The 72,089-nt window shown below is 37.8% G+C and overlaps 1 protein-coding gene, 1 long non-coding RNA gene and 1 other non-coding gene across 13 annotated transcripts; 2 read left to right on the top strand and 1 right to left on the bottom strand.

The window, feature by feature from the left end:
• Nucleotides 1-25,810: 25,810 nt before the first annotated feature.
• On the top strand, nucleotides 25,811-27,045 carry LOC104608702 (uncharacterized). Its single transcript, XM_010274757.2, has 3 exons — nucleotides 25,811-26,002; nucleotides 26,108-26,434; nucleotides 26,661-27,045. The coding sequence occupies exons 1-3, from the start codon at nucleotides 25,924-25,926 to the stop codon at nucleotides 26,855-26,857; spliced, it is 603 nt and encodes a 200-aa protein (XP_010273059.1). The 5' UTR covers nucleotides 25,811-25,923; the 3' UTR covers nucleotides 26,858-27,045.
• A 3,870-nt stretch (nucleotides 27,046-30,915) lies between these two features.
• On the top strand, nucleotides 30,916-30,988 carry TRNAA-AGC (transfer RNA alanine (anticodon AGC)). The gene has a single exon. It is a non-coding gene; the product is annotated as a tRNA-Ala (tRNA).
• Nucleotides 30,989-52,443: 21,455 nt separating this feature from the next.
• On the bottom strand, nucleotides 52,444-64,910 carry LOC148790781 (uncharacterized). 11 transcript variants are annotated; one of them, XR_016077043.1, is made up of 7 exons: nucleotides 64,730-64,908; nucleotides 64,137-64,647; nucleotides 62,988-63,078; nucleotides 62,828-62,880; nucleotides 61,267-61,337; nucleotides 52,903-52,990; nucleotides 52,444-52,781 (listed from the first exon to the last, which is right to left on the bottom strand). It is a non-coding gene; the product is annotated as an uncharacterized LOC148790781 (long non-coding RNA). The 11 variants fall into 11 exon arrangements; XR_016077045.1 differs by having other exon boundaries at nucleotides 64,137-64,224; XR_016077044.1 differs by lacking the exon at nucleotides 64,730-64,908 and having other exon boundaries at nucleotides 64,137-64,224; nucleotides 64,355-64,723.
• Between the last annotated feature and the right edge of the window lie 7,179 nt (nucleotides 64,911-72,089).

The raw sequence follows: 72,089 nt of genomic DNA, 5'->3' as shown, positions 1-72,089 counted from the left end.
GCCACCACCGAACTCTTGTGGTTTAATTCTCTTCTCTCTGATTTTGGGGTCAAACTCAAGTCTCCACCAGTTCTCTATTGTGATAATATTGGGGCCACGTATCTTGTAGCTCATCCCATTTTTCAGGCCTGTAATAAACATATTGAGGTTGACTTTCATTTCCTTCGGGATCTCATCGTTAAGAAGTGCCTGATCATGCGGTTCCTTTCCACACAGGATCAACTTGCTGATATTTTCACTTAACCACTTTTGTCTTCCTGGTTTGAATGGCTGTTGTACAAGCTTCAGGTGCTTCCAGCCCACTTTTGCTTGAGGGGTGGTATTGAGGAGTTCCACTCTTACCAAAGAAAACTCCATCCTTCCTGCTAAAGAGAGCTCCAGTCTACTTACCAAAGCGAGCCCTAGATCTCCTACCAAAGAAGTTTCTAGTCTTCCTACCAAACAAGGACCAGCTACTATACAGATGCCACTTACCAAAGAGAGATCAATCAGAGCAACAAAGGAAACTTTTAGTAAGTTTCCTACTAAAGATCTTTCCTGATTTCTCTGTTTCTATTCTTGTAATTATTTCTAATTTATTCTTTATTATTGTGTATAAATATTCAGCCTTGTACAGCCATCCAATATAGTAAAATTCAACCCATTCTTTAACCTTTGCCTTTCTAGCCTTTAGCTAAGCTACAATTCTTTTCTCTCTGTTGTGGGTAGAAACTGGTGTCTTCCAGTGTACTCCACTTCAAAAGTTGGTTTTTAAACACAAACGCCTACGGGGCTGTCTCCGGGATTAGAACAAAGAAACCTTTTGAGATTTGTTCCAACATATTAAGGTAGTTGAGGATGAGGTTCATCTCAAAGAGGTTGTCCGTCTTCAGCTAAATACTTTAGAAAGCCATGATGAGCTTCACAAAGCCAAACAAAATCTGCATCACAGGCTTTTTTAGGAGGAATTTTTTTGGAAACAAAAATCCAGAGTTAATGGTTTGTTGAAGGGGATTGGAACACTAAATTTTTTCATGACACTATTAAAGAAAATAGGTTTTATTCCACACTATTCAAAACTACTTAAAAGGATGGTTCGGTGATTTCTAAAACAACATAAATCATCAATGAAGGCCTACTATTTTTTGAAATTGCCCTCTGAGCTGAACAATGCAATTTTGATGCTAGTCTTCTTGAAACCATTCCAGAGATTAATGATGACTCGGTAAGGACTCCATCGGTGGATGAAATAAAAATTGTTGTCTTCGCTTTCTCAAAAGATAGTGCTCTAGGTCCAGACGGGTTCAATGGTCATTTTTTTACCCATTGTTGGGATATTACCAGAAATGATGTGGTAGTAGTGGCCCAGGATTTTTTTAGGGGGTGAGCTTCCTCTCAGCTACACATCTGCTAACATTTCCTTACCACCAGAAGGTTAGAAACCTTTATACTTCTTTGATTATTAACCTATTAGTATGTGTAATTTCTCATACAAAATTATTTCCAAAATTTTGGTTGATAGATTAGCCTATGTTTTGCACAAAGTTATCTCACCACAACAGTTCACGTTTACTAAAGGCCGAAATATTATGGACAATATAAATCTAGTGTAGGAGCTTGTACAGGAAATTGATAGGAAGGTTAAGAGGTCACAATGTTATGATTAAGCTAGACATGTTCAAGGCTTATGACAGACTAAATTTGGGGCTCAGAGTTTCCAGAGGATTCTTGCGAAGGATTCAGTGTGTAGGACGCACTCTGCTGGTTCCGTTCCACATACAGCTGTGTCATCTTCAGCAGGAGCGGATCTTGGTGTCCTCTTTGGGTGTGAACACCAACTTTGGGAGATACTGCTTCTCGGGATCAGGTATAATTCCTCCATTCCCTTTTGGTTCAGATCTGGTTTGATTATGGTTCAAGTAGAATCCTTGAATATTGTATTCTAAATTTAGGGAATACGATTCCCAGTTGGGAGAAGGTAGGAAAATTTTTGAAATTCGCCCACCCATTCCGCAATCTTTATGGCGTCCATTAGATGGATCCTACCATTCTTTCAGTTGTATCAGAGCCACAGGTTCGAATCTTGAACCAAAAGAAAATCAGATCTGAACCTGTGCAGATGGACAGAAGATGTTCTGCCAAGATTTGCGCAGATTATTTTCTTTATTTCAAGAAATTGTTTCCTGTTAAGGGTGATTGATCTGAAATTAATTTCTATTAAATCCAAAATTTATTTAGAACTGTTCTTTATTTATTTTGATTTAATGGACTGTTCGAACCTGGAGATCGTAGTGCAGATTTGGCACAGATGGTCTGCGCAACCTTTTTCTTTCATTACTATTCATTCAACTCGGTCTATAAATATTTTTTTTTATTTTCTAAACTGAATGTATAGGATTTGATCAAGAATGTAATTAATTAATAGAAATGGGATTTATGTTTCCTTTTATTTTCTTGATTGAAGAAAAAGGAAGAAGAAGGCGGCGTTGGAGATTTGTAGATGGAGAAATCACTTTCTGCGATTTGTAATTTGTGAAACTGCAACCCCAGTGATTAACCTCTGTTTTGCAGGTGGTGCGAACAGTCCATATTTGATTTGTGATTGTCTAAAATTAAAATTATTAATTTCAGATCTTTCATGAATTAACTTTTGAATTGAAAATTAGTTTCGGACAATTTCGAACTAGGTTGGACCAAAACTGTTTGGACCGAATCTAGGGTTCGATGGGGACTGGTTTCAGTCCAATTTTGTCACACTTGCTATTACAAATCTGATGTTCAATTACAGGGATTAATTCGGCCCACCTGTAAAGCCCAGTTTTAAAAGGTTAAAATTGCAAAAGCCCACTCTTGTGAGAAAAGTTGTATGGGCCGAACTGCTAACTGCAATTCAGCCCAGATACCTAGTTGACATTAATTGTTAATGTTATGGATTTTAAATGGGCTGTTCAATGGGATTTACAGTAGTTAATTGATTGGATCAATTCTTCCTTTACATGTGATGTTTAGATGTTTGATGTGCTGCGACCATGGGCCATAAGCACTTGGCCCATGATGACTTGTTAGTGGCTCTTGCACACACCATGGCTGAATGCACATCATTGCCATGGTGTCCCTTAAGATCATTGGATGACCTCTCCTTACATGGTGGGCCCTACAACCCTGAAAAGAGATGCATACGGAAACCCTAGCCGCTTAAGGCCCACCAGAAATTTGACTTTATGAGTGTCAGTGGGAGCCACTCTAGTTTGACCTAAAATTAGAACTAGGGCATAATTTTGTTCCCTCCAGCAAATATAAGTGGATGTGATAGGGAGATTCATATGATGGACTCTCTAAAGGCCTTCCGTCATTAGCACAATGATGGGTCCTTCAGTAATGAGGAAACGCACCATAAAATTGGGCTATCCATTTGCTGTTGGGCTTGTCTGAGTGTTTCATAAGATGATAGGGCGTCATAGACCGATGTGAGAGGGGCTTCACCAGAAAATGGGAACTCTCTCACGGTACCTTGGCGTAACCTGAATATGATGGGTGAGCACTCACTGGACATAATGGTTTACCTGAAAACGGCTCTGAACCTTGTCTGATAGAGGCCAAAGGGAAACTCATTTAATGAGTGGATATGATCCGTCACAGAAAGGTGGTGGGGTTATACAGCTGAAACAGTTGGCTCCACGCACCCTATGTGGTTTCTCACATTTCCAGAGACATTTCGTCGTCTCTGTCACTGAGAAATGAGGGAAACCTTAGAGATGAACAAATGGGATTGGAACATAGATTAAAAACCATATCTATATAGGTAACATGAATCAAACTAAGGTTGTGGACTAACGTCTTTGTTGTTTTATTAGAAAATGGCAAACGATCAATTTGCAAAGCTTCTAGATGATAATAAGCTTAAGGGCCTATACTATGCCGACTGGTACAGAAATCTTATGCTGGTCCTAACATCCAAAAAGTTAGATAAGGTGGTGAAAAATCCTGCCCCAAAGCATCCGGGTGATAGGGCTTCTAAGGCCCGTAGGAGGGACTACCAAGATTGGGAGGATAAGAACTCCCTAGCCCGCTGCTTTCTCATTGCCTCACTGGACAACTCAATACAGAGGCAATTCGATCAGATCGAACTAGCCAAGGACATATTGGACAGTCTAAAGACAATGTATGAAGAGCATAACCGTTCTACTCAACAGAAGGTTCTGAAACTGTTCATGACCATGCAGATGTCCAAAGGGCAGAAAGTTCATAACCATTGTCTTCGGATGATGGGCTACATTAACGAACTCGAAGCCCTTGGATCTGTCAAACAGTTTTGTATGCCCTTAGCTTCAATCAGAATGATGTACTTTATGAGTTTATTGTAAATGAATAAAAGTGCATATTTGATTCATGTTCCCTTTGTATATTTATATGTAATACCCTTAAACTGGACACTTAATGAGACTCGTGTTATGGTGCCACCAAGTCGGTCTGGGGAGACCTATCCTGATAAGGTTGACACTATGGTGCCACCAAGTCGGTTGGGGTGGCCTGTCTCAGCTGCCAGGGTGAGACCCTAGGCACTACACTGTGGGATTAATTGAATCTATGAACTGGACCAGATTTCCAGTATTGCCCTGGACCTTGGAGATTGATGGGCAAAACTGGAAAGTTGCACCCGACCTCTAGACTCGATTATGATACTACACTAGGTGTCGGATTGGGCTGTCTTTGATGTACCAATCAATGAGATCCTTAGCGGGGGTCAAAACCTGGGTATGTTGGAACAGTCTAAGAATTCATCTGAGTGGATAATCATAGTGACAAGATCAGCCACTTTGTCGGACAAAGGTAATGATCGGGGATGCACTCTCACTGATGGAAACCAAGACTGTCGGCAGCCGATTTCAATCGCTGAGATTAGTTTTGCAAAATATATTTTATATGAGATATAAAAGTATAAATATTATGGTTTCTAAAATGTTTGCAAAAAGGTTTTAATTCCCGGGATCCATATAAGTAGAGAGTGCAACACTGTTCCTTGCAGCTGAGGGAGAGGTCCTCTCTTGTCGGGCAGTGTATGATCATTATTAGCTGAGAGGTTAAGTGTAAGACCATTAAGGATAATACCTGATGGGCTAATCTTGCATCTGACCACAGTCCCTGGGTGTTACAAGGTGGCTTGGCCCAGGGACCACTAAGGGTAAGTGTTGGGCCCATAGAGCCCATTTGATGGGTTTCAAGGGGTGCACTGTCCATAACAGTGTATTCGGCCAGGCCTTGTAACAAAGGCTGGGCCGGACCCATGTGTCTGATGTGTAGATCAATGCTTGGGTCCCACGCCATACAAGCAAGCCCAACTGGGCAGCAGTTAGGAAGGTTAAGTGAGCACATAAGCTTAATGGGCCTAAAGCCCATTTTGAATTGGGATATTTAATTAGTTAATTATGGGGCGAATTCTGAGATGGATTAGCTGATAGGATAGGGTCTTGACCCTATCCACTCAGAGAGTCCAGATCTAAATGTGATTCAGATGTAGAAACCTCGTAATGAGATTAGGAGAAAGTTGATATAATCTTCAAATAAGATAAGGGTTTATCCTTATCACCTAAAGAGTAGGCTGATCCAAATATGATTTGGATAAACAGCTCCTAATTGGATTAGGAGCTGATCTTTTAGGTTAACAAAAGAAGGAGGGGGCGGCATCCTTTAGCAGACACACATTCAGATCCTCTTCAGTGCTGAAATCAAAGAAGGAATAATTAAGCATCCCTGAAGAATTCTTTCTTGCCGCCTCTCTGTTCTTGCCGCCTCTCTGTTCTTGCCGCCTCTCTGTTCTTGCCGCCCCTATTTGCCAGTTCGATCTCCAGTTGTGGGAGAAGTCAAGATTCGATCTTGACATTAGTTCTTTCAGAAAGAATTGATAGGAAGCTGTGCTCATGTGCCATCCTGCTGATTCTTGCGAATGACAGAGTTCTTGGAGAAGAACACTGTTGATTCTGCTCCATCCTACACTGTGCCATCTTCAGTGGGAGCAGTCTTTGGATCCTTCCTTGGGCGTGAACACCTTCATTGGGGGATACTATTTCTCCGTATCAGGTATAATCCTCTCCTACTCCTTTTGGTTCAGATCTGGTTTAGTTTATGGTTCAAGAATGATCCTTGAAAATATGATTTTCTAAATAGGGAATGCGATTCCCAGTTGAAGGGAGAGAAAAATTTTGAAATTTGCCCCCTTATTCCGCAATCTTTGGGCGTCTATACGATGGATCTCTCATCCCTTCACTTGGATCCGGGCTAGATCTTGGCACGCAAGTGGATGCCATCCTGAATTCTTTGCCCTCTTCCTTCAATGCGTTCACAATGAACTACAACATGAACAAGCTGAATGTCAGCGTCCAGGAACTCAGCAATATGTTGCAGAGGGTCGAGGATCTACTCAAGAAGGATGAGCCAGTGGTTATGCTTTCTGAATCTAACAAATCGGGCAAGAAAACGAGAAAGGAAAAGAAGCCCCAGAAGAAAGCTGCCAAGCCCAAGAAGCAGAAGAAGAACAAGGCATCTGATGTCTGTCACTTCTGCAAGTAGGCCGTCTACTAGAAGAGGAACTATCTTGCCTACCTGGAATCTAAGACAGGTAACGTCGAAACTTGTGTCATAGAAAATAATATGTTAATTACTTCTATGTCCTAGTGTGTTGACTCCGGGGCTTCAACTCATGCATGTAACTCACTGTAGAGGTTCAAAGTTAGCAGAAGATTGAGTGAAGGCAAAGTGACACTATTCTTGGAAACGACTGCAAGTGTTGCAGCTGCGGCAATAGGAACCGTAGAATTAGTCTTTAGAGAAGTTGTGCTTGTACTTAAAGATTGTCTTTATGTATAGAACTTGAGAAGAAATTTACTTTTTGTTTCTAAACTGTGTGCTGATGGATATACTATTTATTTTAATAATATGATTACTGTTAAACGGAATAACAAATTCATCGCATGCGGGGAACTGCAGAACGGTCTCTATGTTCTACATCCTTCTCTGGAACCTAACTTAACCGAAACTACGTCGGTCAAAAATCCCAAGAAAATGACTCATGATACAGTAAATCCCACGTGCCTCTGGCTTTACCGATTTGGCCATATCGGTGTTGACCAAATCACAAGGCTGGTAAAGGATGCTCCTTTGGATTTTCTAACCGTAGAAAATCTTCCCACTTGTGAACCTTGCCTCCAAGGTAAGATGACTAAGTGGCCATTTTACGGTAAGCCTAAAAGATCTACAGGCACACTTGACCTAATACATACTAATGTATGTAGTCCCCTGAGTGTTAGGACACAGAATCAACATGTGTATTTCATCACCTTTACAGATGATTTTTCACAATATGGTTATGTGTACCTAATGAGACACAAGTCAGAATCCTTTGAAAAGTTCAAAGAGTTCAGACAGGAAGTCGAGAAACAGTTAGGGAGAGAAATTAAGGCCCTTTGATTGGATCGAGGTGGCGAGTAACTCTCTAACGAATTTAGGGACTACTTAAAGGTCAATGGGATAGTGTCACAATTAGCTCCTCCTACTACACCTCAACTCAATGGTGTTTCAGAGATGAGGAATAGGACCTTGTTAGACATGGTCCGGTCACTTCTCGTACGCTCAGAATTACCCACATCCTTTTGGGGATACGCATTAGAGACTGTTATCTACGTGCTAAATCGGGTTCCAACCAAATCGGTTTGAAAACTCCATATGAACTATGGACCGGAAGGAAGCCAAGTGTAAGACACTTGAAGATTTGGGGTTGTCCTACACACGATAAAAGAACGAGTGCGGACAAGTTGGAGTCCAAAACCAGTCATTGCCTATTTATAGGTTACCCAAAAGATTCAGTGGGTTATCTATTCTATTACCCAAGTGAGTAGAAAGTGTTCTGCAGTCGAAACACCCAATTCTTAAAAACCGAATACATCCTGGACATCCATCGTCAAGAAATAGTTCTTGATGAGGAGAGCTCAGGAGCAGTGGGAGATGTCCTACAAGTTCCAAGTAGTGACCAACCTAGAAGATCTACTCGGGTATCCAGACCACCAGTCCGATATGGTTATGACCAGGATAGTTACCTGGTGGAAATCTTCACTAGTGGGGAGGATCCCATAACTTACGCAGAAGCTATATTAGACATAGATTCCCAGAAGTTGGTGGGGGCCATGAGAGCTGAGATGGACTCGATGGAGACCAATGGGGTTTGGACTCTACTAGATCTGCCCTCCGGGGTAAAAGCAATTGGTTGCAAATGGATCTACAAGAGGAAAGGGCCCCGATGGCAGGATTGAGACCTACAAAGCCCGTTTGGTGGCGAAAGGGTATACTCAGAAAGAAGGCGTCGATTATGAGGAAACCTTTTCACTCGTAACCATGCTTAAATCCATTAGGATCCTACTAGCTGTAGCAACATACCATGACTACAAGATTTGGCAGATGGATGTCAAAACCGCGTTCCTGAATGGAGATCTTAGGGAAGATATCTACATGCAGCAGCCGCAAGGCTTCATTGCTGCTGGTCAGGAACACATGGTATGTAAACTTAATAGATCCATATATGGACTTAAGCAGGCTTCTAGGAGTTGGAACATCCGTTTTGATTCCGCAGTCAAAATGTTTGACTTTGAGCAGAATCCGGATGAGCCCTGTGTTTATAGGAAGTTTAGTAGGGATAAGATCACCTCTTTGGTGTTGTATGTGGACGATATCCTAATCATTGGGAATGACGTAGGAATGTTGACTTCGGTCAAGGTATGGCTATCACAGCAGTTCTCCATGAAAGATCTTGGAGAAGCTTCATATATACGGGGTCTTCGACTCTATAGAGATAGATCGAAGCGGATAATTGGATTATCTCAGGCTGCTTACATTGACAAAATTGTCAAAAGATATAGAATGGAGAATTCCAAGAAATGAAACGTTCCTTTCAGGCACGAAGTCACTCTCTCCAAGAAGATGTCTCCAAAGACCTCTGAGGAGATTGAGGGCATGAGAGACGTTCCCTATGCCTCAGTCGTAAGGAGCATCATGTATGCCATGCTGTGCACTCGCCCGGACATTGCTCAGGCAGTGAGTGTGGTAAGCAGATTCAAGGCCAACCCAGGGCTGGAGCATTGGACTGCTGTAAAGAACATACTTAAATACCTTCGAAGGACAAAAGAGTTTTGTCTGGTATTCGATGGTAGTTCACTACAAGTTCTAGGGTATACTGATGCCGATTTCCAATCGGATCCAGATGATAGAAAGTCTCCATCTGGATATGTTTTCACAATAGGATCGTGTGTTGTTTGCTGGAAAAGCAGCAAACAGGGGTCCATTGCAGATTCCACAACCGAGGCCGAGTACATTGCCGCAAGTGAAGCTGCCAAGGAAGCCGTGTGGATGAAGAAATTCATACACGAATTGGGAGTCTGATCGTTGCAACGTACCTGCCAGGGCTGCGCAGGTGATCGTTGCAACGTACCTCTTGCTCGAATGAGTGACACGTCTTAAAGGGGCAAGCATGCCTTCTCCTACTGAGAGACGTGGGTGCAAACTGTCGAAAGGAAAGGGACTACGTCGTCCGTCAAGAGACATAGCACAGTCTGATCGGTACGATTTGTCAAGTAGAAGCTTCTTGAGAAACACCCGCGCTGCTCATTCGCGAGCTACTTTGTAGCGAGCTTAAGAATACTTCAAGGTTACCCTTACTAAGGCTGTTCTCTGGGGTGACTTATTCGCTTAGGGGCTAGAGCGAACTGGTTTCCCTAGCTCGCAAGCTGAGGCAGTCTTGGAGTATCCCCTTCGGGGTAGCTCGGGGGGACCTGGAGCTTGTGTTATAGCGAGTTACTCTATGGGCTCGTTACTTAGCCATGATCAGGCTACGATGCTGAGATGTTGCCCGTGTTGAGTCAGGTCCATGTGTCATCATTTCATAGGTCGGGACAAACCATCCTCCATCAATTGCCCCCCACTCCTCGAGCTAAGAGTGTTGCCTTAGCGCAAGGAGTTCATGAAGTAAGATGGACTGATTTGACTGAAATTCAAACTTGATTGACTGCTCACATTAAATGCGTTCGCGGGAATCGGGAGATTTTCTAACCTTTCGTATTCCGAAAATGTGTTGAGGTGGCTCTTAACTCTGGATGTCGTGTAGCCATCGTTACCTCAATCATGGGAGACGTGCATCCAATCGCTTTTCGGTTTCAGAAGGCGTGCGGTCAACACACCTGCGAACCGTCAGATCTGCCTTAATCTGGGTCGTTGATTCGGAGGCGCGGAGACTATAAATAGGAGGGCCCTCTAGGTCTCACTTTCTCTCACGCCATCTTGTTGTCTTCGGATTTTGAGGTCGCGCATCTGTCAAGTCTACTCGAGTTCCTCAGTTTACTTCGTCCAATCTTTTTTGGTGAGTCTCGATTACTGTCAATCATGTCTGGGTACCCGTACCATACTCACCACCGGGGCGGTGACCAGGATGATGATGCTCCCTCGGGCTCGGGGGGAGCTTGGGAACATGTCCCAGGGGCTCGGCAGACCTCCGATGACGGAGCCTCCACTTCCCAGGGAAGGGAACTTGATACTTCCGGCCCTTCCTCTATGACAGCGGAGAGACTTAGGTCTCTAATCAGCTATTTCCACCTTCCTAGGGACCTTGTCTACTGCCTTCCCACCGGTAACTTCCCATTGAAGCACGGCCTCAATGAGATAGTCATCTACCGGGAGCAGCTCGAGGCTGGCCTACGTCTCCCCTTGCACCCCTTGATAGTGGAGGTGCTAAACCATTTTAACGTCACTATCGATCAGCTTCATCCCAATGCCATTCGGGACATGGTTGGATCTATACCCTTGTGTTGTGAATATTGTCTTCCTTTGGACCTTGACATCTTTTCTGCTATTCTTTGTATAAAGAATGCCACCCCCAGGGCTCCACCGGAGAGGCATCTTTACTACCTCTCCCCCTACCATGGCAACAAGCTCTTATACGAGATACCGAATAAAATTCCCGCTTGGAAGCGGAATTATTTTTTGGTCGGCAACCCCGAGGGGTGGCCCTTCCCTACTTCTTGGAGGGGCACCATCCAGGACTCCGGGGTCGAGCTGGACTCTAAAACTCAAAAAACGATATTGTCCTGGGCATCAGTAGGCTTCCTCTATTCGGACTACTTGACCAAGAAGAAGCTCGTGCAGGCCGGCCTGAGCCCGAGTAGGTTGCCTCTTTAGGTCATGTAGTACCTTGTCACAATATTGTGTATATACATATACTTTGTTCTTACCGAACTAATTACCATATGGTTTCTTCTTGGCAGCCATCTTGTCTAGTGTTGACTCGTGTCGTCTTCATTCAAGCAACCAGAGGCGCAAAGTGAAGAGGTCGCACCCCGACCAGACTCCCCCCTCTGGGGGCACCGAGTTCTGGTCTGCTGAGCCAGGCTTCACCTCTCCGCCGCCCGAAGTTCTGCCACCCCCATCCGAAGGAGGTGCTGGCGGGGCCAGCCTCGAGGAGGGTGAGTTCCCGCAACAAGGGGTAGTCCCCCCGGGTCCTTCTCAGTCGTTTCCCTTCCCGTGGCTCCCAGTGGGGAACTGGGAGGGCGTAAATGACTTCGTTGTGGCTTGTCAGAGGAGCCGGGGAGCAATCTGCAATGAAGAGATTGCTAAGTGGGGAGTGATGGAGCCTGGGGATCTTGTCGCGCTTACCGCCTCTCACTGTATGGTGGTAAGTGGTCCTTCGTCTTTCCTTCCTTTTTGTTGTCATTTGACTCCAGTCTCTTGTTGGCAGGTGAACACTGCTATACACACCATGGCCCTTCAGACGCATGTCCACTCCTGCGACGCTCGTAACCAGAAGGTCAACATTCAGAAGCTCCAAGGCGAGCTCGACCGGACTCGGGGCAAGCTCCTTCACACTCGCAAGGGGAGCGAGTCCCAGGATTTGCTCATCCAAGACCAGGAGGTGCAGATTGTTAGGCTTTCTGAAGAGAGCGCGCACTACAGGGAGGAGTCATCAAGGGTGGCAGCGGAGAGAGAGCTCCTTCGCCAACAGGTTCAAGACTTGGAGTTCACTCTTCTGGACCAAACTCGGAACTTCGACAACATGGTGAAGGCAGAGCAAGAGAAGGCGATCTGGAATTCAAAGACTCCCAGGAATATCATGACCTCCAGGTAGAGTATGGCTTCAGTTCGTACCGCTCCAGGTTCAAGCTCTGCCGGTGGTTGGTTTGGAAGAAATTCTCTGGGCTCAACCTCGACGGCATCACTATGAAGGGTCTGTCTCTTGAGATGGCGGACCAGGCGAAGAAAGAGGAGCCTGACTCTCCGGAGGGTGAGGACGAGGAGGCAGATCCCTAAGGCTTCGGCGGTGTTTGATCATCTGCTTTGACTTCTGGTGGCTCTCGGGTGCCATGAACACGGTCTTGAAAGGATCTTTTGCTAGGCGGTTGTGCCCTTTTATTTTCTATCAGACTTTTTTGAGCTTTTTAGCTCGGTTGCTTCTTTGTTGTTTGTTTTTTTTTTTGAGACAATAATGAAATTTCCCTTTCCTTCCGAGTACGGTGTTCTCTTTTTATTTTTGCTAAAGTGATCTCATAACTTCGAGCTATTAGGGCTACATGCCTAAAATAAGACCTTTCGGCAATTATGTTTCAGGCATCTCTATAGTATACCGCGGAGTGGTCACCATGTATGCCCGAGCTACACGTTTGTTGCCAAGACCTTGGTTTAACCAATGTGTCGCGACGAGCCATGCTTCATGGGGTTTAAACCCGAGCTGCCTACACCTCTGATATCCCATACTTTGCCTTCGCTACTAAAGCAGCTAAGTCTTCCCTAATGCCGAGGTCTTTGTTAGCTCGGTGTTTCTGCCCTTAGGCTGAGGGGGTGACATAGTCTGCCCTTGAAGTTTGCCCATGCCGTCGAGGCGATTGGGTCTTGTTGCGCCGAGGTCGTGTTAGCTCGACATTTTGGCCCTTAGGCTCTGAGAGTGACTCAAGGTCTACTCAGTAGTTCGCCCATGCCATAGAGGTGACTGGGTATCATTGCACCGAGGTCCTGTTAGCTCGGCATTTTGGCCCTTAGGCTCTGGGAGTGACTCGTGGTCTACTCAATTGTTACAAGTAATATTGTCTTAAGTTGACAATGTTCCATGCTCGAGGTACTTGTTTCCCTTCAAGGGTCTCGAGCTCGTATGTTCCTTCCCCAAGAACTCGTTTCACTCGGTAAGGTCCTTCCCAATTCGGTCCGAGCTTGCCAACGCCGGGCTCAAGTACTATAACTTTCCGAAAGACCAGGTCGACAACGCGGAGGTTTCGCTTCTTGACCTTGGCATTATAGTATCGGGCTACTCTTTGTTGGTAAGCTGCAGTCCTAATATATAAGAGGTCCCTTACTTCGTCGAGAAGGTCGAGGTTGGTACGTAGCTCGTCTTCATTTGCCTTAACGTCGTATGCGTCTAGTCGTAATGAGGGAATCTCGATTTCAACTGGGATGACTGCTTCGGTGCCATAAGTGAGGTTGAAGGGAGTTTCTCCTGTGGTGGTCTTCTCTATGGTTCGGTAGGTCCATAAAATGTTGGGTAGCTCATCTACCCACAGTTCTTTAGCTCGATCTAGGCGTGCTTTCAGTCCACAAAGAATAGCCCTATTCGTAACCTCTGCTTGAGCGTTCGCTTGAGGGTATGCAACCGAAGTGAAGTTCTGTCGTATCCCCATGTCTTGACACCAGTTCTGGAATTTTATGTCCTCAAACTGCTTGTCGTTGTCAAACATTAGCACCCGAGCTAAACCAAAGCGGCACACTATGTTCTTCCAAAAGAAGTTATGTACGTTTCGGGCTGTAATTGTTACAAGAGGTTCAACTTCTACCCACTTGGTGAAATAATCCACTGCTACCCCTAGGAACTTCCTCTGGCCTGTCGCTGGTGGGAACGGCCCAAGTATGTCGATACCCCACTGTGCAAAAGGCCACGGGCTGGTGAGGTATTTGAGGTCGGCAACGGGCTGATGATGGATGTTGGCATGCTTTTGGCACTTGTCGCATTTTCTGACGAGTTTGGTGGCGTCAGCTTTCATTGTTGGCCAGTAGTATCCTTGTCGTAGTGCTTTTGGGCGAGGGCCCTGCCCCCCAAGTGTCCACCGCACAGGCCTTCATGAGTGTTGCGGAGTACAAACTCAGCTTCAGAAGGTCGCAGGCAGCGCAGGTAGGGAAGCGTGTAGGATCTTCAGTACAGCTGTTCGTCTATTATGACGTATTTTGCCGCCTGACGCTCTACCCTTCTGGCGGCATTGCAGTCCGCAGGGAGGGTCTCGTGTAGCAGGAAGCTCACGAACGGATCGATCCAGCTCAGCTCTGTTTGAACGACGGGAGCGACATCCTCTCCCCCCCCCCCCCCGAGAATGCTAGGCCGAGGTAGGTCCTCTATGTACACGGTCCTCATGGTGTAATCATTAGTGCTGGCCAACCGAGACAGGGCGTCGGCCTCAGCGTTCTCCGACCTTGGGATTTGCCTGATGAAGTATGACTGAAAGTTGAGCAGGGCCTCCTGTACTTTGGCTAAGTAAGCAATCATGGTCAGTCCGCAAGCTTCGTATTCTCCTATGACCTGATTGACCAAGAGCTGGGAGTCGCTGCAGATGATAAAATGCTTGACTTTCATTTCTTTGGCTAGAGCTAGCTCGGCTATCAACGCTTCGTACTATGCTTCATTGTTGGATGCCGCGAACTCGAAGCGTAGTGCATACTCCAACTTTGTGCCGCTTGGGCCATGCAGGACTATTCCGGCTCCGCTGCCCTATTGGTTCGAGGAGCCATCTACATGGAGGATCCTGGGCTCCTCATCCCAGTTCGCGCTTGGCCTAACTAGGAGAGATGCCACACTAGCTACAACCTCACGGTGCTCAGACTCGACCGGCCTAGGAGCTTCGGCTCGCTCGACCTGGGGGCCTCAAGCTTAACCGGCCTAGGGACTTCGGAGCCGAAAGTGCATTCTACAACAAAATCTGCTAAGGCTTGGGCTTTCATAGCAGTTCGCGACTTATATTGGAGATTGTACTCGTTGAGCTCAACGGACCACTTCGTCAGTCAACCGGAGACCTCGGGCTTGAGTAAGACTTGCCTCAGAGGTTTGTTGGTGAGGACGACAACACCGTGAGCTTGGAAGTACGGGCGGAGCTTTCAGGCTGCGATAACCAGTGCGTAGGCCAATTTTTCTATCTCTCGATATCTTGTCTCAGCTCCGTGCAACACTTAACTAACCTAGTAGATAGGTCGTTGGACCCGATCTACTTCCTTTATTAGTACCGAGCTGACCACCTCGTCGCTGGCCAAGAGGTACAGCTCTAAAATGTTGCCCTCTTCGGGCTGGGTTAAAACCGCAATACTAGTGATGTACCTTTTGAGCTCGTCAAACGCGAGCTGGCAATCTTGGGTCCATTCGAACCCTTTGCTTTTTATTGCCTTAAAGAAAGGCAGACAGTGGTCCGCCGATTTGGACATGAAGCAGCTCAGAGCGGCTATCCTACCGTTCAACCTATGAACCTCCTTCACTTTCCGAGGTGGTCTCATATCTAAGATGGCCTTTATCTTGTCTGGGTTGGCCTCGATGCCACGCCAGTTCACAATATACCCTAAGAATTTACCTGAAACGACTCCTAAGACCCACTTGTTCGGGTTCAACTTCATACTGAATTTACGCAGAATTTCAAAAACTAAGTTTAAGTCTTGTATTAAATCACAAGAAAGTTGGGTTTTGACGACCCTGTCGTCTACATAACACTCCACTTTTTGGCCATTTAATGGCTCGAGCAGTTTATTTACAAGTCTTTGGAAGGTTGCCCTGGCATTTTTTAATCCGAAGGGCATGACCTTGTAACAGTGCAGGTCGAGCTCGGTTATGAAGGTAGTTTTATCCTCATCTGTTGGGTCCATCCTGATCTGATTGTAGCCCGAGTAGGCGTCTAGAAAGATCAGCAACTCATGCCCCATGGTTGCGTCTACTAGGCGGTCAATCCTGGGGAGTGGGAAACAGTCCTTTGGGCAAGCTCGGTTCAGGTCGATGTAGTCGATACACATGCGCCATTTACCGTTAGCCTTTTTCACCAGAATGGGATTGGCCACCCAACTCGGGTAATGGACTTCCCAGATAAAATCGGCTACAAGGAGCTTCCCGACCTCCTCGTCAACTGCCCTCCACCGCTCTGGGGCTAGGTTGCGTTTCTTTTGCTTAACAGGCCTAACTACAGGATCAGTATTAAGCTTATGAGTTATAATGTTGGGGTCTATGCTGGGGTCTATGCCTGGCATTTCTGCCGTGGGCCAAGCAAAAACATCTAAATTCTTAAGTAAAAAGCGTACCAATTCGGACCGCAGGGGCTCCTCAACGGAAGCGCCGATCTGAAGCATTCGGATAGGGTCCTCTGCCGATGTCAGAATGGAGACAGTCTCCTCTGTGGGCGCAGCTCGTTCCTCGCTCTGCTCTGCGGGTCGCTCCAGCTCGAGGTTGTCGGCCACCTTAGCTTTTCCCTTGAAGGCGGCAACATAGCACTTGCGGGACTCAAGGTGGTCACCCCGCGCTACCCCGATACCGAAGTCCGTGGGGAACTTCATGGCCAAGTAGTAGGTGGACACCACAGCCCATAAGGCATGGGTAATCGGTCGACCTACTATGGAATTGTATGGGGAGGGGGGTCGCAACAACCAAGAAGTCGTGGTTGAGCCTTACAATGCTAGGTCAGGTGCCGACTTCCACAGGTACTGTTACTCTTCCTAGGGGCCGAACTTCCTCTCCGCTAAAGCCAACCAGGGGAGTGTTTGTGGGCTTTAGGTCGCTCTCCTGAAGCAGGAGTTTGTCGAATGCCACTTTGAAGAGGATATCCGCCGAACTGCCTGAATCAATGAGGAATCGCTTGACTTCGAAGTCGTTGACCCTCATCTTTATGACGAGCGCGTCGTCATGGGGGTAGTGGACCCCGCATACATCGTCCTCTGTGAAGAAGATGGGGTCTTCTGTCCTTGTCCATTTTGGAGGGTTATGCTCTTCCCAGCCAGATTCACGAGCTGACGTGCGAGCTGCTGCTGAAGTGCAACCCACCACAATCGATCCTCCGACTATGACGTGGATGATCCCCCGAACTGGTCTCTCTTCGGGGGGTTGCAGTTGCTCCGATTGTCAGTTGGATTCGGGGGTGTCTCTGCCTTGCTCCCCTTGTCGATCTGCTTTATTATTATTATTACTATTATTATTTTGTACAAAATTTCGTAAATATCCACGACGGATGAGCTCTTCTATCTCATCGCTGAGGTTTTTACAACTCTCGGTACTATGACCGTGACCTTTCTGAAAACTACAATACAAATTTTTATTCCGGGTGCTAGGGTCAGCCTTCAGCCGAGGTGGCCACTTCACATATGGAGTGTCCTTGATCGCCAAGAGGATCACGAATCGTGAAGGTTGTGGTGACACGGGCTTTGTTGGGTGAGAGGCCCCTGACCCGCCCGTAGGTTGCGAGACGGGTGCTGAGATGGCAATCAGCCTCTCTTTCTTGCCGCGGGAAGAGAAGTGGCTCTTGGATGGATCTTGGACCTTGGAGGCTTCTTCCCGACAAGGCCGCTCACTCTGGCGGGTTGGTTTGGCCTGCTTCGTGGGCGGGTGCCGAGGTGGAAGCAACATCTAGGCCTGAGGTAGAGAGGGAAACTGCTGTTGGTACTAGTACTGGGAAACCTGGTGCAGCACTTGTTGTTGGTAGAGTTGAAACTGTTGCATTTGAGCCTACATGGCCCGCATGCATTGCACTAAGTTCTCCAGTTGGTTCAGGTTGGCCGCTGGGGACACAACCGAGGGTTCAGTAAAGGTTGCTCATACAGTAGAAGGGAGTGGAGCAATGGCGGGTGCCACTGTAAGAGGCACATTCAGAATGGGGACTCCGTCTACGGTGAGGGGGACGATAAATTGTCCAATGCAGACAGTAGGAAGCTGGGGCTGCTCCCCACTAGCGTTCTGGTTGTTGCCATGTCCGGCATTGCTTGAAGAAGCCATGAAGAATGCTAAGTTTTTTGGAAAAGAAGTGCTATAAAAGCTTGGAGGAAGGCTTTTAGAAGCGTTTCCCATAGACGGCGCCAAATGATGCAGCACGATCTGGGCACTCCTAACTGGCTGCTGACTGGCTCCTTGTTGGCAACGGACGGCACTTGAGAAGATGAAAAGAAGGATTCATGGGGATTTACCCGGTGGGAATACTCCGAAGCTTAAGTCAGAACGTTGGGGAAGGAGAAAAAAGAGAGTGGGAAAGCTAAGAATGTAGGTCACGCTTTTTCATTGTGCTCCAGAGATTAGCTCGCGAGCAGGTAAAGACTCTGGTTGAGAATATGAGAGTGTGGAAGTATTCAAAAGTCTGAGAGATCCCCCTTCTTCTTTGCCTCAAGGGCTTTTATAGGGGAGTTACTGTCAAATCAGGTGTAACCACCACTGGGCCCCTGTCACGGCCGTTACCTGCCAATGCTGCACAGGTGATCGTTGCAACATACCTCTTGCTCGGATGAGTGACACGTCTTAAAGGGGCAAGCATGCCTTCTCCTGCTGAGAGACGTGGGTGCACACTATCAAAAGGACAGGGACTGCGCCGTCAGTCAAGAGACATGGCGCAATCTGATCGGTACGGTTTGTCAAGTAGAAGCTTCCTGAGAAATGTCTGCGTTGCTCATTCGCGAGTTACTTTGTAGCGAGCTTAGGAATACTTCGGGGTTACCCTTACTATGGTTGTTCTCTAGGGTGACTTATTCTCTTAGGGACTGGAGCGAGCTGGCTTCCCTAGCTCGCGAGCTGAGGCAGTCTTGGAGTATCCCCTTCGAGGTAGCTCGGGGGGACCCGAAGCTTGTGTTGTAGCGAGCTCCTCCTATAGCGAACTATGATATAGCGAGCTGCTCTATGGGCTCGTTACTTAGCCATGATCAGGCTACGATGATGAACTATTGCCCGTGCTGAGTCAGGTCCACGTGTCATCATTTCATAGGTAGGGTCAAATCATCCTCCATCAGTTAGCATTATCAAAACTAATAGAAAATCATTTATTTTTTATTCCATAAGCATGCAAAGTATTTAAATACTTGCAGCAATAGCTAGGCCAGTATGTGGCCAGTCAAGCCTAGTAAAACTTAAAATTCTTTTATTTAAAAGCCAGTTTCCATCAATGAAATGGCCGGTAACACAAATATTATATTAAATTTAGATGTCCAAACAATAGAAGTACTTGCAACTTTAGAATTAAGATTTGATAACAAAGAAATTAAACGTTGTTTTATATGAATAAAAAAAATTTAAAGCATTCAATCTAATAGTATTCCTAGAAACATTTTTTTTATATTGTGGGTTTATATTATTATGCAACCGTTTTTCAAGCTTTGGATCTTCACCTAATATAAATGGTTGTTCTGCATGTACAATATACTTAGCTAATTCTTGTCTCATTTTTTCTTTTAAATATTTAAATGTACCAAAATTATCCCCCTCCCAATTTGTGTTTGCGTTGTTTCTCTCCCTTCATCTTCTTCCTTCTCATGTGTGAGCAAATGTCTACTCAAATGACCCGTACCACCCTTGCTACAATAACTAAAGTCTTTTCTACATTTTTGCAAATTGCCCTTTTTCCCTTACCCTCAATATCCTCTACTTTGAAAACTTTCTAAACTGGGATACTCAACTTAGAGGCCCTCCTTTTTCACCTATCAGTACCAGGGGTGAAAATTCCACTTTCATCAATATCAATCGTATCGGTGCTAACACTATCATAATGCGATTGAATATCATTAATGGTGAACATGTTGGGGAATCAGTTTTTAGAAGTGCCAGCCATTTTTTTAATTCTAAAAAGATAAAAATTAATTTAATTGGACTTACCCGGTTTGCTAGTTCAAAATCCCAACTTGATTTCAACAGTTAAAGCCTTTCAACGTCCAAGCCTCCCAAATTAAGATATTTGAGCTGGTTGAGCAAGCCTTCTTCTTGTTGAAGGTTGAAACTTCAATAAATTTGAGACTTGAGAATTGGAGAATGGAGAATCAGACAATCAACTAATTAGAATTACTCAAATTGTAGAGAATTGAGAATGTATGAGTCTGAGAGAGAGAGATAAGAGATTAAGACAATTATTGAATTGTTGTGATGAGAATGGTGGAGGATAGGGCTATTTAATTGATCACAATTCAATTGCCCAAAAGACCCTAAAAACTAGTTGTTATTTAGTTGTTGGGAGAGGTATTTTGGTCATTGTTAAGTTATTTTATAACTTTACCCAAGAAACCCCCCCTAAACTAGTTCTTATATAGCTGTTGGGGAGCATTTATGTCATTTTTTCTCCCCTCCTTATAAGCAAAATACATAAATACCCCCTAATATGGTTGTTTATAGTTGTTGGGGGTATTTATATAAAAAAGCCCCAAAAAACTGAAACTAGCTGTTGGGGGGCCCAACGGCTAGTTTTTGGATGGGCCGCGCTCGGCTCGCTACGGGCCCCATGGCCGATGTCGCGGGTTGCGCCGTGCTGGCACACGAGAGGCATGGCATGAACAATCGTGCCATTACACCTCTATCCCCGACCCCATTGGGTCGAGGATGGGGATTGTTTTGGTGTCGTGGGGACGGCGACTAGGATAGGGACAGGCATGGGGATTAATAGAAATCCCCGATCGAGGTCGAGGTTAGGGATGGAGATTGAGGTCCCCGCCCTAACCCCGATTTTATATATATATATATATATATATATATATATATATATATATATATATATATATATATATATATTAAATGTTATTTATATTTAATAAATATTATTATATTTATATTATATATCAAAATATATTTAAAATACTATTTATAATTTAATATTTTATTTATTTTAAATAAATTTATTTTTCAAAAAAGTATTGTTATCTAAAAAAAATCGGGGATTGGAAACCCAACCCATCCCCATCGAGGATCGGGGATGAAGGACAAATTTTATCCCTAGCGGGGATCGAGGACAGGGATAGGGGTTAATTTCAGAATTGGGATTGGGTACGGGGAATATGACCCCCGCCCCATTGCCATTCCTAATGAGCTCAAATACGAGGGTTACATATAGGTCAAAAATGAGCTCAATGAAGAAAGATTTCAGATTTATCCTACCAAATAGGGTATTCTACAGAGCACAAAATGCTGCTTTAGGAAGACTATTTGAGGATTTTTGTTCTTCATATAGGTGAATGGTCTTGTGTTCTGTATGTACTTCTTGCTTTGATTGAATCTTGTATTGGGTACGGTTGAGATGGTGAGAATGTGTGTTTTTGTATTGAGTTTTGGGGCAAGAGGCAGCCTATAACTTACCTTGTAATATTGCTCATCCCTTTTAATAATGGTTAATAAAATTAAAGGTGGCTACCCCTCCATCTAGAACTTAAGGGTCTTAAAAGAAGGGTAACTTGCTGAATCCTCCCCTGATGTTTTTGGCCATTGCTGAAACCTTTCTTGAAGTTTGGTAATTACAATCATCTACCTGAACTTTCTAACGCAGTTGCAAGCAGACCCCTTCTCTGTTAGAATCTTTTAACAAGAGGCATGAAAATGTCTAAAATGCCTATATAGTTACTTTTGATCACAATGTTTATTTTTGAAATTTTTTTTTCATATCAACCACTATCCCAAGCCTCTTCAATCTTTTTTCCAAAATTGATTTATTTTTCAAAATTTTCCTTCATATTAATCAACCTAATAGTATGTTTGGTTGTTGCCACGTGGATGAGAAATATGGAATATTTGGATTAGATTCTTTGAAACCCGTATTTGTTTGATGGAATGGTGCGAGAAACGATGGGATATCACTTATCAAAAACTGGGATGCGGGGTCTCACTAAAATGGTGAGACCTCGGTGAGAAAAGAAAAACTCACGACTCAACACCCTGTGACAGCCACCACAACACCAAACTGAACATGCCTCTAAACACCAAATGGTTGCCCAATAACCATCGGGAACAACACCAGACTGAACTCCCGGCAGCCACCATGACTCACCCACCATTTCAATTGACGGCCAGGTTTCCGACCCCCAAATACTTCCCATCGAACACCATTCTGTTGCCAAAACCAACAGTCATGAATGCCATTAACCAATTTCCAGCCCCCAAACTAAACATCTTCACATCAGCTCCATCTCAAAAGCAAAGAAAACTAACGAAGTAATAGGCAAAAACCCAGAGGGGATCAGAACCTATAGCACAGAGAGAGAATGTGAGAGAGAGAGAGAGAGAATGGGCGGGGAGATCAATAACTTCATCAAGGTATGGATCTCAGTTTTTCTGGGCATTCTTCTTTTACTAATGAGGGGGGAGATTGGAACTCACCTTGTCCACACCACTGGTTTGAGTGGGAAGGACGACAATCAACAGTAATTTTCCCTTCTCAGCAATCAAATACCAGAATGCCAAAATGAGAAATAAATTTTCCCTTCCCATCCCATCCGTTCTCAGCAACCAAACGGACTCTAAAGGTAAAACTACAACTTTAAACCTTTTTTATTGTTGTTAGTCATTAAGTCCGTATTATTTTTTTGATTAGAAATCAGCCTCATTAATTTGTAACTACGTCAGCAATGGTCACAAAGTTCAGGGAAATTTACCCTAAAAAAAGAAAGAAAAGAAAGTATGTTTTCCCAAGTGTGTTCAAATCTAGAAATTGTCACTCGATCTGAAAGTCTGAAACCAATAATTTCTAAGCCTCTTTTCATTGTTACAAAGAGGAGCTTCAGGCTTGTTCCCAAAATGGGCCTATCCAGAAGCAGCTAGACTTGAGAGTCTTGTGGTCAACACGGAAAGTAGGTTGGACCTTCTTTCAACGTCAGCGTTGGATTGGCTTTCAACATTGCTAAATTGGAGATTTCAAAGTTTTCTTCCCTAGACCGTCGACTTATTTGAAAGCTCTTGGAATATCAAGCCAGGAATGGTTAGAGGGCAATTTCCATAAAGGTTTGCAGTGATCGCCCATTTACCCGTCAAAAGGGTTTAATATTGACAGGTTTGTGCAATCAATAGGTATTTATTAATTTTCTAATGCTATTGCGTGAAATTTAAGTTTAATTTTTAATTAACAGCATGAAAGAAAGTCAGATGAACCTTCTTCACTTCTTTACTAAGTTGAAAAATATGTTAACAATACATAGTATTTCATTTGTTCTTATTCTAGTTGTGGTAACCCTAACAATTACATATTTAGTTTTAGGGGGTTTCATTTGTTACAGTTTCTTTCTTTTTTCTGGATAACTCAAATTTCTACCTGACACCAGTTAAGTGTTTAGGAAGAAATTAAATGCCAAGATCATGAACCTGGCTTTACGATTGGAATTTTCCTCTAGTGTTAGATCACTTTCTAAACGACAAATGATCGACCTAAAATGGTAGACTTTTAGCTTGACCAGTAGCAGTACGCGTCGATTAATAAATACAAGGACCAGTAGAGTGTAAATCCCGATTTAGGGTAAATTTGTATTCTGGTTTATTTTTGCCAGTGTTTGGCAATATTACAGTTTTGTATTGTTAAATGACAAACCAATGCATATTTACAATAGATAAATTTGCATTAAGTGGGTTTGTGATTAAAAAAAAAAACATGTAATTTTTTAGAATTCGTATTTACATCCATTACAACTAAAAGTCTTTTTGATAAGAAAATAAATTTGTCAATACAAAACTAACCCAACTTTACAATTTACATATTTGCATTCACATAGAGACAAAATATGGAGAAATTATCGTTTCTCACCGCAACATTGCTTGAAGCGACTTGAAAATAACAGAGAGAGCAAAATGCTTCACGGCATATGAAAAACACCTTAAAAAACGACCCTAATACCAAACACCATACACCTTCTTAACGCTCCTTACCCCAACTAATTAATCAAAGAGAAGGCTAATTGGGCATTTGGGTTTGTCCGCAATTGACGGAGCAGAAGAAAGAAATTAATGAGACATGCAAGGTACACTTCAAATCATTCAATCAGTTCGTAGGAAATCTCGCCTAATTTCTATCTGGTTCTTCTTCCAGCATTATTAGACCTTGTTTAGTCGTGAAATAACTATTCCTAGTCTCCCCCCTTGAGTTTGAGTGGGGACTGGGGATGTAACGTGAATCTGAATTCGAGAATTCCTCCGAAAAGTCTAGTTTTCTCCTCGCCCATCTACCTTAGCTTGATCCAGATAGGATCGAATCAAGCATTTTTTTAACCCGATCCAGTTTATATTGCTGCGGCCTGCCGCCTGCGGCAATTGAATCTAGTTCAACCAACCAACCTATTCTTCCCGACCCGGATGTGAGCTTAGCTTTCTGCATTAATAGATTTATCCAACGCCGCCCCTGGCCTTAGGGTTAGGTCCTAAAATTGGGGAGTTTGTCATGGAAAATGGTACTAGCTGGGACAAAAAATGCACGGATCTTCTTTCCCTCGACACTCCTAACGGTACAAAATATGGTTCAAATTCCTGGCACACCAAATCTGAACCATAAGTCTACTAACTACCTACCATTAAAAAATTAAAAAAAAAAAAAAAGTTGTTTTTCTTTTCCACGAGGATGTGATATCTAAAAAACCTCTCACCCGTCAATTGAAATCATAAAAGTTGTAGCCAATTGTAATTCTGAATTTATGTAATTCTTTGTTTGCTTTTTTCGACACATATTCAGGACCCTTGGAAAAACATGTCCAAAGTATGTCCGTGTATTTAGGGAAAATTTCTTTAAACCTCCTGTGTTTTCTAATAAATAATTAAACCTTCCTTTTGCTTTGATATCTACCAAAAACTTCCCTTCATGTTTCAAATAAACATGAAAATGCACAATTTCAGCTGTTAGTAAAAATAGATGTTTGAAATTACAACTATGCTCTTGTTATGAATGTGCACAATGAACACCACTGTTTCTCTCTTGAGATTGCTTAGTTAAGTATGGCGTTTCTTCTAATAAGGGAGGTTTAACTTCAACCCCAATTTAGGCTTAGTTGTTCATCTGATGAAGCGAATAATGAAATCAACTTCAATAAAATGAATTAACTTTTTGGAGAGTAATTCAATAAATCTTCATTCCAATAAAATTATTTTTGATTTTTTTTTTTTTTGGGGAGGGGAGGGAACAAAAACAGATAAGCTCAGTGAAAACTTTGAAGCATTACATTTGGAAAGAGCACAAATGCAAATACATACAAAAGAATACAAAATACAAGATTCTGCACTCTATATATTTGTATTTATACTCGTTCCAAACTGAGGCTGAACATTTTTTTCACCAAAGCAATTAATGGAAGGGGTGTGTGTACGCTAGAGATCAAAGTACAGGGGAAATTTAAGTATTTATCAGAAAATACAGAAGAGAATTTTTTACAAAATAGAGGAGGTCAAACTATTTTAATTATGGGAAGAAGTCTAAGAGTTACATAAATAATGGGAAGAAGAGTTGTTCTAAGAGAGTTACATAAACAATTACTGATCCCTTTTTTGACGCTTGGACTGGACTAGCCAGATGTCTACTAGGTCCCCTTTGACAGGGAATAGATTGGAAAGGAGTATCGCTCTCAAAAAATCATTCTAAATTCATACGAACGTTCCTTATCAACGCTGTCATAGCCATTGAAGAAAAATTAAATCTATCCAAGACACGACTTTGTCAGTCATGTGGAAGCGATGGAACCAAGCCACCGGTGTGGGACTCCACAAGCGACCAGCTTCACAAAGATTTAAGATCAGTAGGGTTTACATCCTTTTCACATCTCTTCATCTTAATTTAATATTGGTCACGATGACAAGTTCATTGAGACCCTATAAATTTGCGCTAACCTCGACCCCTCAACCAGCCCTAACAGACTACAGCATTCCTTCAAGAAGAGAAGCAGCACCTTGGCTTCTCTTTACAACCCCATCAGCTTCTCATCTCCATTTACACTCCGCCCATGGCGTCTTCTTTCGTTAGCTTAAAGGCTCTGATAAGCCTGGCTCTTGCACTTTCTCTCTGTGTACAAGGCACCTTAGGTATAATATATTAATGTTTATTCTGCCCCCAAATGGATCGGAATTCCTTTGATCAGTTTCAGTGAATCGGTGTTTATTAATTTATATGTTCATGGTTGCATGCAGGAGGGATAACGTGTGAGCATCTGGACAAAAACACCTGCGCCTTCGCGGTGTCATCATCTGGTACTCGATGTGTGCTGGAGAAGCACGTAAAGAGAAGCGGCGATGAGGTGTACACATGCCGGACGTCGGAGATAGAGGCCGATAAGCTCAAAGACTGGGTTGAAACCGATGAGTGCATTCAAGCTTGTGGGCTCAATCGCAACACTTTGGGGATATCCTCTGATGCCCTTGTAGAGCCTTGCTTCGTACATAAGCTTTGCTCTTCCCGGTGTTATGACAACTGCCCCAACATTATCGATCTCTACTTCAACCTGGCTGCCGGAGAAGGTAAACAACTAAAGATAAATTGTCTAATACTGTATTTAAGTTTTAACCCCATGGCCCATACCCCACATTTAAATCAGATTGACTGTGAAATCCTTGTGAAGGTAGTTGATGGGATCGATCATAGTCACATGATCAATCAGCTTCTGTTGAACAATTTAAGTTAAATGTGTGTATGACTTTTCGATGAAAAATTAATGCAGAACTTGTTTTTGGCATTTTCCAACAGGCATTTTTCTTCCTAAATTATGCGAAGCCCAAGGAGCAAATGCTCGTCGAGAGATGTCGGAGATCCGAAGCTCCGGTCTTGTTGCACCGGCACCGGAGTCGGGCCTGTCTATGAATTCCGTCATGGCACCTGCAATGGCACCGACAACGAGCTTGACCGTGGACTATGTTGTTGCACCTGCAATGCCACCGAACTAATTAGTAACGTTCCATGGCATTCAAATAATAAAACTCTCACAGCTAGCGTGTCATTAGAACATAATAAAGCTATGTAGATTGCACAGATTCACGTCTTGGGTGTTTTTCCTTTGTGATTTTATTGTAACATTTGTGTGTCATTTAGTGATGAATTAAAGCAAGAATCTCAGAGTCATCGATGAAAGTCATTTAGATGGATTTTTTTTCCTTCCCCCCATATGCAAGAAAGGAATAGGGTCGTCAAAAAAGTCAATGTAAGAAATGTATTGTTTGGCTGTGTTTGAGTAATAAATCAATAGACTTAAAAGTCCTTTTTAAGCTCACATTCTATGGATCCTTCGATCCACCTTTTACGTGGACTCTCCAATGAAAGATGACCACGTCATCTTAAAAATTGAAAATTTAATTTGACTTTGACTGCAGTTATATAGTAGATACGAGTTCTTCTTCTCAACTGAATGTAAAGACTCGGATTCACAATTCATTGCTTGCAACAATCATTGAATGGTTGAATGGTTGCTGGCGGTTGCTGCTGTCGATCATTCCATCTTTCTCTAATTTCAGGAACAGAACCGGATCACCACATTCATATTTACAGGCCAGATGGGACCCTTTCATCTTCTATCAACAATGAAATCTGCATCTGAAGTGCTGTGCCCCTTTCATTTTTATAAAACTAATAAAATTTATTCTCAATTCTGCTTAGCTTCGTTGTGCCCCTTGTAAAATTTATTCAAAATTGAAGGAAGAGGAGGAGGAGGGATAGGAAGAGAGGAGAAAAGTAGTGAGCGATTTGGAGTGGCTGTACTGATTCTTCGTTCACAAAGGTTGGGGAGGGAGTGGGACCAAGGAGAGAGAGTGTTGGGGATGGAGTGGCACGGAAGAGAGATTAGTGGGACCTGGGAAGAAGGAGAAGAAGAAAGAGAATTGTTGTTAAGTCTCACTTTTTTAGGATGACGTGGTGAGTTTTCATTGAAGGGATCATGTAACAGATGGACGGATCCATATACTCCATTCAATGTGAGATCCTTCTTTTTCCACTTAGGGCTTAGTCATTTTTCGGGAAGTAGGGGCGAGTAATTTGTTTCTTGAGTGGCTCATTTACCTTACATTGGGAATTAAAGCAACTGTAACGGAAGTGAAACCCGTCAATTATGAAATGTCGGCTTCTGTCAGGGCAAAAGCCCATTCGGGCAGCATTTACTGCCCGAATGTATTTTATTGGCAGGTAATCAAAGTCGGAGTTGGTCCGGGTCAATAATTACAGTCCATCAAGGGTCCATCGCTCAATACGTCGAGTTCGGCTTCAGTCTAGTCTAGGCATGCTGCGTCCAGGCAATGTTCGCGCATTCCTAGGATACGCCATGTGTCTCCGAATCATGTTAAGGGCTGAAACATGCAAGAAGCCTTCAGCGTTCAGCTCCTCTCCTCTTGCAGATGAATCTTATACTCTCTTCCCATCTGCCTGGCCAACTGCACAACCATCACCGTCAATGACAAACAATCATCATCAACAGTAGATCAACCTCAGATATTGTATTTTTTGTATCTCTTCTTCTTCCATTGCAAGTAATGAAGAGTTAGTTTACCGACTACAATTCTTAACTGCACGCACCACTCGTTGACTGAAATCTTCAGCTCTCTTCGGTCTCTACATTTGCATTCTACCTGTGCAGGTTAGCGTAAAATTTTCCATTTTCAGACGGAAGATAAACCTAACCAGCATTAATTGTTTCCCACCCACTGAGGTTGTAATTCAGAGAGAGAGAGAGAGTAGAAAATATATATATATATAAAGCTTTTAATGTCCATTTCAGTTGAATCTTTTCCGGATCATTTTTTACCTCTATTTCTCTTGTCAAATCTCTTTTTTGTTCGACCAATCTCACCTAAATTCTCTCCATTGAGATAATAAAATGGGAAGTCCTAGCTGGGTTTTCTTTAAGAGCACATTTCTTCCCCTGAGCCAAAGACCCTTGTGATTCCATCCATTTTCCAATGAAATTAGCAAAGCCATTCATGGGTGTTCTTTGCCTTCAATAATTCAATTTGTTTAAGATGGGTAATCGATTTATGTGCATGCCGAAGAAGGACGCGAAAGATATTGGGTCAACGAGCAAGAGGAGAGGGTGATCGTAGAGGAAAATGGCGGCAAAGGAGGAATTCTTGCACCGGCAAGTGTTGTCGATGGAAATTCACTAGCACCAACTATCGCAGAGGTTCGACGAATCGATGTCGCAGTGTATTGGGTTGACGAGCTCTTGGAGGCGGACTTTTTCTGATCCCTTCTCCAATGAAAAACAGGTCAGATAGCAACCGTATTCCTCCATATAGTCTTTGACTGGCTTTGGTTTCATTACCTTCTATAAGATGTTTTATTTGACACTTGAAAACTTGTTCTGGGATTCCGAAGGAGAATGGTTTCAAATTACCAAAGTTTACTGAAGTATTCCCCACAATTAGGACATGGAGAGAGTAGATTTCAGTCAATGAGTGGTGCATGCGGTTAAGAATTGTAGTCGGTGAATTCTTCATTACTTGCTATGGAAGAAGAAGAGATGCAAAAAATACAATACCTGAGGTTGATTCCGCCGCCGGTAATGATTGTTTGCCTCCAGCAGTGATAGTTGTGCAATCGCCACCGGGCAGATGGGGAGAGAGAGTGCGAAGTTCATCTGCAACAGAAGAGGAGAGGAGCATGAGCTTCTCACATGCTTCATCCCTTCACATGATTCGGAGGCACGTGGCACGTCCTCCGAATGCGCGAACGTTGCCTGGACGCAACGTGCCTGGACTGAAGCCAAACTCTGATGCGTTAGGATTATTGAACTATCCAAAAGTCCATTTGAAAATTGAAAGCCGCAAAAGCTGATGATCTCAAAAGAAAAATGATTGTTTTTTCCCACGTGAAAATTGCAACGAGATAACTGGGTGGAATCCAATATGTCTAATATAAATTTGTTACGGATGGACCAGGTCCAATCCAATCTAATAAATATTTTGGATTAAATCGGTCTAATCCAATATATCTTGTTGGTCCATCCAAATTGATTTTGGACTGGACGGAATCCAATCCAAAACTGGTCTATTGACACCCTTATCGGAATGGGTGTATCGGGGGACTTTGACCTTTCTGTATACCTTCTATTTTTAGTTTTTTCCCAAAGGCTGTGTTTGTTTTTAGTATAAATTTTTTACAATGTAAAAGTACATCGATTGAAAAGTGAAATCGATCAGTTTAAATATAATGAACCATTAAAGTGAAAAAGGTATAGTTAGTGCATGAAAAAATTTATATCGGTAAAATCAATGTAATCTTTACATTGGTTTTCAAGTAAAACTTACACTAAAACCAAATGTGAACAAAATTGAATCGAAGTATAAAGTTTATCTCGATTCTCATTTAATAATAAACTAGAAAGCAAATGCAATCTTGACAAAGTTTGTCACTATTTTCAAAACCGGACTGGACCGGAAAAACCCGGAACCGGTCAGGTGACCGATTTCAATTTCCCCAAAATCAGATTTTCCATAAAAACCGTTGATTTTAGTCAGCAAATTGCTGATCCGAGCGATTAATCTTTCGAACCGTTCAAACCATTTGAATGGTTTTAATCGATTTTTATTTTTTATTTTTTATTTTTTTGTCAAAACAGGCCAACCGTTCAACCTAATAACCGGACCCCTAACCAGTTCGGTTTCCGGATTAATTTTAAAAACCATTGACAAACAACAATGACTTTGGAACAACTACCAACTAAACACGTTCTAACACCCTCCCAACTCCCACAGCCTGAAACACATAGCTAATCCATTCACTACAAAGTTTATTCATCATTAAAGTATTTATATATTCAAAGCTCAGGAGAGATGATCGTCCCTGGTCCAGCAGTGAGCGTCTTTCATGTTTTAGTTTTCATTGAAACTTATCAAACCTTGACATGGATAAGAAAATCATGCTAACTTCTAACCTCGACGAGACAATATTAATATCATGGGTTGGGCAGGAAATCGACAGATTAACATTTAAAAAGGTATAAACGTTATTAAAAATTAAAGGGGATGTAGCTCAGATGGTAGAGCGCTCGCTTAGCATGCGAGAGGTACGGGGATCGATACCCCGCATCTCCATTTATAACGGCTATTGCTGTCGAATGTGGACGAATCATTTTATTTGCGAATTCTCTCCTACAGGCTTTATTATGTTTTTTTTTTTTTTTTCTGAATTCTACTACATGACCTCTGGATTTCCAAACTTACTGGCAATTTCTTATGTAAACTGGGAGGCGCCATGGCTGCATCATCTACCACTCCCACTTCCAAATTTCCCATCTGTCAGCTTACCAGCGGAGGGAGTTATTTCAATTTTCAATTGGAAGGGCTGGCTGCGTGTCCACTTCAAATCAATCATCATGCTAGATGCACATTTCAACTTGAACCAAGGGGAGCCAGTCATCTTTGATGACTGACATTGGGGGTTGGGACAATTTACAAACTGCCCTTGGGGCTTCTTATTTGGATTCAAAATAAAGAATAAAAGATTCTTGATCGATCTCTGCCGGAAACTTCCTCTGCAACTCAATTTCCACAGGGAACCAAAGCATGGTCGTCTTTTTCATCTCCGGCAAATCAAACATGGTAAATCCCTTTATCTCAGAGGTGTATTGGTATCTCTCATCACTACTTTTCCCATCCTGAAACTCAAATTACGGCAGCTGAACGGAAACAGGGCCCACCAAGAAAATGAAGAAATAACTAAACATGGGTCGAGAAGGCTGCAACAAGCTTCACCAACCATGACATCAGCCATTAAAGAAGAAACTTAATCGGTAGAATCAGTGTATGTTTGGCATCGATGATGCAGATATACCACGGTGCTTCTCATGTGTGGGTTGGAAGCACTGTTTTCTAAGAAAATGTGTCTTTTTTTTTTTGTTTGAAAAGGTTACTGCCAGGTAGGACGTTTCCTAGAGCAACAGCAATGTTTTTTGTTTGGTACCAATGCTCTAGGAAATATTTTCAGCACTAGTACCTTGATCTGTTCATGGGCCGGGCCAGCCCGTTGACCTATTATTAAGTCGGGCTTAGTCATAATTTTAGGCTTGTGGGCTTGGGCTCAAGCCTAAAGCACCGGGCTCAACATTTTTTGGGTCAGGCTCGGGTTTTATCAAAAAAGCCCAGCCCGAGCTCGAGCCCAACTTGATACTATATATTAAATAATAAAATATATATATAATATTTTTTTTGTTCTTCTTCTTTTTTTTCAAGTAATAGTGAGATGTTTATTATTTTTGAGTTTCGAAGGTTTTTAATATAAATAAAACACTTTTTATTGAATAAAAAAGAAAAAAAAATTCTATTTTCAAATTTTTGACTAGGCTTGGGCTCGGGCCCGGGATTCGGGCTTTATATGAGGGTTGGGCTCAGGCCCAATGGTCGGGCTGGGCTCGGGCTTGGGCTTGAGTGTATTTTATTGATACATATACAAAGCCAGGTCTACTGGTACCTATTATCCAGTGTCATGTCATGCCCTTGCACTGCCACCTCATGTCTCTATTGGCAGCAACGAGCTGCAGCTCCAAGAAACACCAAATTTGACATTATTCCAAGCCATGCCTTCCTGATTTTTAAGACATAGCTTGGAACACCGTTTTTTTTTCTTTTGGAAAAATAGTTCCAAACAAACAAGTGTTTCTTAGAGTACTGTTTTTTTCGATGTGGCGCTGATGTGTTACTAATTTATGGAGCAACGGCATCAATGCCAAACAGACGCTTATTAGAACGTTGTGAAATTTGTAAAGGTATATTTACAAGTTTTAATTTTCAAAACTAGAGATTGATATGGAGAATCGGTTCTTGGTTTGGAACAAGTAATTAATCAAAAAGAAAATAGAAATTAAAGGACAGAGATTTCAAGTTAGGTTTTGTATCGTTTTTCTATGAGTGAGTTCCCTTGAAACTTTAAGGTAAAATACTTAAAAGAAAATAATTAATAGTAAAAAAACTATGAAATGATGTAGTTCACCGTATCAGGTGTAGGATAGCAATTAACTTGCAAATTCTCTTGTGGCGCAATGATTATTTTTTCCGATGTTGTCCATCATCAATCATAAAAATAAAAAGTAAGAATCTGAATTTTATGATATATCTTGCACTTGACTACTATAATTGGTTTATCGGAAATGATGAAATTGTTTCGGAGAAGTTACAGTGTTTAGTTCGCCGGAAATGAGAACAACAATCGAACTTTGATTCCCTGTGGATATTGAGTCTCAAAGGAGGTTTCTTTTACTATGAACATTTTGATTCAATGCCATGCACAGTAATTGTCTAGGGCAAGTGAAAAAACAAAAACCGATAACTATTAAAAGGAATGAATACAGTGTTCTGTTGTTTAAAATGATTAATCATCTTTATTTTGGAAATTTGTTACAAAAATAATTTAGTAACTTATTAATTTGTATTAATTATATTAATATTTTTAACAAAACATAATAAATTACTGTTAATTACTTAATAAATTAATTATTTTTCCATATTATTTGTTAGTGTTCTATTTCATTTATTTTACTTTTTTTATGATTAAATGATATAATGTTTTGTAAATATTACTCAAATATTAGTAAATATATAAAATTAGGTGTAGTCATAATTAAATTAATCTAAGCCCAAGCTTGAGGTTTAAGACTTCAAGTTGGGCTATGTTTGATCCTCTAGCTAACCCAACCCCCCAAGTTGCACCCATAGGAGCAATGTTATATTTTGTAATTAGACTGAACCAAACCGAGCACAACCTATGGATTCATTATTTTTTGGGTTTTAACTATTTTCAAATTAAAATTAATTATTAATATTGAAGTCAAAGGAGATGTGGCGGATGGACTACCCCTATTATGTAACGTAATGAATTAAAGAAATAAAAGATGTATTAACAGCTGATCTTAAAGTTGCCTACCCAGCTTGACCTGGCCCACTCCACAAGTGTAATAATATTTATCTAGGCTTGGGACTAGGATAGGCTTGCCCATGTTAATTATAAACTATAAACTTTTTTACAAATTAAAATTTTTATTTAATTTTATTCTATTATAAAAATATACTATATGTTAATATATACCTTGTTATCTAAATATATATGTATACAACTTCCAGGTCAAGCTTAGAGGTTGCTTAGCTTGTGCCATGCTCGCTAGGGTTGTCAATGGACTTTGAAAGTCTGATACCAGATTCGACTCTTAATTCAATTATCCTAGATTTGGACATTAGAACTTACATTTGGTTAATAATCATATCATATGTGGATTTAACCCCTTCCAATCCAACTAAAATTTGAGTCCAATAAAAAAAATTCTTATTTTATGTATATATATAGTATAATTATGTATAATTATATAAAGTTTATAACTGATAAATTTAATATTTTATATTTACATACATTATATATATAATTAGTTTCACAACTCTTTTCTAATTGTTGGTCATTTTAAACACAATAAGATGGTTGTGAACCAAACTCAAATCCGACATAATGATTAGATGCAAATGCAGATCTAGAGATTTCATAATCAAAGATGCAGCTAGATTCCATCTAAATCTGATCCATTTACAGCCCTACTACCCACATTATGTGTGGGCTTGGTGCAAACCTAAGGTAGACCATGCTTAAAAGAAAATAATTACTTGAGCCTGGAAATTTGTAGGTCTTGTCAGATTGGGCTAAGTTATAAATGATAATCACTAAGTAAGAACCACATGACATTTCTAATTGTTCAATTATTTGTTTTATTAATTTAATTAATTTTTACAATGTTTACAATAGAATGCAAATGGTTTGTTTTATTACTTTTAATAAAATTTTTACTTTTTATTATTAATTTTAATTATCCTATTAACATTAATTGTTCTTAAATAGAATTGAAATGTATTTTAATTTTTAATTTTTAATTTATAAACTACTAGCTAATTTCTTAATGATAGAAACTTGCTAAATTTTAATATTTTTATTAACTTTAGTAATTTGGTTTGAAATTATAATTTTCTAACAATCAACTAATTAAAAAGAATTTGAATATAAAACAAATAAATGGAATTTGGATGAGTGTAAATTTATCTTTAGGCCAATAATAGAAGAAGCCTATAGAAATATGCTAAAATAGGTTAATGATGGAACGAGTGGAGCCTATGTCTTAGAACTCTCTCTCTCTCTCTCTCTCGCATTATTTTTAGGTAATTTAACTATTAATGATATTTTTATTAACTAACTTTTAAATTGTTATTTGTTTATAGGCTGGATTGGGCCCACATTGCCTTGAAATTTGTGGATCTGGTGCAGGCTTAGGCCCAGGTTGGACTAAAATGAGAAATGATCATTCCTAAACAAATTGCATTTGATTTATTAGATTAATGAGGAGAGATAAGAGAATAAAATAAAAAAAGAAAAAAATAGAAAAGGAGGAATTGATGAATTTTAAGCAAATTAATAGAATAATTGAGAAGAGAGAAAATTATGGAGTGAGATGAGTTATTAGGAGAGAGCTAATTGTATGATTAATGAGGAGAGATAATCAAAGGAGTTAATGAAAAATAGAAGAGAAAGTTAATGGTAAATTAATGCGGAGAGATGAAAGCCTATAAAACTTAAAAACTGATTGGTTACTTGAATTATTTTGTTCAATATTCCAAATAAAAATTAAAGTAAACAGACAAGAAATATATAATAGAGGAGAAAGAAAAAAGTATACTGACATGACAGATCCAATTTAATATATACATATAGGGAAAATTCCTGATTAGTACCCTATACTTTGGGTTTAGTGCCACTTTGGCCTCCCGAACTTTAAAATGCGACAATTCAATATCCGAACTTTCAAAATGTATCAGTCCAGTACCTACCGTTAATGGACCATCGGTAATATTATCACGTGACATCATTTGAAAATATCAAAATTACTCTTACAAATAAAACATTGTTCATCATCTTAATTGCAATTCATAAAATTGCCCTTTATTATGACCGGTCCAAAGTCACATTTTGAAGAGCTTGATTCCTTTCAAATGGACTCCAAGTAAACTCCAGATTTGAAGTAATAAGGCTCTCCTATATCCACGGTCATTCACCTCTAATCTCAGAGCAGCATCGATGATGACTTTCAACTTCTTAGCACTAACGTCGTGGATGGCATTCAAACGGGACCACCGGTCCTAGATGTCTGTAGCCATGACCTGGCAGTTGAAGTACTTGAGCGAACCACCGTAGACCTTCAGCATCAATGTTGGGGTGCCAGCGCTTGAACCAAATGCCTGAAAAATGGAAACTGCGCTTGTGCCGCCGCTGGCACATAAACGTATGCTTCGAATTGCCAGACCCCAGAAGAGTAATCGTATCCCTATCAGATTTAATTAGTTTCCATCCATGTATGAAAGATTTGTAAGCTAATTAAGCTGCTAAGGTAACAAGGGCTTTGAATTGCTTACTCAGATGCGTATCTCTGCGCTAGGCTTGGCGTTGCTGTCTGCTTTAAAAGGCATCTCTATAGAATATACCCAGGGTTGTGGACTCCAATATTTTCTACAAGTCCATTTTCACTTGCTTAAGAAATCTAAGTCCTGTTGTCTTCGTTACGCTTTTGCTGTTGTTACTATTGTGCTTGGACTTACAAATTCTATTCTGAAGTTTGGTTTCTACGACGAGGCTGCAATCCTGTTCAAGGAGAGATTTGATCTCCTAGAATACTATAATCATATGGTACGCCGAGAACAACGACCATAGAAAAGCATTACTATATAGGATCCTCTCAATGTCAACGGAGTAGAAGACTGTAAAACAATTCATTTATTCTCTTACATTATACAAGGGATACAGCCATCTCCATCGCATTCTGTACATCTGATTTGAGCCGATGGTATTGAATTGTGGCATTTTGCTATGAATGGCATAAGATGGGGCATGGCTCAATGAATTGTGTCTTTAATATGCTTGTGCTTTTCGCTCAAGGAGCCAATAAAAGCAGATTACGTGGCGTAGAATCAAACCAGGTCAAGTAGGCCTAATTAATGTGAAAGTGGTTAATAACGTATTAAAAAATCATGGTTGAATGCTTTGTGGGCCCGTTTGGGAGGACTCCAACGAGCTACTACGTTGACCGAATAACTTGGAGAAACTACCCCAAATAACCGAGTTAATATCTTCACCCCACAACGCCCCACATGCACATCCCCGCCCGCCATGTATACATGGGAACATCTCTCGATGATGATATCATCAAGATCAAGAATAGTATTATCATTAGAAAATGTTTATAATACATGGCGGAGATATGCTATGAGGCGGAGATGTTAATTCACCATAGTTCTTTGGAACTTTGATATCCTGGTTTAATGTAAACGTCAGAATTTCTCAAGTTCACCAAATATTCATAGCTTCGCCTGCTTTCTACGTGGAGCTTACCTTATAATGCCGGTAGCTGCTGCAACTGTGGTCAACCTCCAATGACTAGAAATCAACATTTCAAAAAGAAACCGGTGTTCACAACTAATATAGCATGTAGGTGATCATGTTCGTTCTTGAATGGATACATCAGGATTAGACCTGTTCACTGGTCGGGTTGGGTCAGGCTTTGCCTTTATATTAATAGAAAATGTTCAGGCCCGAGTCTGAGCCCGATCCAATCATTAGGCCTAGGTCTTGAACCCGAGCCTGACCCGACTATAAAACCCAAAATTTGGGCCCTAGCCCGAGCCCGACTAGAAATTTGGAAAAAAAAATATTTTTCCTTTTTAATTCAATTAAAAGTTATTTCATTTATACTAAAAGACCTCAAAACCTAAAAAAATAATGAAAAGTCTCATTATTACTTGAAAAAAAAGAAAAAAAATATATTATATACATATATATGTTTTTTTTATTTTATAAAGTATATTTTTATTAATATAATACATTATCAAGTCGGGCTCGGGCTCGGGCCAGGCTTTTCTGAGAAAGCCCGAGTCGGGCCCAAAAAAATGTTGGGACCGATATTTTAGGCCCGAGCCCGCAGACCTGAAATCTTGTCCAAGCTCAACTTAGATCGGGCCCGGCCCGGCCCGGCCCGGCCCGGCCCGGCGGGCTACCCGGCCCATGAACAAGTCTACTTAGGATCTATTCCTCGTGTTCTAGTTGGTGATTTTTTGTCTTCTTCTTAAATCTACTACTAAGTTAATTGCATCTATGCACTTAAAATCTATACTACCTATAAAAGAGTGAATGCCCCTTTTCTGTATTTTTTATTGGATGTTTTTTATTCTTTTGTCTAAGCATACAACGGGTATAAGGAGGGCATATATGTCATTTACTCTCACTTCAGAAACTACCCACTTATAACCATTCAAAAACTGTCAGCGTGTTCGAACCATGAATTATAACTATTCAGAAACTACCCACTTAATACCTTAATTAATTTTTGGATAAATGAACTATAAAAAGTGACCATAAATTATAAATACTTTTGTCTTAGAGATACTGTCACGTGTAAATGCACGTACACGTTTACTAGTAAATAAAAAAGGAGAGATGTGTATCATATTAGTTTCAATAGTATGATCAATTTTGATTGCCCAAGAAATGGATTCAAATTCCTTCCAAACCTGATTATCAAAAGGAAAATTCTTCCAATCCTCTTTAACATTCTTAAATAATATACTCATATCATTTTAAAGCACTGGTAAGTGTGCATGTACTTTGCACATAGCAAATTCTAGATTATGATAATAATAGCAATAATATATTCAATATTTTTTATAAAATTTATGAATTTTTTATTTTTTATCTTTTACTACTAATCAGATGCAAATTGCAAAATCCAAATCTTATTATATAAACACATCATCCAAATATGTGGTAATTGGATTGAGTTGTCAAGTTTTAGGTATCATTGTTAGGCTTACCTACTTGGGTAGACTCTTATTATTGTAATGTTTTATCTTTTTAGTGCTTTTTTGCTCGTTTATCAAAAAAAATGTAACATTTAAATAGGGGTAATTAGATGAAATGAAAAGTAGTAGTTCAATTTACAATTTAAACCTCACACTTAAATATGGACTAAATTCGAAAATGAATATTTTAGTCAAAAGAATGTTACACAATCTTATTCATATTTTTAATAATTGTGTAATATAAAATCATAGATGTGTTCAATTTTTTCTATAATATTTTGCATTTCTCTGTGTAAAAATAATTCTGATATGTCAAACTTACTTTTTGTTTAATATCATAAATATATGATATTATACATGGGACTAATTTTTTTTTTTTGCAAAATTTTGTATTTTATATTTTATTAAGTTTTATTATTTATTTATGACATTAAAGGTTAACACATTTGACCCAAAAGTTGAACTATTGATCTTTGCCAAACAGTAAAATAATTTCATTTTTTGTTAGTTTTCAATTATGTATTTCATTTTTTCATGTTTATTATACATATTTTTAATTTGATTAATAAAAATATCATAAATGTGTATAATGTTTTCTACATTTTTGTTATTTTCTATATTTATTTCTATTTAAAAAAAATTATTACCTAACTATGACTTCATAGGTTGATCAATTTGATCCGGATGGTTGAATTGCTTAGCCACCACTTGGGTAAAGAATGGTTTTCTTTTTGACTTAGTTTTAAAATATATGGGTTTATATTGTTAAAAATATTGACATAGATCTAATTACTAGCATTTATTAGTGAAAAATAACTTAAATATAAGATTTAATAAGAGAAAATGGGAATTAATACCTTAACATTGAGACTTTATGAGCAAGGAGATTAAATGAAGTGGAAAGTAATAATTAAATTTACATTGTCAACCCTTATAATTAGAAATGGACTAAATACACAAATATGGGCATTTTAGCGGCCATTATAGTTGACATTAAAGTTGTAATAAAATGACTTTTATACCCTTTCTCAAGCAAAGAAATAGACAGTAATTTTAGTCCAAAAAAAAAACTTTCACTCTACATCCACACTTTTATATATAGTATAGATGTAGCCGAAGGATTGAATCCTTACTCCAATTTGTTTCTATCTCCCACTAGCCATGTGGCACCACTATTCCCTACTTTCTCCTAAATTATCTCTAATTATCTTTAATTCCTATTTATCTCATAAATTATCTATAATTTCTCTCAAATTCCTATTTATCCTCTCCACCACTTTTCATCTATATCTATCTAAAGAAAGCTTGAGTTACAAAATTAACAATTATTTAAATATTATAATAAAATAATATAATAACATTAGAAATTTTATTAAGCACAAAAAATAATTATAAAAATAGATTTAATAATATTCATATTACCAATAATTTTATATTCTTATGAAGTTCATAACAAAATTATGTAATAATAATATAAATTATAATTTTACAGATTAATCAATTTAATAACAAAATAATATTTTCAAAAAATAAATAACAAGATTATTTAACTATTATTCAAATAATATTGGAGATTACACTATTTATTGTCTAACTTAATATATTTTTATTATTAATTGTATTTTTGTAATTGTTGTATTTTTATTATTTATTTATTGTATTTGTGTTATAAATTTATTTTCAATAATTTTGTATTTTTGCAATAAATTTTCAATAATTGTTGGAGATTAAACTATTGTTATTTGTTAGATATTAGACTATTAATTTATCTAAAACTAGGCATGTTCATGGGTCAGTTCGGTTTAGTCTCATATTGTTTTGCCAACCAAATTGACCTGGTCGGGTTAGGGAGTTGGTCACTCGAAACTAATTGACCATTAGTGAAAACCAGACAACTCAAGTTGTATCGGTTTGGGTCAACTTTTTATTTGGCCAATTAGTTCAAAAGATTTAAACTATTAAATTTTAATTTAAAATTTTATAATTTTATTATTAAAAAATAAATAAAAGTTAAATAATTTTACAATATAAAATATTTTAAACTAAAGATAGTTTGAATTAAAATTTTAACAATTATTTAAATATTATAATGGAATTATGCAATAACTATAAAATATTTATTAAAAACACAAAAAAAAATAATTATAATAGATTTAATAATATTCATATTATTAATAATTTTATATTTAAATAAATTATGTAATAACAATATAAATTATAATTTTATGGATTATTCAATCTAATAACTAAATAATATTTTAAAAACTTAAATAACAATATTATTTAAATAATATTTTTTTAATAATTATTGGTGATTAAACTATTGTTATTTAACTTTTAAATTTAATTTATTGTACTTATTGGATTTATTATATATTTGTTATTAATTTGTTTTTAGTAACTATGTATTTTTGTTATAATATTTTTATTAATATTTATTAGGGATTAAACTATTATTGGAGATTACACTATTTTTGCTATAAATTTTCAATGATTATTGTAGATTAAACTATTGTAATCTGTTATAGATTAGGATATTAATTTATCTAAAGTTAGGAGTGTTCATAGGTCAGTTTATTTTGATTGCAAATTGTTTGGCAAACCAAACTGACCTGGTCAGATTAGGGAGTTGATCACTCAAAACTAACCGACCATTAATGAAAACTGATCAACTCGAGTTATATCAGTTTAGGTGATTTTCAGTTTAGTTGGTCAATTCAAAAGATTTAAACTTAAAAATTTTAATTTTAATTTAAAATTTGAAATGGTATTATTAAAAAATAAATTAAAAAAAAATTAATTATAATATAAAATATTTTAGAATAAGAAATATAGGAATTTTCCCACTTTCCTGTATAAAAGAAATTATATTTAAAGTATAAAATATTGATATATATATATCTATGGTCGGGACAGTTTAATTTTGGTCAATTTATAAATGGCCAAACCAAAACTAACCCAACCTAGTCGACTTGGAAAATTGCTAAACCAAAGCCGACCGAAATACTAGAAAAGCAACCAACTTGGGTCGAGTTGGTCGATTTGGTTAGTTTCAACGGTTTGATGAACAATCCTAGCTGAAATTAGTTATTGTTATTTTTATATTGCAAAAAAGGTTTTAAAAATAGTCTATTACTATATAAACAAAACAAGTGTATACTCTTATTTATTTTTATTGTTTAGTTTTCTCTTAACAAAGCCCATGCTTCGCTAGTCTATTACTATATTATATAGCGATTAAGTCCACATCAACAGCTCTCTCCTTCTCCCATTCCCCCCTTTTCTTAGCTATATATCCTTGAACCTCTCTCCTTTCTCCCTTACCCCTTCCCAACTCTCTCGTTCACTTCTCTCTCTTTCCTCCCCTTCCCCCAACTCATGCCTCCCATTTTGCCATGTCAGCAAGCCTCTCAACCAAGTTATTTAAGTAAAGGATTCCTTCTCCTTCCCTCTAATTGAATTGCAGTTTGTATAAAAACCACTCGAGCCGTTCACTTGCCCACTTCCAGTTGTACCTAGGATTAATACCAAGCATGAATGCCAAGTAGAGAAGAGAGAACACAACACACCTCTGATAATTGGTTTGTCATTGGCGTTGAACACCATATCCAAGTTTGTCAGCCTTCACAAGTACCTCCTCATAAGTTGTAGGATTCCCCACAATGTAAAAAACATCTCTTCCTTCTACTATATCTCTATATTTTTCCATGTTAGCTCTCCCATTCACAATCATTAGCCTAAAAAACACAGACCTTCTTGATCCTTCCACCATCTCCCTTGAGATTCCAGCATCTTTCCATACTAATAGGTCTTCGTGGATTTAACACAAATATTCTGGGCATACCTCAGTTGATGATGAATGCCCATTTCCCTCTCTCTCTCAAATTTTTCTCTATTGAAAGTTAATACACTTTCTAGAAGTTCAAACTTCTAGAATCAATTAACCAATATGGCTCTAGAAACCCAAATTCTCTCTAGGCTTCTAGAGAATGTAAAAAAAAAAAAGTATTCAGAATGTCAGTTGGCCTTGTTCCACCGACTTGACTCCACTATAAATAGATGCAAGCATGCATATTTGAGGACAGGTCAATCCAAGCACCCATTTCCCAACATCTTAGCTAGCCTTCAACACTTTCAGCATTATCCACTCTACCTATTTTTCAAAGCTTACATATATAATCCTTTCTTCTACAACTTAACACACATCCAAGTCAAAACAGTTTACTAACCCAACATTGGACTCAAAGCCCGGTTCGATTATTTTTTGGGTGTTTCTTCTTATTAACTAAAATTACTTATTATCCCAACCTTATTATGGCTACCATTCTAGCTAACAACCAAATTCTAATCCCCATTTTTTTGGTGAAAATTATGGCTATTGGGCCATTAAAATGAGGATTTTTTTCATGTCCAAGGTCTATGGAGTTCTACTCTATTTGTAGTAGAGCAAGAGAAATTACAGAAGAATATGGAACTGATTTTTCCAACTGTCTATGACAGAGGAGTTCTAAGATAATCTTGCTCTCCATCACATACACTTGGCAATGAGGGAACAGATTTTTTCAAGAATTAGTTGTGCTACAAGTGCCAAAGGTGCATGGGATACCTTGAAGGAGGAGTTCCAAGGCAGTGCTAAGGTACATATTGTTAAACTTCAAACTCTTAGAAAAGATTTGGAGAATATAAAGATGAAGGATTCTGGGACCATTAAAGATTATTATTCTAGATTAAGAGAAATTGACAATCAATTAAGAGCCTATGGAGAATATATTACTGAAAAAAAAGGTGGTTGAAAAAATATTAATTAGTGCGGTAGAAAAATATGATCCAATAGTAACTACCATTGAGGAGACAAATGATATCACCACTCTCTCTGTGATAGAGTTGGTAAGCTCTCTAGAAGCTTACGAAAAAAGACTGAGTAGGCATGGTAAAAGCCTTTCGGTTTAAGCACAATATAAGGTCTCAGAAATCCAAAAAAAATGTGAACGAAAGTTTAGAGAAAAATCTAGAAAAGAAGAAAGTTGTAGAAATGGAAAAAATTGAGGAAATATTAGAAGAGATAAAAAAGGAAAATATCCACAATGCCATATTTGCAAGAAAACTAGTCATCTTGAAAAAGATTGTTGGTTTCAAGGAAAGCCATAATGTCAAACTTGTGGCTTCTTACTCAACTAATAATTAGCTTAGTGCTCTTTAGGCTATAGATTCTACAGCCTTTTGATTGCGTACTATATCCCAAGAATATTCCCTTTTCTGTCTTCTCTTTTAGCTTATGTCTTTTTTCTATTGGAATGTGGATATAGAAAATGCATCCAAAAACTCTCAAGTGTTGTGTTGACGGCTTCCTTCCACTCCAAATTTCTACAAGTGTCTTGTTTTCTATTGCTCTTGCCAGACATTTGTTAAGTAAATAAACTGCAAAATTTATTGCTTCTACCCAAAACATCTTAGGCATGCCTTGTTCCAATAGAACTGGTCTTGCCATCTTCATCATTGTTTTGTTCTTCCTTTCTAAAGCTTCATTTCTACTCTAAAGCGTAGTCAATGGTCAACTAGTGCTCCATGCCTTTGTCTTTAAAAAACTTGTCAAACTCATTAAAAGTATACTCTTTTCCTCTATCACCTCTGATCAGCTTTATGCTTTGGCCTTTTTGTTTTTCAACAAGATTCTTGAATCTTTTAAAAATCTTAAGGACTCTACCACTTTGCCAATTGTATGTGATAGAGAGCAAGATTATTCTTCTCCACCATGCCATATTTGCAAGAAGACCAATCATCTTGAAAAAGTTTGATGATTTCGAGGAAAGCCACAATGTTAAAATTGTAAAGAAAATGGGCATGTAGAGAAGGATTGTCATCTTAAGGAAAGACATCAAGCTAATTACTCTGAAGAAAAGGATAAAAACAATTATATATTATATGTTTGTCATGCTACTTCAAAAGTGAAAGGTGACACTTGGTATTTGGATAGTGGTTGCAATAATCACATGATATGTAATGAGAAAATCTTTAAAGATAAAAACAAGTCAGTCAAGTAACAAGTCAAGCTTGGCAATAGAGAATTAGTGGAAGTTGAAGGTAAAGGCACTACCACTAATAAGACAAGGAATGAGAGTCAACTCATACAAGATGTGTTGTTGGTCCCAAGATTAGAGACAAATCTATTAAGGGTTGGGAAAATGGTGGAAAGAGGATATTCTCTTCTCTTCAAAGGAGATTCATGCAAGATATATGACAACATAAATAAAAGCTTGAAGATTGTTAAGGTAAAAATGTAGCACCAAAGTAATTTTCTAATTAGATAGCAATACATTGAAATGACGATGAAAGCTAAAGAAGATCAATCATGGCTTTGGCATCAGAGATTTGGCTACTTCAATTTGCACAAGCTAAAAGTACTTCATCAGAAAAACATGATGAGGGATCTGCCATCCATTCAAGTGATGAATGGCATATGCAAAGGATGCTTGCTTGGTAAGCAACATTGGAAACCATTTCCATCAAGGGGTGCATGGAGAGCCCAGGCAATCCTAGAGCTAGTACATACAAATGTTTGTAAACCAATGAGAGCAGCATCCTTTGAACAAAGCAGGTACCTTATTCTCTTCGTTGATGATTATACAAGAATGCATCATGGGTTTATTTTATGCATGAAAGGTCAGAAATCCTTAAGGTTTTTAAAAAATGTAATAATCTTGTTGAAAAACAAAAAGGCCAAAGCATAAAGCTGATCAAAAGTGATAGAGGAAAAGATTATACTTCTAACGAGTTTAACAAGTTTTGAAAAGACAAAGGCATAGAGCATCAGTTGATCGTCGATTACTCTCCATAGCATAATGGAGTTTCAGAAAGGAATAATAGAACAGTGGTGGAAATGGCAAGATCAATGTGTAGGTATATGATGATTGCCACGACCATGGGGGCACAAAAGGTGCCAAACCAATTCCACATAAATTAGTTGCATGAACTCAAAGCCCAAAATGAGTTGCAATGATTTTAAAACCCACATAGACTTGCAATGAGCTGAAAGCCATCACACATCTGCGATGAGCTCAAGTTCATCGTAGGTTAAGAACGAATAAAGAAACACGTGCTTCACTAATAACACATGTGATAGAACGTCCAGTAGGATTAGAAAGGACATGTGAGAGAAGTATTGACGTCACCCGTGCCACATCAGTCTAAGAGACTCACGAAAAGAAGTAGCCCACGTGTATTATAAGAATCATTAGAGGAAATGAAACATTGTCCTTGAGATATCTCATAATACATGGCGAAACCCTAGCGGTGTTCCCTGACAACTGACACCGAATCCAAGATTCCCTTCCCTAATGGGAATCAAACAATTTTATCTCCTTCTTTTCGAGACCTTGGGATCTCTCCCTATAAATAGGGGTCCAACTCATAACGAGATCATCATTCTATCACTTCATTCACCATATCCTTTAGCTTGTCCTTTGCTCTCAGTTTTCCTTTGTCCTTCAAAGAGACCCCTACACATATCCTTACCATACCACTCACACAATGCTATTGGAACAAGGCATGCCTAAGATGTTTTGGGTAGAAGCAATATATACTGCAATCTGTCTACTTAACAAATGTTTGACAAGAGTAGTAGAAAACAAGACACCTGTAGAAGCTTAGAGCTGAAGGAACCCGTTGGCACAACACTTGAGAGTTTTTTTATGCATTTTCTATATCCACATTCCAGTAGAAAAAAGACATAATTTATAAGAGAAAATAGGAAAGGTAATATTCTTAGAATACAATATGCAATGAAAAGGCTATCGAATCTATAGCCTAAAAAGCAAGAAGCTAATTATTAGTCAAGGTGTGGAGTTTGACGAGAATGCTGCATGGAACTAGAAAAAAGAAAAGGTAGAGAAACATAGCATCATAATACCAAAAGTACAAAGGCTAAGGCTAATTAGTAATGAAGGAGAAGAAGGATCAGAAAGTCCCCAATCTACAACATCACCATCAACTCCATCATCGACTACAATCGAAGCAAAAGAAGAATCATATACAAAATCACCACCAAGAAGGACAAGATCACTCAGTGAGTTATATGAGACGGTACCTTTGTAACTCTGGAGCCTAAAAGCTTTGGAGCAGCAACAAAACAAGAAGTATGGGTAAAGGTGATGAAAGAAGAAATCAAAATGATCCAAAAAAACAAGACATGTGAATTAGTGGATCATCCTCAAGACAAAAAAGTGATAAGAGTCAAGTGGGTCTACAAGACAAAGCCCGACCCTGATGGCTTAATACAAAAGAACAAGGCAAGGCTAGTCACTAAAGGCTATGCCCAATTGCCTAGGATATACTATAATGAAACCTTGCTCCGATGGCATGCTTACACATTATAAGAGCACTCATAGCATTAGCAACTCAGAAGAAGTGGAAGATCAATCAACTTAATGTCAAGTCAACATTTTTGAATGGAATGCTCGAGGAAGAAATATATATGGAGCAACCTCAAGGGTCAATTGTAAAAGGAGGAGAAGACAAGGTACTAAGATTGAAGAAAGCACTCAATGGATTAAAGCAAGCACCACGAGTGTGGTATAGTCAAATTGATGGTTAGTTCATTAGTCAAAGATTTAAGAAGAGTGAAAGTGTGCTTAATCTATACATTAAGACCCTAGGTAACTCTAGCACTCTAATTATTTCTCTATACGTAGATGAATTCATCTATATAAGAAACAATGAGACAATGATCAAGGAGTACAAAGAAGATATGATAAAGAAATTCGAGATGAGCGACCTAGGATTGATGCACTACTTTCTTGGCATCAAGATCAATCAAGAAGAAGGTATCATTATATCACAGAAGAAATATATAAAGAACCTGCTAAAAAAGTTATTAGGATTTACTCTATCTTACAGCTACACGACTAGACAATATGTATGCAACAAGTATACCCTCAAGGTTCATGCAAGGCCCAAGTCAAGTTCACTATGCAGTACCAAAAAAAGGATACTAAGATGCTTGTAGGGTACAAAGGAATATGGAATTTGGTACAAATCCACCATTAACTCAAGACCGATTGGTTATACTAATAGTGATTGGGCAGGATCAGTGGATGACATGAAAAGTACCTCAGGCTATGACTTCTCATGGGGATCTGGTATATTCTCTTGGGCATCAAAGAAGTAAGACACGGTAGCATAATCATCAGTAGAAATTGAGTACATAGTAGCAACAGTAACAGCAAGTCAAGCTATATGGATAAGAAGAATACTTGAAGACATGGGTGAGAAACATAAGGAATCGACAATGCACTATTGCAACAACAAGTCTGTTATAACAATGGCAAAGAATCTAGTATACCATAATAAAACAAAATATATTACAATCAAGTATCACTTTCTACGAGAGACAAATAATAAAGAAAAAATTGAACTCAAGCACTACAATACTGAAGAACAATTAGTAGACATTTTCATAAAGGAACTAATGTATTTAAAGTTTGAGTTGTTATGTGAGCAACTAGGAGTTAGAAGAAAGTGTATTAAGGAGGAATGTTGAAAGTTAATACACGTTCTAGAAGTTCAAACTTCTAGAATTAATTAGCCAATATGGCTCTAGAAACCCAAATTATCTCTAGGCTTCTAGAGAATGTAAAGAAAAATACCAGAATGTCGGTTGGCCTTGTTCCATAGACTTGTCTCCACAATAAATAGATGTAAGCATGCATATTTAATGACAAGTCAATCCACGCAACCATGTCCCAACATCTTGAGCTAGCCTTCAACACTTTCATCATTATCCACTCTACCTATTTTCCCAAGCTTACACATATAATCCTTTCTTCCACAACTTAACACACATCCAAGTCAATTCTATTCTCCTCCATAACCCAATATTCCCCATAAACATCTCTCAAATATGATGAATGCACATATTCTAAGCGCAGATATGCATCAAGAGAAGGGAAGCAATCATGACGATGGTTTCTATCCAGCAATCACACATCCCATGCCCATGCTCTTACTCAAGAGCACTGATTTCAACCATTGTGAGTTGTGTGGTTCCTCCCTGAAGAAACAATCATCTTTGGCTCTTCAACAAGAACCTGATTCTGATCCTAAGTCAAGAAACAAGAAGATCCTGAACCCTTCACCAACTTGCTCCGTTTACTATTAGAAACCAACACTTGGAAGGCATACCAGCAGCCATATGGTGTTCTATGTGTTCAACACTAAGCTATTAGTACACTAAAGTGAGAACCATAGCTCTAAACGGGTTAGGAAGATAATACAAATGGGTCGGATCTAACCCATATTTGACCCTAATCCGATTACAATTACTTAGCTTTTAGCCATTTGTATTGTATAGGGACCATGTTAATTTGATAATTTTGCTAATTACTTATTAATTAATTAATTAATAATTAACCTCAAATGAACTAAAATTCAATTACAGATTATAGTTAACTATTGATTTCAATAAACTATTTACAATTTTTTCTAATATTTAATGATGACTTATAACGAAATTTACTATCAATAAATAATTATAAGTAATTATTAATTTAGTGCCAATGTTCATATTTTTTTAAATAATAGTAAGTTATCCCTATAATTACAATAAATTTACAATCTTTAAAGATATATAATTGTTAGGGTAAATTATTTTGGAAATTTAATATTTAATATTATAGCTAAATAAATAGTATGAAATAACAGAAAATAGAGTAAATAATGAAATTAAGTAATAACTTTAAAAATTTAATAAAAACACAAATAATTAAAATAGATTTAATATTATTTGATAATAAGAATAAAATATAAATAATTTAAAAAAATAAAAATTATTGAAATATTGAAAAATAGATTAAATAACTTAAAGGTATTGAAGCCTTCAAATAACAAACATATGTAATAACTTTCAAAAATTATTAAAAATTATAGAAAATAAATTTCATAAAATTAATATTTATTAATAATAATTTTATATTCTTTATCTATATGTTTTATATATTTATATATAATAAAATTAATATTTATTGTATTCTTAGTAATTATTTATTATATTTTTGCAATAAATATATTTTCAACAATTATTGGATATCAAACTATTGTTATTTAACTTTCTGAAATTTAATTTGTTAAATTTATTTTTAGTAATTATGTATTTTCATTATAATTTTTAGTATTTATTAGAGATTACACTATTTATTGATTAATTTTATATATTTATTGTATTTTTGTAATTATTGGATTTATTGTGTTTTTATTAGTTATTTATTTTATTTTTGTTATAAATTTATTTTCAATAATTATATATTTTTGCTATAAAATTTTAATAATTATCGGAGATTAAGCTATTGTTATTTATTAGATATTAGACTATTAACTCATTGTGTATCCCTTCAAAAGATATCAAAAAAAGACTAATAATTTAGCTGAAATTAATTATTTTTAAATATAGCACAATAAATTAGCAACACATAACTCTTCAAAGTCGGTGGAAGCCATTAGCAGGAGTTGAATCCGCTTCTCTGCTAAACTACCCCCATAGAAGTCAAAATTCTCTATTATATTTTTTGGGTACAGCACAGTAGATTAGCAACACATAACTCTTCAAGGTCGGTGGAAGCCATTAGCAGGACTTAAATCTGCATCTCTGTTGCAACAACCCAATTAATATACCAATTGAACCGTCACTAAATTAACATAGTAGTATATAAAACTTAAATAATTATTAATTGAGTAGTGGCTCAGTTGGTACATTAGTTGGGTTGTCCAAGAAGATTTAACAAAAGTCTGTGTATCACACGGGTCCCTACTAGTCCTCTCATATAACTCTAAGATGGCATGGGAAAAGAAACACGTCCTCAGTGTATAGAGAAGATGAACCCATTTCATAAAATAGCACGAGATTTATCACTATGAACACAAGTGCACAAAACTTGGCTATATGACTAATCATGAGTGGACACACCACATTTGTGTTCGCACAGCAGATCTGGACTCTATACAATAGTAAGTAGTTGGGACCCGTGCGATGCATGGGCTTTTTCTTTCTAGGTTATGTATAGTTGATATGACTGCAACCAAGTTATAACATAGGAAAGTTAAAGCTATCCATGGAACTCTACTTGTATTCTACGAAGGATAAATATTGTAGCTCAAGATATGCATCTCGTCTTTAATCACACATTACGGGAAAGCAATCGGGGTGCTGACTTTCTTGCTAACAAAGGTATTGATGATCAAATTCCAGTTTTGGTCTATGAAAGTAATATGCATTATCCCCGTGAATTTTTAAAGATCATTCATGAAGATAATTTGGGTTTAGCTATCCTTAGAACTAGCTAGTTTGCTCATCTTTATTTGTTTACAAGTATTTGTTCTTTTTTTTGGGTGGACTTGAGTTGGTTAGGGAGAGCTTTGTAAGTTTGGGTTTGGGGGTAAGGCGGGTTAAGTCCTCCCCTATAATAAGAAATTTTCCTATTGATAATGGTTAATAAATTTTAAAGTGACTGCCCCTCCACCTAGAATAAAGTTTGGAGCTATATATATAGCAAATGAGATAAAATACTTTTGCAAAGATATTACAATAATGATGGTAATATCAAGTTCAAGGCTTGATATTCAAGACTAAAGTATGAGCAGAATACTAAGAGCAACTGACAAAATGTCATTTTAGTTAGTTAGAATTGAAAAATAGGGCTTTGAACAAATTTTGACTATAAAGAAATGGAGAATAGAAAAACTAATGCAAAAATCATGGTTAGAGGCTGGATGAGAGAAGTGATCGGACGGAAACATTGATGGATACAATATCAATGGCCGAACCATTTTCAAGTCCAACAAAGAACCTAATTTCTTTAAGTACTATGTCCAGTACAGCTCAGAGATCCTCTTACAATTCCCTACAAAAGCCATTATAATCTAGTGAGAACAAAAGTCTACTAGATATACCTTCCATAGAAATACCTTGTAGTGGAAACCAAAGGGAGACTCCACTACAACAGACATGACATTTATTAACATACAAAATCTGGTGGCGCTAAATGGCATAAATCTGTCGATATACCGACAAAATAATAACCATCGGTATATGTCATTGCCTTTACCAACGGTTAAATTGCTAGTGGTAATAGCATATAACGACAAATTTACTGTCGCCATAGCATGATTGCAAATGGTCTGATATTTGGATTTAGTGACTGATATTTCTGTCGGTATAGATGCATTACCTTTACCGATGATTAAACTGAGTCATAATAGAATATAGTGACGGACTCACCGTCACCATATTGTGATTTCAGATGACTGGACATCTAGATTTAGCAACTGATATTTGTCGGTATAATTATAATACCTTTACCGACGGTTAAATTTTCCATCGTAATAGAATAATAGCGACAGAAGAACCGTTGCCATATTGGTGGTTGGACACTCAGATTTAGCGAAAGATATTTCCGTTGGTATAGTTGTATTACCTTTACCAACGGTTAATATATTTTCATCAGTATATGTATTATAAGTTCCTTTTAATATTTATTTTGACAATTTTGGATATTTGGATTTGTCATTATAGATGTTTCCGGCAATACCATGTTGATCTATATGTCAGCATTATTAACTGCTTTGTAGTGACTATTTTATCAACTTCCATCAGTTAATATAGACACTTCTCTTCAAATCTAATGGATAAATAGATCTATAACAAAAGACATTTCATTAATTGAATATAACCATATGCACATAATTTATACAATATCCATATTGTATCTATACAAGTATCATAAATGAAGTTTTTCGTAACTTTCAACAAAAATAGTCCACAACTCCATGATCACAAGTTTTACTCAAACCCTCTTCACAAAAAATTTAAAAAAAAAAAAAAACTTTACTCAATCCCTATAATATACCTGTATATTTTAAAAATCAAAATAAACAATAGAAATCACAAAAAGATTTGCTTCCAAAACTCTCTTACCATCAAAAGTTCAAGATTACATGATCACGTGCTTTGCTTCACCCTACGGTGTACCTGTGAGAAAAGTAAGAAAAGTTTTATAAGTTTTAGATATAAGAATATAAATTTCAGATTAAAACTAAAGTTTGTATGCAATATAATAGCAAATAAAACATTATTTAAATTATACTCTTACAATTTTGATTGTTAATATTATGACTAGAAACTGAAGAGGGTCCGTGTCCTTGTGGGGATTGACTTTAGGCATTGCCAACATCAAGAACCTATCCAAAAATATACATACTAAGTATACAATCTCAAACCATAACATATTTAAACAAAGAAGAATATTTTGATGAATACAAATACCAATATTTGTCAAGAAAAAAAAATATTATTATTACATTAGAAAACAAACAAGACTTTCTGAGGTGGACTTTCATAAAAAAACCATCCTACAAACCACAAAGCTCATGCTTTAAACCCTAACATAAAAAAAAAAAAAAAACTCGGTTCTTTCTTTAGTTGTATCCTCTAGTTCATTTGTGAAAGCACCAAGAAAATAGTTAACCGTGGTTAAAAAATGCTTGTCTTGTTTGAAACTACGATGGTCTTTGCCCTATTTAAAGTATTAGACTAGCAAAAGTAACCCATGTTGAGCATGGGAGTAACACTACTGCCTAAAATTTCCTTAATGTTGCCTCTCTTTATGAATGTGAATATTGGGGAAGGGGCTCAAGTATTTTGCTAAAGTCTCTGCAACATCTCTGGAAGTGTCTTGCCATGTATATGAGAATAAATACCTTGCGGAAAAAAATAACTATAGATGAGTCGAGTGTAATTCATGCCTTTTGAGCTGGATCAACCAACAAATGGTCTTTATTTTTATTTTTATTTTTTTTTGTGGAACAAATGGTCTTTATTTGTTTTTAAAATTAAGGCCCTAATAACTTGGTCATATTTGGAAAACCAAGGATAAGGATAGCAATCTTGAAGCCATTATGTGAATCAAGGGATGCTAGCCATTGTTTAATTGAGACAATATGCTAGCCAACAAATGGTCTTAAAGATGCTAGCCATTGACTTAAGTTGGCATGACATGATTGTTTTAAAGTTGCTCCTACAATGCTCGGATGGATCAACTAAAGGCAAACCTAAAATAGAATTCTATGGAAAAGATCAGAAGAAAGGTGCAAGGGCATTGATAATTTTTGCTAAGACTTATAATACAGCATGCAGCTGATTCAGTACTTGGATGAACTACTGATTTTGTGGCTGAGAAGCTGGAGAAAGTGGAAGTAGTTGAGGGGGCTCTTGTAATCCTAGAGTAAGAAATGTGGAGAAACTCTTACTCTAATAGATTTTGTTAATTATTGCACCCAAGTTGACATTAATCAATGAGAAATGGCAACTTGCTTCTGAGATATCACACAATTTATCTCTCTATTCTAATGCACATCTTCCCTGATACTAATTGTGCTAAATTATGAAGTAAGTCATGCACCACAAATCCACATTTAAATTCTTTTTAGCTCTGAATATTGGAAGAAAGACCTTCCTAGCAAGTCATCAAAGTATTTGGCACCTAAGTCTTCTATTCATTTGAATTTTTGTACCATCCAAAATTGGACTAGAACTTGCTTATTAAATGCATAACCTTTGGGAAATAAAGAAAATACATAAAACACAACTTCAAAATGTGGTGGGAGATTATGATAACTCAAACTTAGAGCTGGAAAGATGTTGTCATCTTCTAAATCCCAGATCTCACTTTCCAAAATTGAATGTCACTCATTCTCATCTAATATATATTGTAGAGAAGGCTAGCAAGTGTCGTTATTGCCAAAGGCAGTCCTTTGCACTTCTCCATAATTTTCCAACCAATTGCTTCCAAGTCGGGATGTTCATGGGGCTTTCCATTAGAAAATGCCTATTGTTTGAACAACAACCAACAATATTCATCTAATAAACTTTGCAAGAATAAATTTGTAGGATCCATGATATATGAAATAGTTTGACTTCGAGTAGTAATTATAAGTCTACCTCCACGATCTGAACCTAGAAATGGAACTTGTAGGGTATACCAAGCATTTTTGTCTTCATCCCATACATGATCTAGTACAAGTAAAAAACTCCCTTTCAATATCCTTCAAAGTCTAACTTGAAGTGACTCCAAGAACTCCAATTCACAATGATTATCAGTTATGATTTCAATTCATTTATTATTTTCTGGCCAGTTATGGACTCCAAGAACTCCAAGTCTAACTTGCTCATCATTATTATTTTCTGGCCATTCATTTCAATTCATTTATGCTTCTGGAGATATTAAGGATGAGGATATTGTTGAGCAAGTAAAGAAGCTCTTTACAAAGCTCTCTATTGATCCTACCACTACTACTCAGTTGGTTGCAAAGGAACCAGCAGACTGGTTCTGAGGTATGGATGTTTGGTTTTGTTATGACGTATTTCCATATGTGCTTGAGAAATATTTCTTCTTTTGATGTTCTTTTAGCTCTCTACTATTGTTCCATAGCAACAAGTTTGGATAATTGGTGTTTTTTAACCCACAAAACTAAAAATTGCAAAAGGAAAATCAGAAGTGTCCAAAACATGTACAAAGAAAGAGGAAAATTTGAACTGCAACAAAACAAGAGGCCAAGGAATTATCTTTTTTTTTAGCACCATAACTTCCCCAGTTCCCCTTGACCCCCTTTTCCCCAAAGTGCTGGTTGCGGGATTTGATTCTACGACAACACTGGAACAAGCCAGCTAACATACCAACGAGCCCACCCTTGAGGCCAAGGAATTTTTTTATGAATGATAATAAATTTATTAATTCAGAAGCAGATTTATAGTGAGTTCATACAACATCCCAGGGAGAGGCGCGAGCTGCCGCCCCTCCTTGAATCTTACAAGTAATAGGAAAGAAAAGCAAGAATCACAACTGAGCCCAAAACAATTCTTCCCTATTTACCCCTTGCTTAGCTAACACATCTGACAAAGTATTTGCTGATCTCCCCACCCATTGTACAGTGACCAACATATTCCTTGTCAACCAACTAAATTTCTTCATTTCATTCTTGTAACGCCACATAGCCTCTTTAGGATTTTTCAACCAACCCACCACCACTTTGGAATCCCCCTCGATTGTTAGGTGTTGTACCCCTAGCTGGTCTGCAAATTGCACCCCTTGTACAACAGCTAAAAGTTCTGCCTTGATGGAGTCCCCAATTACCAAGGGACCTGAGTAGAGCAACAAAATCTCTCCCTTCTCATTTCTCAAAGCACCCCCCATTCCGGATAATCCTGGATTACCCATGCTACTTCCATCAAAGTTCAACTTCAGTGAGACTTTGGATGGAGGAGACCAACTTGTAATTGATTTGTCCTTCAAGGATGAACACCTCGCTACTGCTAACCAATTTCTCCAAAGGTCATTAAAGAAGAATTGATGAAAGATTTCCAAGGTCTTCAGCCAAGGTATTGCCCTATTTAACACACAGCCTTTCAATTCCTGACTGCTCCTTTCCTTTTCTTGAAAAATTCTAACATTCCTTTCTTCCCAAAGAGTTCAAATCAAGGCAACCCGAGCACATCTCCACATAATTCTCCCTATTTTTGTAGGCCAATAAAAGGTATAATGGTTGAAGAGCATGTGAACTTCTGCTGGTAGACTCCAACTACTCCCAAACAAAAGTAGTCAAGCCCAAAGGTCTGCAGAAAAGGGACAAGATATTAATAGGTGGTAACAATCCTCACCATGAGCTCTATAGAGGATACTTTCCCATGGAATACTTCCCAACAAAACACCATAATTTTTTGGGGAACTGGCCTGCACCAAATTTCTTTTGACGGAAAGAGAAAGTTGAGAGATGGACTTGAAGAAAGAAGCACAAGTGAAGGTCCCATTGGGTCTAGGAGTCCATACCCTCTTATCTGGCTTGGAGGGATCCGAACAAACCTGATTAAGACAACCAAGCAAGACAGAAAGAGATTCAATTTCATCATCCCTAAGTCCTCTACAAAACCCAAAATCCCACGTAGGATCTAAGGGTGTTCCCAAAGGTGAGACAAATTTTGAGACCTCTTTTTTGTACAAAGAAACAGAAAATAGTGAAGGGAACAAATCCTTTAAAGGTGTGTCTCCTACCCAAATATCCTCCCAAAAATGAACAGTGTTGCCAGAACAAACTCCATACCTGCTAGTAATAGCTAACACTTCAACAAAGAATGATAGAATTCTGTCAAAATGGATTCTGCCATTGGAAGGTGTCATCAAGCTAAACTTTGATGGAAGCAGCCAAGGCAACCTCGGGCCTTCAGGTATAGGGGGTATCTTGAGAAATAAGGACAGCAACATAATTTCCCTATTCTCAGGACCAGTGGGAGTGGGGGATTCCACAAGGGCATAAATCCTTGCTGCAGTACAAGGAATTCAGATCGCCAACCAGCTTGGGATGGAGCATCTCCTAGTTGAAGGGGACTCTCAGGTGGTAATCAGGTGGCTCCTAAACTTGGATACTACCATTTGGGACTACAAAGATCTCATCAAAAAAGTAAAGTGGTTAACCAACAATATGAGAGTTGAGGTAAAATGGGTTAGTAGGTCTGCTAATTCTTTGGTTGATGCTTTAGCCAAATAGGGGGTTAATAGGGAAGATCTTTTTTGTGCTTCTATGTAAGTTGTTATTAATTTGGAAATCTGTACTTAACTAGCCCGGAGAGGTTGCAACTCGTACCTTTCCTTGAGGACTTTGTACTATTGTCTATTGATGTTTTATAAAATCACTTCAATTATCAAAAAAAAGGCCTTCCAAGGTGCTGCTAGGTTAGCTTGCCTTGATACACCAGCATCCCATCCATTCTCTAACCTCCCATGAATGCTCCCCACCACCTCATGCCACAATCTCTCTCTTTCCAATGGCCATCGCCACAACCATTTCCCTAACAGAGCTTGATTTTTTTCTAGTTACCCTCCCAAGTCCCAAACCCCCCTCTTCTTTACTTCTACACACAATTTCCCAATTAACCAAGTGATCCTTTTTTTCTTGTCCCGGCTCCCATAAGAAATCTCTCATCAACCTCTCCAGTTTCCTAGCTTCCCTTACTAGTATCCTAAGTACAGACAAAAAATAGGTAGGTAAGTTGGCCAAGGTAGCTCTTATTAGGGTAATTCTCCCTCCTAAAGAGACATAATTCCTCTTCCATGAGACTAATCTTTTCTCAAACTTTTCTATCACTGGGGTCCAAAATCTACTCTCCCTAAGAGTTGCCCCTAAAGGAAGCCCTAAATATGATGACATAGGCCAAGCAAAGGTGGAACACTCAAGACACTCCGCAATAGCCTCGACCTCCCCTACCTCCAAATTTCTACCCGCTATGCAGCTCTTTTCCAAATTTATTCTCAAATTAGAAATACTTTCAAATCCTTCTATTAGCTCCTTTAGGTTTGCTACCTTTTTGCTAAAACCTCCTTCACAAAAGATCATTAGGTCATCTGCAAACTGAAGGTGGGTGACAGGGACTTGGTGTCTCCCTATTCTCCAACCACTAATGTCATCTTCATTGTCAGCCTTAGTAATGATCCTACTAATCACATTAGCTACTAAGGTAAAAAAGAAGGGTGAGAGTGGATCCCCTTGCCTGACACCCCTGCAAGCTGGAAAAAAGTCCCTCACCATACCATTTACCAGAATAGTAGTGGCAAGTACTAATACACCAAAAAATCCAACTACACCACTTGTCCCCAAATCCATAGTTTCGCATAACCTCTAATAAAAACTCCCAATCCACCAAATCATAGGCATTTTCAAGATCCAATTTACAAATGAAACCTCTCTTCTTAGACCTTTTCATTTCCTCCACACACTCATTCGCAACTAAGATTTGATCTATTATTTGTCGCCCTTAAATGAAAGCCCCTTGGGTTTCCCTAGTAATAGAAGGGATGACTATTTTTATCCTCAATGAAAGCACTTTAGCCAAAATTTTATAGATGCTTGTCACCAAACTAATAGGCCTATAATCTTTTGGGTGATTGGCATCATTCTTCTTAGGTATCAAGGCCAAAAAGGTGGCATTAATTCCAATGCTTATAATGTGATTGTCTGCAAATTCCTTAAAGACTTCAACTAAATCCTCTTTCAACACCTCCCAACAGTCTTGATAAAAACCCATTGTAAAGCCATTTGGACCTGGAGCTTTGGATCTATCCACTAGAAAGACATCTTTCTTAATCTCTTCTTCCTCGAAATCCCTTTCCAGCCACCTTGCCACTCCGTCATCAATTCTTGGCCATTCCACCCCTTCCACGATTGCTCTCTCATTCAAAGGTCTTCTATAAATCGATTTGAAGTGGTCCCCAAATTTACTGGCTATGTCATCCTGGTTGGTAATCACCTCCTCTCCTATCTCTAGCTTGGTCACAAGATTCTTTCTTCATCTCCCATTTGCCAAATCATGAAAAAATCTAATGTTCCCATCGCCTTCCTTAATCCACTTGTGTCTAGATTTTTGTCTCCAACTGATTTCTTCCCTCAGTAACACCTCTTCCAAATCCTTTTTCAATTGTCTCCTTAACACTGTCCTCCTCGGTCAACCCATTTTGAGATTCCTTTACATCCAAGTTTTCTATTCGAGAGATTAGGCACAATTTTTGCTCCTCAATTCTACCAAAATGATCTCTATTCCACTCTTTTATTTTGGCTCTCAACCTTTTTAATTTCTTATGAAACTTGATCCCCTTCCATCTTACCCCCCTCTCCTCCTCACCCCACAATTCTTTCACTTTTTTCACAAAATCTGGATGAGTAAGCCACATATTTTCGAATCTAAAAGGTTTGGGTCCTGTAGGAAAAAACTCAATACCTATCTGGATAGGACAATGATTGGAGGTGACCATGGGTAACGCTCTAGCAACCAAGTTTTCCAAACTATTCTCCCAGGCAAAGTTAAATAAGAACTTGTCCAACTTCAAACACAAAGGAGTTTCCTGAAGGTTGGACCAAGTGTAACTGGCTTGCAGCAGAGGTATTACGTTCAATTCACATTCTTCAATAAAACCATTAAATTTCCTCATGCTTGTTGTAATTACCTGTTGGAGATTACTAGTTTCATCAGAGAACCTAATGACATTAAAATCCCCGCCCAGGCACCAAGGGCCATCCCATAGCCCCTTGGTTGCATATAGTTCCTCCCACATCTCATTCCTCTCTCTATAGGAATTAGGGCCATAAACATTGGTTAAGACCCATACACACCCATCCTCTACATTCTTACACTTAATGGAAATTGAGAATATGCCCATCAATTCTTCCACTACTTCCACCACATCCTCCCTCCCCAGTGTTACGATCCCCCCGAGGCTCCCCAAGAAGGAGATGAGCTCCAACCTAAACCTCTAGACCTCCAAAAACTCCTCACCCATCTCCCATCTAATTCTATCATTTTGGATTCTAGTGACAGCACAATATTGGGTTTTTCCCTTCATAGTAGGTCTTTGATCACCCTTCTCTTTCTTGCACTCCCCAACCCTCTTACATTCCAACAAATAATTTTCATCGAGACAAAATAGCAAAAAACCCATAAAAAGGCCATAATCTCCTCATTTTAGGCCCTTCCTCCTATCCCCTCTACCACTAAATTCTAAATCTCCCTCAATGTTTGAGATTAGCCTTTCCACTTTAGCTCTTTTTTTCTTCTTTTTTCCTTTCCCCCTTCCTAATACAACAATCATCATCTTTCTTTTCCTTTCTTTTTTCCTTACCCACTTAGAAATCCTTTCTCTGTGTTTCCAACACTAGAATACCCACATCCATCCTCACGGTCGATTCTTGTCCCTCTCCACCAACATCCTATAATTCATTAGACTCAGGGTCAACTCCCTCGACGAAGGGAAGAGGAGTTTTCACATCTTTAGGACCATTTTCTTCGCCATTTCTAGTCTTCCCGCCACTTGCCTCTTCAATCTCTTCCTCTAAAAACAACAGCTCGATATGCAATCTTTCTATTTCAAGTAAATCATTGTAGTCTTTAACTACAACTTCAGCTCAGTATCCTAAAATTTGAAGTAAATGATTGTTGCTTCCCGTCAAATTGCTTATCATTTTAAATATTAGGTTTTGTCTTAAAAGGGGTTTTTGATAACAAATTAAGTGGCTGAACTGAATAAGTTATTAATTTGTTTTTTAGTGAATAAATTATTAAGTAAGCTATGAGATCCTTAATTGCTGAAACTAAATATTTTTCAGTGAATAAGATTAAGGAAATTTCCAGGAAAATAGCTAAGGGTTCATGCATGTTTGAACTTTAAATAACCAAGAAGGATATGTAATAAACTGATAAAGTGATAATATACCTTGATTTTTTTCAAAAGAAATTTTTAACAAATTTAACAGGTCCACAAAAGATCATAATAATGATCAATTCCCTAGTTAAAAAAAACTACCATTGATGGCCTACTGAGTGTTAAAGCTCTATGAAATAGGGCAAACAAACATTAGACTTGGTATAAAATTTACTAGACTAAAAATAAGTGACTAATAGATTACAATAAAACAACCTGAGATGGACTGTCAAACCAAATTTGGACATCGGAGGTGGGTGGCCTAGTGCAATCACAACATCTTCAACCTTAACGACATAGAGAACAAAATGTCAAATTAAAGAAAGAAACGGTAGAAGCTAATAAAAAGCAATGGTTTTGCTTTTACAAAATCCCATATCTATAGAAAATCCAACACGTGTTGCAAAAGAGTACCTAGGATGACATCAAAACACTATTCAATGCCAAGTGAAGCAATCGATTCAAATAAGGCCTTTATAAACTAACAAAAATTTTACTAGAAATAATGCTAACATCAAAATCCTAACCAGTAGCAATTTAGCTAACGTTGTTCTTCTGATCCACTGGAACTATTGGCGTTTTTCTGATCTAACAGAGCTATTGCCATTCTTCCGACCCACTAAAATCATTAGGAACAGATCTACCAAGCACTGCTTGAGCTTCTAATCTGCTAAATCATTTGGGATAAAGCTAGAGGAGGTGAAGAGGGACATTTAGAGGAAGAGAAGAGATTAGAATGATTGATTCCCTTCTTATTCGAAATAGAATAAACTAAAATGAATTAAAATTAGATTGATCCATTTCCTATTCAACATAAATAATGCTAAAATCTCAAATCCCTAATCTGTAGCAATAAAATCTCAAATCTCAAAACCTAAAATGAATATTTACAGAGGGATTTTTCATCAAACGCCTCTGCCCTACAGCCTCTAAATATATATCTTTCTAGTAGTGGCCTTGGGCATTTTCACTTGCTTGATGGTATATCTCTGCCCAAAATAGGACAAGGAGTGTGTATGTAGAGAAGAATAGAAGTCAAAGAAGATCCAATAACACCAAAGTAAAAAGCTGGTTCAAGAAACGTGCCTCCTATCAGATGTCATCTAGTGCAAAATCATCCATACATTCTCCTTAAACAACATATGACTTGTGAATTGTAAGAATGAGACACAATGTAACTAATACATAAATAGTAGGCTTTTGGGTTATTAGACATTGACTTAATTGCATGCTTCAGCTTTACAGCGGAACCAGCCATATTGTATCTCCATGTGGATTCAGTTATTTTGTCTTTTTTTTCACTTTCAAAGGCAAAAGCAACCCATATGAATAACCTCCATTTTTTTCTGCTACCACTTCTAGTGTTTAAATCAGATTCCACATTAATAAAAAAAGCACAAAAAAATTCTAACTTTTGTTGGTCACATGGTTCTCTGATTGGTGTGGCCATCCCCCTACCCCAATGGATATAAGTAATAGTGCAATATTTGATTATTAAGTTGTAAGCACGAATTTGCTTGCTTGATTGAAGCAAATCATGCTTCTCTTCCCAATTAATTAATGAAAACACATATATTAAATTGAACAAAGAAAGGAAACAAAAGGAAAAAACAATATGATGACTTTCTATTTTTGCCATACCCCCTATCTGAGGACACCAATCTTGTGAAGGTAACAAAAACTTCAACAATGTAGCATTAAACAAAGTTATTAAAGAGATGAATCGTAATCAAAACCAGAAGACTTAAAAATAAGTCTGGAGCAACCTCAAGCTCACCTTTGGCTTGAAAAGAAATACTTGTTTGTAAAATCCAAACACAATTGCACGCACTAGAATGAACAATCACATGGTTAAAAGGGGGCAAAATAAAAAGGAAAAAAAACAATAAAATTAGGCATCCAAACGACAAGGTAATAACCAAAGCATCTAAAATCACCTTCATTTACAATGAAGTTCATAAGATGGAAAACCCTCTACATAGTCCAGCCATACTCTGGCACTCTGAGTTCAGTCTGGGTCAATTGAATCTGCACAACATTAACAGCAATGGAAAAGCATGATCCCTCAAAAAGGCATCCCCAAAATAATTACTTGGGACAATCACATTCAACATTCTAACTTAGATGCGTCGTGTAAGTTCAGCTAACTACTCAACCATCTTCAAACCCCCTAAATTTCAAATCTTCTAAGGTTCTAGAGCTTCTGCATGGTGTAGTAACCAAGAAAATTTGCAAAAATTAAAATTTCAAAATTTATGGAATAATCTTATTTTTCATTGGAGGTCCACCGAAATAAATAGAAAGTAACAATGGAATCTCGTTATTTGAAATAAAAAAAAAAAAATAGAAACTAAACCAGTTCTATGCAAAAGAAGAGTTCTAATTAAAACCTAAAATTTACTACAGTAACAATGCCGATATCAAGAAATAGTAAAAAAATAAACTTTGTTTTAGTTCAAATAGGAAAATACTTGGAAAACAGCCAAACAATAGTTCAACAAATGGAGGCAGCAAATCAAAAATGAAGAAAGACTGACTAGAGCAACCAATGAGACAAGGGCGTAAGTAGCATAGTGAGTGAAGAAGATCCAAGTCTAACTCAACTAAAAGGAAAAAATGCCTTTGCCTTTGCTCCACATCCACTACCTAAGCTTCAGCATTCGGCTTGCCACACACAGAGAAACCTGGCTAAATCTTAGTTGATGCTCTTTACTAGGCAATTGCCATTCTTCTAATTTGTTAGTTCTGCTACACAGAGGGGGAAGGAAGGAGAATTGAAGGAGCTCATAGAGCTTTTGCTACTCTTATAGCTTTACCATCCATTCGTTCTTCTAATCCAGGAGACTTGGAATCCCCCACCGTCTATTACTCTAATCCAAGAGAACTATTGCCATTTTTCTAATTTACTATAGGTATAGCTTTCCTTGTACACTACTCTACATTAATTAGAGCTTTTGATCTGTTAAATAGTTTGGAATAGATATGGGAGGAGGTGAATAGGGTTATTTGGAGGAGGAGAAGAGGTTAGAAAGAAAAACCTAAAATCTGAATGCCAAAAGAAAAAGTTGAAATCTAAAAGCCCAAACCTGCTGTAATGTCGTTCTTCTTATCCATCGGAGCTGTCGTCGTTCTTTCCATCTACTAAAATCTCGAAAGCCCTTGCTAAATTTAGTTCTTTAATGGAATGGAGAATGAGGATGAGAAGATGAAGCTGCCTGTCGTATTGGCTTAAAAATAATAGAATACAAAAAATGCCCATAATAATTGGGGCATGAAATAGAATTTTGAGGCATTTATGTAGTACCTCTAAAATAACATATTTCAAGTGTCGTAATTGACTATTTGTAGAGGCATTTTTGCCTACAGCCTCTGGAAATAAACTTTCTAGTAGTGTAAGGATGAATTACTGAACGTCGTTGTAATCTCGTCTTAAGGATGAAGACGATGAACGGTAGCTGAGGGCGATATTTCAGCTTGCTAGGAGAGAGAGACGAAGGGGATTGGGAGCGATTTTGTTGGGGAAGAAGAAAAAGAAACTGAGAAAAGAGAGAGGAAGAGAGAGAGGTCGGAGGTGGAGGAGGATTTGGTGTCGCCGCTCTGCGTTCAGTGAGAGGGAGAAGATATTCACCCAAACTTTAAACAATACTGAATAACAAATTTCAGTGTCTTTAATACATACCTCAATGTGCCAATGCAAGTAATTTTCAAGGTGTCCCCCTCGCTTCTCCAAACCCTTTTTTCTTGCCATTTCAGAACAAACTCATTAATAGAGTTTTTAGTTTCAAAACAAACCCTCCACGGCTCCACCCAAAAATGCTAAGTGAGTGAGCAGAAATGGAACGAGAAAGAATACGAAGCCCAGAAAACTTGCCCGCGAAATTTACCCGCGCGCGGCATTATTTATTTTTTTATATTTTATTTTAAATTGTATTGGCTAATTGAATTTTATTGCTTTGGAATTTAGGGCTATCAATGGGTCGGGTCTGACACCGCCAACGGCTCGAGCCCACGCGATCCATGGCCCCATGCCCGAGCCTATGTGGGCCAATATCGTGTCGGTGCCATGGGCCGAGCCTTAGGCCAAGCTAGGCCATGGACTGGGCCAAAACTATTTATTTAAAAATTTGAAAAAAAATCTTGAATTTTTTATTTTATATGAATTTTTTATGTATACAATTGTTTGTTTTATTAATATATTATATATTATAAATTATTATATAATTATAATTTATAATATATATATATATATATTAGTTGTGTCAGGCAGCCCAGCACGGCCTAATTTACACCTTTACTTGTATATGGACCGAGTAGTTCAATGAATCAACCCAGCCTAACCCAATCTAAGTTGAGCTTGATATAACTTTAGGTTTGTGGACTTGGGCTCGTGCCCAAAACACTAGGCCCGACTCTTTTCTAGGTTGAGCTCAGGCTTTCTCAAAAAATTCTGGCCTAAGTCTAATCCCAACTTGATAATATATTATATAATAAAAAATATTTTTTATAATAATATAGAAAATATGTTTTTAAGTAGTAGTGGTATCTTACATAATTTTTACATTTTGAGGTCTTTTAATATAAATAAAAAAGTTTTTATTGAATAAAAAATCCTTTTCCAAATTTTTGGTTGGGCTCGAGCTTGGTCTTCAAACTTCATATGAAGGTCAGGCAGGCTCAAGCTTAAGACATAGGCCTAATGGTCAAGCTAGTTTTGGGTTCAGGCTTGAATGTATTTTGTTAATACAAAGACAAAGCCCAATTCGAACCCGATCTGTGAATAGGTCTATATAGGATACCTTCACTTAAGATACACTTGTCAATGATACCAAAAATTTGTGGCTCGATCTGACATTCAATTAATAATCAATTTGGATTTGGATTTGACTATGAGTAAATCCAAATCCAATTAGATTATAATATTTATTGATTTTAATATATGAATTTTATATTATTATAAAAAATATATATTTTATATGTTATATTATTTATGAATTTATACATATATATATGTATATAATAAATATAATATGCTATATGTATATTAATTTATTGTATATAGAGGAGAAAAAGTAATTATTATTTTGTATTTTATAAATTAAAGCATAATTGGATTAAATCCAAATACAATCATAGTCCATTAGGATTCAAATCCAATCCAATTACAAACCTACTTAAGATTTATTTTTTGGTAGTAAATGTATCAAGGCATTGGTGTAACTTCTTTCATAACAACAAGCTCGGATTAGCGGGTCATTGACCAAGTCAATACTTATTGGAAAAACAATGGTTATGGGGTGAAATAGAATTTGTTGCTTGCCCGATTTAGGGGCTAAATATGTTTTGATCATCCTAGCCAATGATGGTTTGCAAAACCATCATCCTAGCCAATGGTTAGGGATAATTTTTAATTAGCCTCCATCCCCTATCAAGGGCCAAAGGCACATTGTCTTATTATTTTTGCCCAAAAATGTCCATTTTTGGCATAAAATCCAATTTTTTAGCAATTTATACAAATAAAAAACAAAAAAAAGAAACAATAAATATAAATTAATCATATATAACATTGGTTTATATATAAAATTTATTATATATGTTATATATAGCGACGGGTTACGATTCTATTAGTATAGCATGGACCAGTAGCAATCAACTGATGATTCCATCAGTATATTACATAACATATAGTGATAGATGTTAATATCTATCTGTATTGTATAAGATATATAGTGATGGATCCAATATCCATCAGTACTTTACAAGATATATAGTGACAAATTATAATATCCATCGGCCAGTATTATTCAATATATTATAGTGGCAGACAACAATATTCATTGGTAATTTATATGACATATGGTGACGGATATAATATCTGTTAGTATATGACACTACATATAGTGATGGATATTGATATTTGTCGGAATTGTCTAATATATTATAGAGACAAGTGCCAATATTTGTTGGTATTTTATAAGGAATATGGTATTCAGATGTCATTAAGTTGGTATCCAAATTCACCACCAATAGCCGCAAAAGCAAATGGAAGGGTTTTTCTAAACCACAACTTCAAGTCGTGGCCTTTTCCTATTAGTTGTTGGAAGTTGAAAATATCCATCAAACTAAGAATGCTATCATAACCATTAAAAAAAGATTATAAAAGATTAAGAGGAAAGGTGTTGTAAAAGGAATTAAACTGAAAATAATGAACTAGTAATGGAAGAAACTCTTAATTTTAGTAGAATAAGACATAGAGAACCATAGGACATGAAAAACACATATGCTGAAAGCATAAGAAGGGGCGAAGCCTTGAGGAAGAAGAAAAAGAAAATAAAGAAAAAAAATAGATTTGTATCTATTGAACCGAGAACGAAGGACTACTCCTTTGCTAACCGTGGCTTACTGGTGGTGGTGGTGGTGGTGGTGGAAAGTGGAAGAGTGAGGCTGAGGAGGGAGCAAGATAAGAATCAACCACATTTGGTGAATATTAAAAACGTTAGGGTAAGAAAAAGGTAAAACTTCAAAGGGAATTAATTAAGAGAGATATGGTTGAATCTACATTAATTAAGAGGCAATCAATCTATGGATATGTCCATTATATTCAAAAATATAACAGAAATTTTGAAGAAGTACTTGGAGTGGGTTTCACCAAGAAAAGATTTTGTGAAGAAATCGATCTTATTTTGGGCACCCACTAATCCACTACAATAAAGTTAGTAAGAGATGAAAATAACCTCTAACTCTATATTAGTTAATTAAATATAATAAGAGTCTTGATATCAAAATGGAGAGGCTCTTTTTTTGATTCAACTGAAATAGTTCACATATGTAAAGAGTGAGAAATCAAAGAGCAACATGTGAGACTTGTGGTGACAAATGTTTCAACTTTCACACATTCCTCTTTATATTAAAGATAAAGATGAGACGATGGTCATGTGTATAGATTTCGAGGGATAATATAGATTTTATTTGAAGTGAAATTTACCATGGCCATCCCTTCATCAAGAATAATGTTTGAGATTAAAAAAAAAACTCATGGACACCCCCAAAAAAATAGTTATTTGGGGCATATAAATCATTTTCATATCATACATAAATACCTCCACCACTATAAATTAATTTTTATAGCTATTGGGGGTATTTCTATAGATCCCCCCTCGAAAAAAACATTGTACTGGCTCCATGCCATGTTAGGTCATGGACTAGGTCAGGACGACAAATGACAATTGTCCGTACCAAACCATGCAAGCCTGCGTGCCTCAAAACGCTTGCTCGGCATGGCCATGGGTTTTGGATAGTTCTTGGCATGACCTAGGAACTGTAATAGGCGGGCTGGAGTGCAAGACGCATTACACCTTAGGAAAAACCTAGGAGCTGTAATAGGCGGGTTGGAGTGCAAGACGCATTGGAAAAACCTAGGAACTGTAATAGGCGGGCTGGAGTACAAGATGCATTACACCTTAGGAAAATTCCCGATCAGTACCCTATACTATGGCTAAAGTGACAAATTGGTTCCAAAACTTTAAAATGCGACAATCCAGTATCTGAACTTTCAAAATGTGACAATCTAGTACTTGAACTTTCAAAATGTGACAATCCAGTACTTGCTTCTAACCAGTCTGTTAATCAACCGTTAAGTGACATTTGAAAAGTCAAAAAGGCCCTTCGAATGCCATATAATTCTCTTTATCAACCATCCAAACGTTGACAAAAAACTAAATAGTCCCAAAACATATCATCTTCTATTCAAAGAAGTTGGTGATTGTTTAGAAGAATCTAGAACTTGGGACTGTTCATTTTATTGTCAATGTTTTGATGGTCGATAAAGAGAATTAGATGGCATTCTTAGGGTATTTTTGACTTTTCAAATGTCACTTAACGGTTGATTAATGAACTGGCTAACGACGAGTATTGGATTATCACATTTTAAAAATTCAAATACTGGATTGTTACATTTTGAAAGTCCAGGTGCTAAATTGTCACATTTTGAAAAGTTCAAGTACTAAATTGTCACACTTTAAAGTTCGGGGACCAAATTGTCACTCGAGGCTCAAGCCAAAGTATAAGGTATTGATCAGTAGGAATGGCAACGGGTAGGGTACCCGTGCAAATTGCCCTATCTGTTCCCGAACCCGCCAACGTACCCTTGATCCCAAACCCATTAAACTTTTTTCTCTCAAATTTTCAAACCCGTTAAACCTGTCCCACCCGATTATCATATGATCAAGTTAGACTTTTATTCAATTACAATATTAAGTATATAAAATCTTAAATGTTCATTATCAACCAACATTCAACAAAAATCAACAGTAATAAAATTATTCCATATAAAAGAACAAAACAAAATAATCTTAAGTAAAAAATAAATAAATAAACCTATGTGACATAAGAGAAACATTATTTCAAGAACTCTTGTTGCAGCTTAATCCTTCAATGGAATATCATCTTCAATTGAAGACATGCACAATTGAATCAACTACTGAAGAACAACTGCATATATAAATATTTTACAATAAGAAAGATAAAAGTTAATGTTTTATACTATTGCATAAATAATTTTAAAAATAAGAATAAAATATAGTTATTACCTTTCAATTCACTCCATAACCAATTTTCTAAACACATCAAAGCTTCCAAAGTATCCTAGTGAAGCATACTTCGATGTAGACTAATTATCCTCTCACTAGTACTAAAAGTTGATTCAAATGCAATTGTAAAAACTGGAAAAGCTAGGAAGTCTTGGGCAATATTTTGTAAAGTGAGATATTTTATCCCATTTGTCTTCCACCAATTAAGAGTATCAAATTCTTAGGTCCATGACAATACATGATCCTCTAAATAATGATCTAATTTAGATTTTACATTCACACAATAAGAGTTAATATTAAGAAATTGAACTAACATTGCCATGCCTCCCTCCTCTTCCTCTTCATCACCATCAAACTCTATTCTTTTCAAATTAAAAGTTGATCCCTCAAGCGAAAGGCTAATATGCACTTTATCAGTTCTTGATTAATACTCTTGAAACAAGTCATAACATGTCTTTTTAATCTTTTCAATCTTATGTGCTTCAAAATTACCATAAATAGATGATAAGTAAAACTCCACAACTCTTAATTTATACATAGGATCCAAAATAACTGCAACTATTGTAACAATGTGTACAACACTCCAATATTTGTCAAAATTTTCAAACATTTTTCTTGTCATTTCATTTATCATTTCACCTGAATATGTCATCCAGTTACGCAAATCCTCCCTAACATTAAATTTTGACAAAGTAAACATTTGAAGTTGGATAATTTGAACTAGAAAAAGATTAATAACATTATAAAAAAACTGAAGTTTCCCATAAATATTTTTAGCCATGTTCCAATCTTTTTCAGAAGGCATACAAGAGTAATGTTTCTCCCTAAGCTTCAATATAGGAAAAACATCCATATATTCTAAGGTTGTTTGAAGCATCAACTAAGTGGAGTTCCAACAAGTTTTACAATCAATAATCAACTTCTTAGAACAACTAAGTTTCATTTGATGAACCATTTCCTCAAAATTTTCAACCCTAGATGGAGTAGTTGACCGATATGCAAAATTATCAAAATTTTTTCAATGGCATATTCTATAACTACCAACCCATCATTCACAACTAGATTGATAATGTGGGCACAACACCACATGTGAACAACACTTCCATTAAGCAAACAATGCTAAAATAACTAGTCAATAATTATATTAATCATCTCATCATTTGAGCTGCATTTATCTATAGTAATGGTTGACAATTTTGCCTCTATTTGTCATGATGTTAAACCCTCAATTAACTTTTTAGCAACCACCACCATTGTGTGAGGTGTAGGAACATACACAAATCTAAGTTTTGTAACATAAACAAAATAAATTGCGTATTCAGTTATAGAGAAAGCAATGCTTGAATGTGAAAAAATTAAAATACAATATGCCATGAATATTTAATAACATAGGAAGTGTATTACTTTAAAATACGTCTCTGCAACACCCAATTGTCATCAATAAAGAGAGTTGTGATACTCATACAACTATTCTTCCGGTTAAAAGTCCACATATCAGTTGTTACTACTATTTGGCTTGCATTTTCTCATAAAACATTTTGCAACTTTCTCTTCTCAATGTCATAAATTTTAATGATGTCCTTCTTGATAGTATTGTGAAAAACCATCTTAAAGAGAGGTTGAAGGCTATAAACAAATCCCTTAAAACCAATATGGTTAGCAATAGAAAGATGATACTCATATAAGATAATGACACATGCAAGCTTTTTCATAAATGTTTTTAGGTCAAATGTAAAGTTTTCAAATTGCACATTCCCAACAATTTTCTTTTCTACCGCAATTTGTTTTTGACGCATCAAACAATTTTCAATATTTTCACTGTTCTTTTTTAGACAATGGGATAAGTGATTATGCAAATTCTTTGTCCCATACTTACTACTAACCTTAAGATGAGTCTTACAATAATCACAAACAACTCGATCTTTTCCATCTTTTGTTATTTTTTGCATATGTTTCCAAACTTCACTAGTTAATTTGCGCTTTTTAGTATGTTGATTGGTCAAAGTAATTATAGGACCTGCAAATGGATTAGAGGTGTAGCTTGATATAGGAGGTACATGACCAATAGTTGCACTTGAACACTGTGCAAAATGAGAACATGATGGAGTGGGTATGTGACTGCAGTCATCTTTTTGAGACAAAGTGGTTTCATGTTCACCATGGGTAGACTTTTCATTCTCTTGGTATGAAGATTTCCCTATTTCATGGTGTGACAATTTGTCTCCCTCATTATGGTGTGGTGATTCTTCCATCTCATAATATGATGTCATATTCATAATAACCTAAACATTAAAAGTTATCATAAAAAACTACCACCATTTATTATCAATATAAAATAAATTATAATTTTTACACTACGAATAAGACAATGACATAAAAACATATTCAATATTGTGAAAGATAAAAACTTAATTTGTTACGAAAAAAAAACTGTTAACACATAAGATTTTGAAC

The sequence above is a fragment of the Nelumbo nucifera genome, chromosome 6, assembly GCF_055504915.1.
Source record: "Nelumbo nucifera cultivar China Antique chromosome 6, China Antique-T2T, whole genome shotgun sequence".
NCBI lineage: Eukaryota > Viridiplantae > Streptophyta > Magnoliopsida > Proteales > Nelumbonaceae > Nelumbo > Nelumbo nucifera.
Note: the sequence above shows the minus strand (reverse complement) of the source record. Positions and strands in the feature narration are given on the sequence as shown.

Bases quoted from the DNA above. Each gene is read 5' to 3' on its own strand.
- LOC104608702 (XM_010274757.2), top strand. From the start codon at position 25,924: ATGGCGTCTTCTTTCGTTAGCTTAAAGGCTCTGATAAGCCTGGCTCTT. The intron at 26,003-26,107 runs GTATAATATATT...GGTTGCATGCAG, and splicing joins CTGTGTACAAGGCACCTTAG to GAGGGATAACGTGTGAGCAT. The intron at 26,435-26,660 runs GTAAACAACTAA...ATTTTCCAACAG, and splicing joins CAACCTGGCTGCCGGAGAAG to GCATTTTTCTTCCTAAATTA.